This window comes from Vulpes vulpes, chromosome 12 (assembly GCF_048418805.1).
Source record: "Vulpes vulpes isolate BD-2025 chromosome 12, VulVul3, whole genome shotgun sequence".
In the NCBI taxonomy this organism is placed as follows: domain Eukaryota; kingdom Metazoa; phylum Chordata; class Mammalia; order Carnivora; family Canidae; genus Vulpes; species Vulpes vulpes.
In genome coordinates this window covers 27897205-27969293 of record NC_132791.1, presented here as the reverse complement: position 1 = coordinate 27969293, position 72089 = coordinate 27897205, and positions in this window count along the sequence as shown.

The following is a 72089-nucleotide window of genomic DNA, read 5'->3' as shown; positions in this document are numbered from 1 at the left end:
GGTTTCAGTTAACAAGTTCCCTAAATGATTTTGGAAGATGGATCACAATATGAAAAGCTTGGTTTGAAAGAGATAGAGATTATCTAGTGCATCAGATCTCCCTCTCAACTATTCCAGAAAGATAGTTTTATATCCTATTTTCAAAAACTGTCCAAGAAAAAGATTCCAAGTTAAAATCTGTATGAAATAATAATCCCCCAAATGATTCTATTACTGATTTTTCATGTGTGAAATGGCACTGGGGACGTGGCTTATAAATTTGAAATGACATTTGAACCACTTATTTTCTTTAAAATGTATGGTTTCATTTGAAAGGCCTTATTAAGTAATTCTATGGGTAAATTCACAGTCATCCCCTGAAAACCTGCTTCACCCCGTTATGATCAGAATGGATATTCATAAGCATCCGTAGTCTGTAATGGTTCTAGGAACTCAATCACTCCACTGTTACCCGCTGATACTCACTTGGCCTCAGGCTTCAGCTAAAGCAGGTGAGGAAAACCCTCTCAAAGGTTTAGGAAATGGGGAACAATGGGAATTTAAGTGGATGCTGTCCAATATTAAAAAAGATGGTACAATTTAGAGGAAGAAATATTGAATGTCTCTCTTCCTGTTTTCATGTAGTGTATGTCAAGGTCAGCTTTTTCTAGTGCTCATCTTTCTAGCCCCCATCTCCATATTGTGGGTGGTTTTTTTTTCTAAATAGCTTTACTAAATACGTTGCTTTCCTAGGCTGATGTTTTCCTCCTCCCATCCACGTCAATGTTTCTGTCTGGACACAAAGAAACTTTTCTCTAGCCTGGTCATTCTTTTTATTTTTAAACTGTAGTTAATGTCTCAGGCTTTAAAGTATCAGTTCAGTCTATAATCTTTGCTCTGCAGCCTTATGCTTCACAGCGTTCCCAGCACCTGTCACCCCACAATACCAACAGTGGGTATTCAATAAATGCTTGCTGGTTATAATAAATAAATTTAAACAACTAAGATTTTTTTTTCTTCAGGGAAACAAGCTATACTTCATGTGTTATGAAAATAGATGATATCTGGGATGCCTGGGTGGCTCAGCGGTCGAGCATCTGCATTTCGCTCAGGGCATGATCCTGCAGTCTCAGGATCCAGTCCCACATCGGGCTCCCTGCTTGGAGCTGCTTCTCCCTTTGCCTCTGTTTCTGCCTCTCTGTGTGTGTGTCTCTCATGAATAAATAAATAAAATCTTAAAAAAAAGAAAAGAAAAGAAATGATATCAATTTTAGTACAGCAACCTCATCTATACACTATATTTCAAGGGTCCAGAGATGGAAGCAGAAATGAGGAAGTGGGATCACATTAGAGGATACTTTAAATGGATCTGTACGGTCCAACTGGCATGGGCATGTGTTGATGTGTTTGTACAATTCTTATAACCAGCTAACAGCTAATCTGAATTATGATATTCACAGGTATCTGAACTACTAAACGTAAAAATGTTAGCTAAAATGGGATACTTTCACCTCAGGGGGCAGCAGAGTGCTCTTAAAAATAGAAGGAAAAAAATTTTAAAAAAGAGATAAGAAAAAAAGAGAGATAAGGATTTTATACCTTTTGTTTGCATACCATCATGTATGCGTTTGCATTACATACAGTGAACACCTATAAAACTGAAAATTTTGCATTGTATGTATAGCTCAATGAAATAGAAAGGCTAATGACACTGCCAGATGTGTTACCATGACTTTTTCTGAAGTCCTAAAGATGACATGCACTTGAGAGGTAAGGATGTGACAATGCTATTCCATCGAGCACTGAACTTTGCTATTTCCTTTTCATATCCAATCTATGGTACAAAAGTTTATATCAAAACACTTGGTTGAAGTTTATGTGCTGAAACAAAAACAGGCTACTAAAGACATTGTCTGGATCATAGGGTTCTAGTGAGCATAATCAAGTGACTCAGCATATCTGATAAAATTCACTAAATATATAGGACTTGATTATGAAAATTGTTTCATTTTTAATCATGAGATGGCAATAAAGCTTCACTTTTTGCCAAACTGTAAGGTAGTGTTTTAGTTAGATGGTTCTTAAGAAATATAAATATTGACTTTTACCCTTAGTGATATTGTTAGAAAAATCAATTCTTATTAGAATATATCCTATAATAAAAGCATAAACCAGCTAACAAAGCTTTTCATCTGATTGTTACATAGATTATTTTACATTTTTATTGTAGGCTGTAGTTCCAAATAATAAATTTTAAAAATCTAATTGTATTTTTATAGCTTATATAAGGCCAGGGTTGTAAAACTATTTCCAAGTTTTTATTTATACTGCCAAAGCAGTTAGGTATTGTACATCAGAGAAGCTCAGGTTCCAAAAGCTAGTTTGTTGGCGCTTGATAATTTCAGTACTATTTTGGATTTTTTAATAGTCTCTCAGTTAGGAATGAATAGGTAAGTGGTGTGTGGACATCAACCAACAACATCAGAATCCTTCTGGGAGTTACTGCACTTAACTCCAAAGGGAACTCCCCAAAAGAAGCCTGAATAGGTGGTAAACATCAGAAAAACACTGCAAACAAACGTTCACTTATAAAGCTTACACTCATTCATACATTTTTCTCTAAGAACTAAAATAGCCTGGCTCCAAGTATTCTCGCTCTGGAAAAAAGAACTCAGGTGGACTTATCCATCAATAAGTGAACGCAGTTATTTGGAGAGAGACAGAACTAATTTGCTGCATCAAAAAAAAAGAGCAAAAAAATAATCTGGCTTAATTTAAAAGATGGTTTCTAGACTCAGTGAAAAATAGAAGGTGCCTGGGAGCTTGCCAGGACCACAGCAGAGAAGCAGGGCTGCAAGGACAGTTCAGGTCTGCTTGCCAGTTCGGTGGTGGCGAGTAGCCCGGTGGCCAGGTGTGTGATGTAGATACATGCCACTCCAGTCCTCATCCTCGTCCAGATGGTGGAGCCTCTGGCTGCCCTGCCTGTGGCCTCTAGGAGTGCATAATTACATTCCTGGCCAACCTAGACTTCATTCAGCAAAATATTCAGTCTCTCTTCATAAATTCAGGCTTCAGGGAATTCCACCTTGGTCTGTTTCTTTACAGCGGTGTAGATGATGGAGTTATAATAAAATCAGCAATCTTTTTCTTTTTTTTTTAAGATTTTATCCATTTATTCATGAGAGGCACACACACACACAGAGGCACAGACACAGGCAGAGGGAGAAGCGGGCTCCTTCTTGGGAGCCTGATGCAGGACTTGATCCCTGGTCTCTAGGATCACACCCTGGGCCGAAGGCGGCACCAAACTGCTGAGCCACCTGGGCTGCCCAAAATCTGCAATCTTTAAGCTCTCATCCTAAAAGGATCAAGAGCACAGTTTGTCTCCCAATACCATCCTTTTATGAATAGAACCCTTTCATTAAAGTTCAGGGACAGCTTGTCAAAGTTAAGGTTTTCAACAAATCACTGTCTGATACGTTGGTATGTGAATAGTTGTTACTTCTGTTAGAAACAGCACAGTGGGCTTACCTGAAGTTGCTACAAGTTTTTCTTCTTCCTGGAAAGAGATGGTAGCAGGATCTCTGCAGCAAGGCTCATAAGGGCTCATTCTTGAGCCCCTTCACACTGGCGTCTGCCAAGAGCTCCTCTGTCTCCTTCAGGCTCTGGGGCAATGAGACTGCTCTATCATGAAGACAGTTGTGTATTTCACCTAAGTGATTCCTGGATTGTTTATTTATATCATAGAACACATTGCTTCGGGTGTTGAAGTATAATCTATATCTAATACTGAACAGTTTTATTTCAAATTGCACAAAAACATACAATCAATGAATTCATTAGTATTATCTAATTAGGCTACTGGTGTTTTCAATGTTTTGTATGATAGAAAAATCTTCCATCATCTGTTTCAAGATATTTTAATTAAATTAGAAAAAAAATTGGTTGGTGTTTTTATGTGAACGGGGAACAAGTTTTTGTTCTTTCGATATTTAAATATGCAATGTGTTTTCAGGAGTAAATTAGAGTTGACTAATGAAGGAAACCTCTTGTCTAAAATGTTTTCTATAAAGAAATTTATTAATCTTTCCCTTTTAATCTGACAGGACACAATTACATTTGTCTATTGTTTATTTTATGACCTGTCCTAAATGCATTAGCTTTGATTAATTGCAAAAAGGCATATTGAGGGACGCCTGGGTGGCTTAGCCGTTGAGTGTCTGCCTTTGGTTCAGGGCAAGATCCTGAAGTCTCAGGATCAAGTCCCACATCGCGCTCCCTGCCTGGAGACTGCTTCTCCCTCTGCCTCTGTCTCTGCCTCTCTCTCTCTGTCTCTCATTAACAAAGAAATAAAATCTTAAAAAAAAAGTCATATTGAACTGGACCATTAAAATAAGACTAAGTGATTTACAGATAGGGATAATTTCAGCAATTAGACACAGGATTAGCTTCGAGGTTCCTGGTAGCCAAGGTAACAAGGGAAACTTGTAACTTGTATGTGTTAGATAAGTTTATGGTCTGATAAACTGACGCATACCAGCATTGGGCTGGAACAAATTTATTTCCTGACATAGTGTACTATACTCATTTATAATAAATTAAGCTAATAAAAAATGTTTTAAAATGTCCAAATGTTTATAGCTATGAAGTATCTAGATTCCATTGTAAAGAGCTGCCCTCAATTCCAATATACCCTTGCTGTTGAAAAAGATGATTGTTCAATGAGAAGAATATCATTGTTTACTTTTCTAGGAAAACACTATGGAATGCAGAATCAGCTTATAGTTAAAAGGTGATTAATTTCAGCAAAGCAGATTTCTTCAAAACACATAACAGAAATAATGGCTTAAGGGACTTTTTCTCTGTTTGCTTGTGTTTCTTCCAGTAATGAGGACAGAGTCAGCAAGGCATGAGATTATTTTTGATTTCACCACTTTGATACAGCAATATTACAATCAAGACAAGTTATCATTTACATTGTTTCATTGCTAAATGTTTATATCAATGAATCCACAATATTTAGTAAAGATGCAATATTACTTTTATTTTGAAACCAAAAAAGCAATGTGTTTATGATTTTTAAAGTGTCATAAGCACTGTTATAATGAGCATCAGCAGCCACCATTTCTTCAGTCATATTAATGTCATTGAAGCACGATAAAAACCATATAAGGGGAAGGCCAGTCTGAATTACTAAATAGAGTCAGCAAATAGTGTTTCTTGAGAAACAAAATTTGACTCCATTTAACAGTATACAGTAGGTCAAAGTGGGCTACAAAACAAAGAGCTCTCTAGAGCGGTTTTCTAGGGAAGTGGATTTAATGACCTAAATAATAACAAGCAGTAATTAGCATACTAGCTATTTGTGGATAAATACATGCTTTTGGAGTGCTTATGGGCACTAGAGCAGCCTGTTCACTTAACTAGTTTAAAGATATCCTCCCCAAGCCTTGTTTACACCATAAATTTACACTCTGTATGTAAAAAGGAAGAATTTTATAGATAAAGATAGGGACCTTAGGCCACATATTTCACATGTGGATCCTAAATCCATGGATTACCATAATGGATAAAACAAAAAAAATTAAAAGAATAAAAAAATAAAGATCAATAATTTTGTCTCTGAAGTAGAGTATATTTGTTCTCTACAAACAGATCCCTTGGAGCCTAAAGAGCTTTGTGGGAAAGGAAATTATATGTAGTATTGTCCATGACACACCCAGCAGGGTATTATTGAATACATTCTATGTATATGTGCATGCAAGCACTTGTCATGGGGGTCTGGGGGGAGACACTTGCACATTTTCTCCTACTTTACTGAACGACATACAAACCTCAGAAGCTGGCAGAGTAGAAATCCAAGGTTTGCTGTACAATCATGTTTTATGACAGCAACACAATGTGAAAATATACCCAAAGAGATATTGCCAAGTGTGTCCTCCATGATCAAACTCTTCACATTTAAGCTGACTACCAGAAGAGAGCGATGTCTCAACCCAGTAAGTAGCCAGGTGCCCACAAATCCTGAGATCCTAGGTTTCTGGCAGAGTTGATTTACTTCTGTGATCTCTTGTTGAAAAATGTGTTAATTCACATGAATGGCCTGATGATGGGGCCTGGAGGAAGGGAGAGTGTCAGGGTGAATAGGGCCTGATGTGTTCCCTCTCTGATCAGTGTCACTCAATCTGAATGTGCAGCACAATTAGCATCTGATTTTGGTGTTCACTTGCCTCTCTTCTCATACTGCATAACTTGGTGCTGTATTATACCACCTCATGTTCTTTAGCTGCTTCACTCGTTTATTTGGAAGTCATTTCTCAGAAAAACTCTGAAAGAGAAAACTAGCAGAGACAGAAGAAGTATCTATGGACAAACCCAAGTCCTCACTCATTCCTACACATTCTAACTTTACACATAAATCTATCAAGCCTGCTTTATCCATCTATAAAACGCCAGAAGCAGCAAAATGTTAGAACCTACAATGTTTTATATAAGGCTAGTAGAAAAAGGCATATTGAGAGCAAAGGATCAGTGAGTGCCTGGTTGGCTCAGTTGTTATAACACAGGATTCTTGATCTCAGGGTCATGAATTTGAGCCCCATGTTGGGTGTAGAGATTACTTCAAACAATAAAATAACAAATAAATAAATAAAGAGATTAGCAAAGAGTAACAGCAGACCATGTAGGAAGAGACATAAGAGGTATAGAACTCAGGTAGATAGACTATAAAGACAAAACATTTTTCTCAGTTCACATTCTCGAGAAACCAATTCCAAAGTAAGGATTCAAGTGCAAATAACTTATTAAGTCTTTCTTTTTTTGAGGGGGGTGAAGGAGAGGAGAATGATCAAGGGAGTAAGTAAAATGAAAAGTGTAAGAAACCAAGCAAAGGTGTGATTTGAGGTAAAATGTCAGCTTTAGCCTTACCCCGCAGAAAGCTTTGCAGAATATATTGCCCCTCAGAGTTCATCCTATTTGAAGTTCAGGAATCTCTGCTTTGGTGGTCCTTTGTTGGTTATGTATTAGTATAGGGCCATAGGGAATGAGTGATGTAGGGAGGAGGACTGTGTTCCAGGAGTCCAAGGGGGAAAAAAGTCAAATATGCAAACTATTCACAGCACAGCACAAAACACAGAAGTAGGAGGATGGGATCAGAGTGCCAATAAAAGGGACCTAAGGTGCTCTGATTAGACCATCAACTACACCCATCTCTGCAGGCTAAGACTCTTACTGTTCCTACCAGTCTTGAAGCCAAGAAGTTACCAGTTATCACACAGAGGTCTATATGCTGTAAAATCATTTAGGTTCATACCAAGGAACCTGAGTTAATTTAAATGCTCACCCCTACTTTGAAGGTCAAAATAACAAAGTGGGTACATTAGACAGACCATAGCATTTAGGAATTATAAGTTATAATCCTGTCTCCACTGCCACTGGACACCTATATAGTCATGGTGTGCCCTCAATTTACCTTGTTGTTACGAATGGCTTCTTTATACCCCCAATTCAATCAAAACCATACATCTCCCCCTGAAACCCTACAATGAAGTGTCAAAATTAAAATAGGATCTAAAACACCCAGGGTCTGGCAAATAAGAAATAATAAACATTAGCTAAAAATGAAAACTTGAATGGATTTAGCCAATATTACATTTGGCTGTTAATGACAAGGATCCCGAATGAGATAAGAGTCACTTACCAAGAGCCTAATGTATTTTCAGGCACAATATAATATGTTTTCATTAAATTTATGAGATTATCCATAAATATATCAAGTTGTAAGCTTATAATGTAGTCATTCTTTCCTAATAGTTTAACTACGTATACATTAAAGTGAGTGATTGTTCTTTCGATTGCCTGTATATTTAAAATGTGTCAGTACTTACAGGTTATAATTTTATAGAGAAGAGTAAATAAATCCAGTAAAAGCATATGTATAAATATTTTAGTTTTAGTTTATTTATTTATTTATCTAGGGATTCTAGAGAGTTGTATAGCAAAAAAAAAAAAAAAGTCTTTTCTAATGCATTTGTCTGTATTTTCTGAAAGATCGATATTTAGATTTCTGAAGGCAATCCTGTATGTGCATACAGACTGCTGAAATGACAATTTTAAAACAACAAACTCTAATCCCTAGTGACTGTACATCTGTGTCACAAAACAATCACATAATCTGGCATGATTAAAAGGTTTGCTGATCAGAGCTCCACAGCTGAGAGCCAAATACGGCAAAGTATGATCTAGTTTTGTGCTTCATAAATGCAAATAAAGACAGGCACATAGACCAGAGAAACTTGTTATTCTCACACAATTGAGGTCCAGCACAATTTTAGATAAAGAAATTGTCCAGTATCAAACAATCCCTTTGAAAACAAAGCTAGACACTGGAGTTTTCTGACTCAGACCATTAAGCCAGTTTCCAACTTTACAAATATGTGATTAAAATAAAAATTCAAGACACCATGTCTTGCATAACCTGTATAAAGATTTTATTTTTTTAAGATTTTATTTATTTATTCATGAGAGATACAGAGAAAGAGGCAAAGACATAGGCAGAGGGAGAAGCAGGCCCCCTTCGGGGAGGCCAATGTGTGGGGGGGGACTAGATCTTGGACCCCCAGGATCATGACCTGAGCCAAAGGCCAATGCTCAACCGCTGAGCCACCCAGGTTCCCTGTATAAAGATTTTAAACATGATCCAATCTACAGCAAGTTCACAATGAAATTCTAGTTCAATTAGAGGAAATGATGACTGGTGTTTTAAGTAACTATTTAATAATAATGTAAAGCCATTTGAAAGCTTGTAGATATTCTACAGAAAGAATTAACGTCTGTCTTTGTTTTGTCTTTATAGTGTCTAACCTACTCCCTGGCCCACAGTAAACTATCTGTATTTTTAGTTGAATGAATAAAATTTGTCTGAATGGATAAATACATAAATGTGAAATAACTGTCAAAAATATCTAAGAATCATAGTGATTTCTGCACTGATGTCTACAAAATACTAGAAGTTACAACTGCATTAATATAAATAACCCACTGGACCAAGGAGGAAATATGCTCTAGCATGTCAATTATTTCTTAAAGATACAATTCATAATGCCATTTCTGAAGTGCCTGATTATAAATTTTGCATTCTGTTCCACAGCTGTCTCCTTTGGGAAAAATAAAAGCAAAACACATGAAAGATGGAATTCTAGTATCACAAGATTGGCTTCACTAACTCAGATATTTCCTTACTTGCTGCAGATATCCTGGTAATCTTGAGCCAGACTCAGATAATATAGGACAATGTTATCTGAATTTGTTCTTTGGTACTGTTTTTGATGTTTTGGATGTGCCCCAGCAATGTTCTTAACAGCAAAGCTTCAAAGTCCTGATCTATATAATTTTATTGAAATATGAGTCTCTATTACACTCACCTACACCTAGCAAGGCTTTGGGTTTGAATTCTTTCTTCTTCCTATTTTCTTCACTTTTTCCTTTGACTCGTTTTTTTTTCTTTTTAAAGATTTTATTTATTTACTTATTTGAAAAGAGAGAGAGAGAGTGCTTAAGTTAGGAGAATGGGCAGAGGAAGAGGGAGAAGCAGACTCCCAGCTGAGCAGGGAGCCAGAGATGTGAAGCTTGATCCCAGGACCCTAAGATCATGACCTGAGCCAAAGGCAGATGCTTAATAGATGGAGTTATCTAGGCACCCTCTCCTTTTTACTCTTTTTACTCTTTTTTCCCCCCTTGAATTTCATCTCTTTGAGTTTTCACACTCAATATTTCCATTTCTGAGTATTAAACCATGAAAGTTCTGTATGACCTCTTCCATATGACTCTGTATATGCAACTAACTAAATTCCAAGTGGTGGAGTAGACTGTTTAACAAAGTGATATCCAAACTCATTCTGGTCACTACAAAGGTCAACCATTCAAAACGTATGGCCAGGCACTATAGTATTAGGCAACAGTAACAAACCAAATAACCAAAAGAAGGGCATCAAGGATGTCAAGTGCCTATATCATCTTCAAATTCAAAAGTACTCTCTAGGGGCACCTGGGTGGTTTGGTCAGTTAAGTGTCTGCCTTCAGCTCTGGTGGTGATCTTGGAGTCCTGGGAGGGAGCCCTGAGTTGGGCTCCCTGATAGAGTCTGCTTCTCCTTCTCCCTCGGCCCCTTCCCCTGCTTGTGCTCTCTGTAGCTCTTTCTAAATAAATAAATAAATAAATACCCTCTAAAGTAACTGCACTCTAACAACTCTTTCTTACGAGTTAGGGAAATCTAATCTTTGTTCTTTATAGGCTCTCTAGTTCAATTTAGATTATCTTTCAGGGAAATGAATCTCCTGAAGAAGGTCAAAATGACATTTTATTTTAAATTAAGACTAGAAACAATGACATTTTATATTCCTAATCATGTGTTTTTCAATAGATAATTATAAAGGATACCATGGTTTTAACATTTAGCTTATTTTCAAAAGATTAAAAAGGGCAGGAAGCATTTTATTTAACAATGGTAGCACTCAATAGCAAAGAATTTCTTCTGAAATCTAGTATCATTGACTATTGTACTTTTTGCTACAAAGTTAATCTGGAGTTAGCATATATAGACAAATATTTCTTGGAAACAGGCATCTCTAAAATCCTTGAATGCATCTAGCTTGTTAGCAGTACATCTATATACATACACATATATATGTCATACTTACTATTTTAATCAATCAACAGATATATATATATATCCGTTGATTGATTATATATATATATATATATATATATATATATATATAGAGAGAGAGAGAGAGAGAGAGAGAGAGAGAGTCCTAATGTATGTAGGACTGTGAGGAAAGGTAACATTTGTTGTAAGTAATGTTAAATATCATTTAAGCATTTTAAATATGTCAGACACTGTGCTAAGTGTTTTTTTTTAAAACGGGTATGTAATCATTATTTGTCCTCATTTATATGTGAGGGAACTGTGATATGGATATGCTAAATAAATCATGAAATTAAGGATTCAAACTGAGCAATGTCTGAATCCGAAGTCATGTTCTTGGCCACTAAACTTGCACTATATAATACGATAGCTACCTGCCACAGCTGGCAGTTGAGAAATTGAAATGTAGCTAGTTTAAATTTAGATGTGATGTAAGTGCAAAATGCATACTGGATATAAAGAATTAGTATAAAAACTAGTAAAAAATTTTATACTGATTACATTGTTGAAATGATAGTGTTTTGGCTATACTGGTTTAAATAAAATACAGTATTAAAATTGCTTTCAGCAGCTTTTTTTTCTTTTCAGTGGGGTTACTAGAAATTTTAAATTACATACAGGGCTCTTCTCTGTGGCTTCACTATATTTCTGTTGGAACATGTTGCACTAAACTATATAGGGTCCATTTTTCTTTGACAGATTAGAGAGGGACTTAGACCTGTCAAACCCCTGCTTAGTGGATCTTTGCCTCTTATTCATTTTTTTAGTTCTTCCATGGCAGAATTTACTTCTTTCCTTTTAAGGTAGTTATTTATATTATGTTGTATATCTACTCCTGAAATATAAAGTCCTGGAAGTCAGGATCTGAGTTTTTTGTTCTGCAATACCAAGGAACAAAGGAAGTGAGCTTTCAGATGAATAACAATCTTAGGCTTGGTAGTCCTGCCAGCCTCTTCCTCCCCTCAGGCTGTCCTTTGATCACCTGGAATGGAGTCTGGAATACCCTGATCAGGAACACTTAGGAGTGGACAAACTACAGTTTACCGCCAAATCCAACCCACCACCTCTTTTTGTAAATAAAGCTTTATTGGTACATAGCGACATCCATTCATTTATGTATTGTTGAATACAGTTGCTCCAGAGACCTATAGCCCTCAAATCCTAAAATATCTACTGCCTGGACTTTTATAGAAAACATTTGCCAGTCCCGAATTATCTGATGCCACCATTTAGATCTAATCCCCTCCTTCTGCTTCTTACATCTCGGGGAACAATTACACTAGAATGACATTAGAATCTGATGAAATAACAAACCTTTTAAAGCTATTAACAACACCAATTTGTTTCACATTGTGTTTCAAGGATGCTTACATTTTAAAATCACTTCTAGTTGGAGAATCCAGGAATCCTTTAAGGCTTTGTGGCTGTTCTCTGTTAAGATATTGGGGATGAGAAAAAAAACTTTGATCTGTTCTCTTAGTTGACACTAGCTGAGGCTTAGGGATTTCAGGATTTCAAGACTTATAATGGGCATGTGCAAAGCAGCCACTATAATGACAGAGTAGTCACTGTGGAGAAAATGAAGGATGCTTACTTCCTGGGCAGTGAGCTCTTTAAAGTTACTTTACTCTAAAATAAAGAGTGAAAAAAATCAATACAGATATCATACCATTATTAATGTGGTCTGTCAATACAAGGCTATTTTTCATTTTTTATTTTATCCTACACCAAGTGGGTCATTTGAAAGTCATAGATAGTATGGGAAATTCTCATTTTATTAAAGGTCATTTGTTTGTCTTGATATAATCAATTGACCTCAATCTTCCTAGATATGGAAGATCAGGTAAAATTAAAGTTATTTTTAAACAAGGCATTCTTTGCACCAAGGCTAGCATGAAAGGACGAAGAAAAATTTACTTTTACTGATGCTTTTGCAACTAACTCTCATTAACATTTCAAGTATCATCTTCACAGCAAACACCACTGTGACGGTACAGTGCATACACTTACACAAAATTGAGTCATAAAATAAGTAAACAAGATAGGAGGATTATAGAAATCTTCAACAATTTTTATCAAATTGTGTAGCAAACCATTTTGTTCTGAGAAGGGTTTTTACAAAAGAACAAAAAACGAATTAGGATATTTCATATAAATGTATTTATACTCCATTATTAGGAGCTTCTTATTTGCTCCAACAACGAACCAGAACACATTTAGGGGAAATCAATTTTAAAAATCCAGTAAAGGTTTTGAAATATTCAAAGAAAATGTTAAGTGAAATCCTCTGTCCTGGTAAATAAATCAGAGATTTATTTATTCTGAGACTCTAAGGAACTATATTATAAAAACAGTTCTCAAAGTTGGCTAAGAACAAAATGACTCATTTGTGTACAAAAAAAAAATCACTGAACTTCTACTTGAAAAATAAGAAAATTATTAAGCTTTACTAATCTTGAAACATTGATTGATACTGACACTTTCATTCAGTCCTTCACTGTTCCTTATCAGACAGGTCATTGGAAAAGGAAGACTGTATAATGTGGAGGAATTAACAGCTGCATCTTCATTCATGCTTTTGCCTTATCTTATTACAATGCACTGGAGTTTATATGTATTTTGTAAATATATTTATTTTCCCAGTCTATCTAGAGAGTATATAGCGCATTTCTCAGTTGCAAATGATAAACATGGAACTGAACCTGCTGTTGAGTAAATGGGTAGACTTCATTTGCTCACTAGCCAGGAAATTTAAGGCTGAAACTGACTTGAGTGTAATGCATGCCCTGAGAGTCTCACTATGTTCTTTTATACTATAGACAAACTTTCTTTGCATGACCAGAAAGATGCCAACTGGGTAATCAGCCCTGTACCTTACAGCTACCAAATCTAAAGAAAAAGAGACTAAAAAGTTCCCACCTTTCACACAGTAAATATAATGGAAGGAACTATAATGACCCTAATCTGGTCAAAACACACTGGTGCTATCTGTGAATTTCAGAATATATAAAAATAAAACATCACATAGTGCTGCAAGAGGTAGGTCAAAAATTATATTGTAAAAAAATTCCAAATGAAAACATTTAGCATATATTTATCTCATGAATAATCTAAACTGTAAACACATACAAAATTAGGAATTTGGGCATTAGGATTTACATATGCAAACTACTGAAGTAATATTGTTCTCACTAATTATACTTCTTAATAGCATTCTGTAGAAAGATAGGAAAAACTAGTACTAGCTTTCAGATATTCTCATGAGTTCTATGAATTGATTGGGGATAGTCTAACAGACATCGTCTTGTGAAATTATTTTTTAAGATAATTTATTTATCTTAAAATAAGATGACATGGAGTTTATATATTTGTCCTAATTATGAATCTTCAATTATAATTATTTTTCCTTTCTAGAATAAACAGTGTTTTCTGGTGGGAAAATGAAGAGTTGGAACTTAAAATATCTTTTAGAAAATCTTTAGGAGCACCTGAGCGGCTCATTGGTTGAGCATCTGCCTTTGCTTGGGATGTGATCCCAGGGTTCTGGGATCGAGCCCTGCATCAGGGTCCCAAAAGGGAGCCTGCTTCTCCCTCCTGCATGTCTCTGACTTTCTGTGTCTCTCATGAATAAACAAATAAAATATTTTTTAAAAAGAGAAAATCTCTATACTCCCTTCCAATTCTGAACATTCCATGTGCCTCTATAATTTATCTGGTAGACTGTTCCCCAACTTTCCCCTCTGTCCCCTTGGTTAAGCTTTAAAGATTTAGTGTTTCAGACTAGTTGCATTTCCAAGTTCATTCTTCTAATGTACAGTAAGGATATACTTTCCATGCTAAAATTTTCAATCAGCAAATACAAATCACTTTCTCTCTTTCCTAAACTGATTTTTAAAATGTTTCATTACATAAATTCCCTGGAGGGCCATCACTGCATGCATCGACACAGGTATTATGTGAGTAAACAGCAGAATATTCCACTTTTTATAATATATGAATTGAGAAACAGGTTTGTTGAGGTATAATAACCTCTTTTTGTCCATGTGAATGTCCAATATTTTGCTAAGCTGCTCTGAGATATGAAAATTGTTCAGACACCTAAGAGTTTTCAGTGCAAGCAAAAAAAAGTTTGTTTTATTATTTATTATTTTGCTTTCTCTTTTTCTTATGTTTATATGAGATGATGATGGATGTTAACTTACAGAACTAATCATTTCACAATATATGGAAGTCATATCATTATGCTTTATCCCTTAAATGTATAAATGATGTATGTCAATTATATCTTAATAAAATTGGAGGGAGAATACCTAGTACTATTGTGAGGCAGACTTTTCTTTAAATAAAACTGTCAAGTTTGTTCAACATTCTCTAAGCTAAAACAAATTGTATCATTTTAACTAGAGAAAAGCGCATTTCAGACAGTTTTTCTTCCAAACCATGGATGCAGTCAAGATTTCATTTAAATCATTTCTTGTGTTAAAAAATGGAGAAAATTATAAAAACCTAGGTGGTGGGACTCCTGGGTGGCTCAGTGGTTGAGCATCTGCCTTTGGATCAGGGCCTGATCCTGGGGTCAGGATCGAGTCCCACATCAGGCTCCTTGTGGGGAGCCTGCTTCTCCTGCTGCCTGTTCCTCCTGTATTTCTCATGAGTAAATAAATAAAATCTTTAAAAAAAACAAAAAACAAAAAACAAAAAACCTAGGTGGTTAGTAGGCATATTCACTTTATAAAGGGTTGTTATTTTGTTCACATGTACATTACTTTCTTTTCAAAAGTGGGGATGCTGTATTTTTTTCCTCAGCATTTTCTTTTTTCTTTTTTTTTATTTTTATTTTCTTAGTATTTTCTTTTTTGGGTGGATTTTGGTAAGGCATTGGGTAGAGATATGTTCTTAAAACAATTACATTTAGCTATGAGGTTATTTCAAAACTCACTACAATCACACATATTTATAAACTCAAAATATTATTATAAATAATTTTATGAAATGTAAAACATGTAAAATACCCATTCAAAGACAACATTTTAAAATCCAGGGGCATTAAAGAGCTAATTTTTAAAATAAAATTATAAAAATATTAAATGAAAGTAAAAGAGAATGTTGAATTTAGAATCTTGGGTTGAGGATGTCCTTTTTAGAAAGAATGCAAAAACACAGAATCATTAAAGACTGACACATTGATATTGTGGTAGGGGAAAATATTTTCAAACATTATTCCAAGACATGTAATAACTGGAGAAAAATGTCAGCTCAACAAGTAAGTAAATTAATATATAAAGAATTCATATAAATCAATAATAATAAAAATCCTAAAGATTTTCCATTTGGAAAAAAAGTATATAGGTAGGCAATTCATGAAAGCAGAAATATAAATGACTAATAAACCTTTTAAAAGTCATTGCATCTTTTTTAAGTTAGGAAAATTCTAACAAAAACAATGCAGTGCCATTTTTACATCAGATAGAAATGATAAGACAGATGGTACATAGTATGCTGGAGAGGGTATAAGATAATAACAGTCTCATACACTGATTATGTGAGTATAACTTGGGACAGCCTTTGGAAAGCAATAAAATCTATCAAAATATCAGATGTATGTGATTTCAATCAATTAGTTTTTCTTGTGGAGATTTATCTTTAAAAAGACTTGCACACATGCAACATAGTTTAAATTAGAAAAAAAAAACTAGGAAAATTCTATAAGTCATTCAATATAACAATAACTAGATAAAGTATGGTACATCCACACTGGAGAATATGCAGCACTTACTAAATGATTAATATATGTCTATGTGACTTGACATGGAAAGATGTATTTTAACATACTGTCACATGAAAATAGCAAAATATATAACAATGTTTTATGTTTTATAAAATAATTATCCTTATTTTTTTAAAAGATTTTATTTATTTATTCATGAGAGACACAGAGTGAGGCAGAGACATAGGCAGAAGGAGGAGAAGTGGGCTCCTGCATGGATGTGGGACTCAATCCTAGAACTCCAGTATCATGTCCTGGCCAAAGGCAGACGCTCAACCACTAAGCCACCCAGGCATCCCTTATCTTTAATTTTTTAAAGCTATATTTATTTGACAGCAAGAGTGCAGCTGCACAGGAGTTGGGGGAGGGACAGAAGGAGAGGGAGGTGGGAAAGAATCTCAAGCTGGTTCCCTGCTGAGCACAGAGACCCAACCTGGGCTCGATCTCATGATCCTGGGATCCTGGCCTGAGTTGAAATCACCAGTCACTTAACTGACTGAGCTACCCATGAGCCCCTGAGATAATTACCTTTAATCAAATAAAACAACAACCACTCATATAACTACTTTAGATTATTATTTTTTTAATGTCTGGAAAGATATGCACCAAACTGCTGATAGTGACTACACCTAATGAGGGAAAGACTGAAGTAAAGAAAAACTATCATTTAAGTTACATGATTTTGTGATTTTGCAATACTTTGAATTTTAAACAAGTGTGTTTTACTTTTGAAATAAAAGACAGTATTTACAAGGTTTTAAAAATAATAGCATGATTTGCTACTAGTGATAGTCTCATATGCTTTTAAAATATAAACAGATAAAAATAAATGAAACCATTTACAAAGGCAAGAATATTGCTTTATCAGGTGAATATTCTCAGTGCCGGAACTAGTCCTCTTCATACTAAAACACTAAAGGCAACTTATTTCATTTTTCTAATTATTATAGTCACATATAAAATTGCAGAAAGTAGGTAGAGGGTGATAAAGCTGTTGGTATGAACTCTAAAATGGGTCAATTAGTTATTTCCCCAAATCTTGAACAATCTTTAACCTTTTCGTAGATGGCAGACCTCCAACATTTTTTTCAGCCTTTACTATCTCCATCCTGTTTTAAGATTGTAAAATAATATTAAGATAAATATACATAATTCCCATTACAGATCAAAAGTCAGACACCAAGTAAATATTTGAGGGAAAGATATTCTAACAAAACTATGTTAGGCATCTGTTATGATGTCTATTGCAGAGCTGTCTGACATAACACAAGTAAATTCTTACATTGTAAGGTTTGATCAAGTGTTCTTTGAGAAAAGACCCTATTCCTTTTGCCCCCCAAAAATGACCAGATGGTCAAAATATTTTTAAAAGGGAAAAAACTGTTTACTTTAAATTAGAGCTAAGGCATCTCACACAAATACAATAGAGGCGACATTAAATTTCCACTAAAATACAATCTGCTGAGACATCTACATCTATTTCTGTATTCACATCAATATCCATCTGAATCTATGCCTATCTAAATACCATATATTGTATAATATTTTATATCTATCTAATTAGTTTTCTATTGCTGCTGCAACAGAGTACCATACATTTAGTGGCTTAAACAATGCAAATTTAGTACAAAGTTCTGCTGGTTGGAAATCTTTATCTCACAGGGATAAAATTAAAGTGTTGACAGCACTGTATTCCTTTCTGATAGCCCTAGAGGAGAATCTGTTTCTTTGCTTTTTGGGTTTCTAGAGGTCACCTACATTCCTTCACTTGTGGATCTCTTCCTTTCTTCAAAGCCAGCCATATCCCAATTTCTATGCCATTTTTAGTCCTCACACTTTTCTCTGCATCCAGAAGTGTGGAAAGCCTTAACCCATCTGTAGTGGAATGGGAGGTTACTGAATGGATGACAGGTGGGAATATAGGAGGAATCAGCGTACAACAGGCATTGAGGCAGGGAATGGAGTAGAAAGATCAACTTTACCAAATGTATAATACTGCCTAAAAGAGGTACTGTTCGTCAGTCAAAATGGCATGTAAAAGACTATTTCAAGGAAGGAAATTATTATTTAAAATCAGAATCTGCACACATTTGGTAAAGCGTCAGATAGGAGATATTTTAGGTTTTCTGGGCCAGATAATATCTGTTGCAGCAGCTTAGCACTTCCAGTTAAACCTGCATGCAGCCATGGACAAGAAGCAAATAGATGGATACTGTGGAGCTCTGATGGATGCACTAGACATTTATGGTACTCAAATATGAATTCTATATCACTTTTACATGTCAAATTTAAATTTATTTTTTACTCTTTATAAATATTTAAAAAAATAGTCTTAGCTCATGGGCCATTCAAAACAAGCCAGTGAACCAGATCCGGATTTAGTTTGCTGATGCCTGGACCAAATTACTTATAATGAATGGAAATGTTTCTTTTAGCGATTATTTCAGATTTATATGGTATGGTCAAAGAGATCACATGATATATTGAACACCTGTCTTGATAGCTCTTCCATTCTTTAAAAACTTGTATCAGAAGCTATTTGTCTTTTGGATGGATATAAGTACAAGGATATCAATAATGGAATCAGTTTTTCATCACAGATTATAGAAATTAAAGCCAATATTTATGTTTTCTCAGTAGAATAAATATGTCCTGATTATGTAAGTCTAAATCCAGAACTCTTTATTTAATTACTGAAAGTTATGATTAGTGTAAAATGCTAAAGGTTATAAATTTTTTGAATTTCTAAAGTTATTTTTAAAAGTACTTCCTTACAATGGAAGAACATAAACAGAAAAATCTGCCTCTGGTGCTTCTGTACATGGGAAATAGGTAAGTTCTTTTCATATTATTCCAACAAATACCCACTCCTCCAAGTATTTGTCAAAGACGAAGTCATGAGTGTATGGAAATCTGATGAAATTAGGTGAGCTCCTAAAATGTGACTTGCAAACAAAATACGTAAACTTTAAAGAGGCAGCTGGATTTCATTTATTATGTGGGCAGAGGCATGTATCAGTGAAATCACTGTTAATATAAATTAATCTGCACCATAAGTCTATGAGGCTGGATGAAATCAGGATATGATAGAAATATACAGGACATATAAAACACCTTGGCCAATGAAAGTGATTTGTTTCTCCTATTATGATGTTAACCTAATTACCTTCCTGGGCACATATTTTAATGGTGAAGTCAGGGCTTTAACTTAACTGGAGTCAATGCTACATTCAGCTTCAAGGAGAGCAGACAAAAAAGAACTGAGCTATTTCACTTCCTGTAGTAGGGATTACAGAGAATTCTACTGGGCTCCATCCTACAGGTTCCTTACATAGTTTGTTCAACATTGGCCAAGCATGACTTTAAGTGACATCAATCAGAAATCTGCAGTGCATCTTGTGTGTGTGTGTGTGTGTGTGTGTGTGTCAAAAGAGAAACTGAAAGAGGAGAGTTAAAAAAAAAAAAAGAGAGAGAGAGGGAAGTTTAATTCTTTATGTATTCTGCATGGGGCAAACCCATCTGCCAGGTGATATAAGGCAGAAAGGAAGAAACATGGAAGTGCGAAGAGGAATACAGGGATGCTCACCCCAGAACATCTCAGTAATTTAATTTGGCAACTTCTTAGAATTGCCATGGATAATTTAATTCTATGTACACTGTGGCATTTACTTAGTATTCTAAAGATGATTTAACTGCTGCATCTCAAACTCATGAGAATCTAGGATCCAAAGGACTCAACTAAGACCTCTTATCTCTGTGCAGTTGTGATCAACAGGCCTCAAACTCACAACTGAAAGTATCTGTTCAGTGTAGCAAAAAAAGGGCTGCTCTCTAAGCTCCAAGAGGGCAGGAACCCTATCTGTCTTCATAATCATTTGATCTCTATTGGCCTGCACATTGCCTGATATATTGGTTCTCAAGAAATAGTTTCTTTTTTTTTTAAGATTTTATTTATTTATTCATAGAGACACAGAGAGAGAGAGAGAGAGACAGGCAGAGGGAGAAGCAGGCTCCATGCAGGGAGCCTGACGTGGGACTCGATCCCGGGTCTCCAGGATCACACCCCGGGCAGCAGGCGGGGCCAAAACGCTGCGCCACTAGGGCTGCCCAAGAAATAGTTTCTGAATAATGATAAATCATAGATTCCATTGATAATAATAATATTATAAATTATTAACAAAATCCCATATTAGGGATCCCTGGGTGGCACAGCGGTTTGGCTCCTGCCTTTGGCCCAGGGCGCGATCCTGGAGACCCGGGATCGAGTCCCACATCGGGCTCCCGGTGCATGGAGCCTGCTTCTCCCTCTGCCTGTGTCTCTGCCTCTCTCTCTCTCTCTCTCTCTGTGACTATCATAAATAAATAAATAAAATAAAAAAAATTTAAGAAAAAGAAAAAAAATTATTAAAAAAAAAAACAAAATCCCATATTAAAAAGGCAAAGTACTCTAGCAGGTGATTTATAAAGGACATACAAGTGGCTAATAAAAACACAAAAATAAAAATATATCAACTAATGCCATTTTGCCCATCAGACTGGTATTTTTAAAACATGGGGAATTACCTGGTATTTGTGGGGTATAAGACAACAGACATGCTTTGTGCAGGTTTTGGAAGCATATATTGTTAAAACTTTTCTGGAGAGCATTTTTACCAATGTATCAAAATAAAAATGAAAATGAAAAATCTACTTCACTAGCAACATGGATGCATTGTGGAAACATGTTGGGGAAAAAAGAAAAACAAACAAACAAACAAAAAACTAAGAAGGCAAGCAGAAAAGAATGCATACTGCTATGACTCCATTCATGTAAAGTTCAAAACAGGTGAAACTAATCTATGGTCTTAAGCATCAGGCTAGAAGTCGCATGTGGGGAGGGGGATTACTAATTGTGGGGAGTTGTGAGAGTAATGTTAGTAATGTTCTATTTCTTAATCAGGTTGTGCCTACATGGTGTGTTCAATTTGTGAAAGTTCATCAAGCTATATAACTCATGATTTTTACATTTTTCTATGTGTATGTTGTACCTCAATAGAAGTTTATTTTTAAAGAAAGCTCAAAGATTCCTCCACAATTGGCAAAAACAAATAGTGCATATGAAACTACAGTCTTGTACTTCCTGAAATATATGGTTTCTAATAAGGCAATAACAAGCAAAGGTTGTATAGTTGTGCATACAGATGTACATACACACACATATGCGATATTTTCTGAACAGGTTCCATTCAAAGTCAGTCCCTTTGGCCTTGAGCATATCTGACCCACATCAGCTGTTATAAAAATGGATTGAAGTGATGTGTCTCAAGGTGACAGAAGATGGTTGAAGTCATCACTTTACAAAGACCCATAAGTAATCAGCCACCAGAACTGCCACAAAGCATTACTGAAATTGCAAGGCACCTTTGCATGTCATGTGTATAAGAAGCACACAGAAGTGAAATCCCTCTGGCCATAAACATCCCTTGCACATGTAGAAATGTACCTCTGTCTTGATTACTGGCTCTAAATGAGGACAGAACTGGAAACAAACGCATCGCTTTTAGCACCATGGACAGGACACAATCATCTGAACTGGACAGTCCACAGTCTGTCGGCTAGTGAGGCCAGAAACAAAGAATAGAACTAAGGCTCAAATTATCTGCTTACATGAAAACTTTTTTCTAATTCAGTGGAATTTTTGGACATTTGTTAACTATATAGGTCTTGAACTTCTTATATTTTTAAAAGTTTTCTTTTAAAATCAGATCCAAAAGCTACTTTCATCACTTAATTATGAATACAAACCAGGCCAGTCATGACATATATTGATTTTTTTTTCTAAAAATGTGACAAATGTCCACTTAAGAGACACTTTTCACTCATTATGTCTGGGAACATGGTATTTATGAACCTCTTGCTTTAAAAAAATCATTTATTCATGAGAGACAGAGTGAGAGAGAGAGAGAGAGAGAGAGAGAGAAAGAATGACAGAGGCACAGACAGAGGGAGAAGCAGGCTCCATGCAGGGACCCTGACGTGGGACTCGATCCCGGATCTCCAGGATCACGCCCTGGACTGAAGGCGGTGCTAAACTGCTGAGCCACCTGGGCTGCCCCTACTTTTTTGTTTTTATAGTGTATTAGCCATGGCACAAATATGAAGTGAAAAGTGAGTTCCCGTAATCATGAAAGAGAATTACAGAATTTCACTAATGACATAATAAAAGTGTCTTTTCACACTTCAGTTAAAGACAGAAATAAGAGTGGTAGGTTTAAGTAAGAACATACGAATCACATACAAAATGATACTAGCATACAAAGGCTCTGCCTATGTATCTTCATATTTTTTCTCTTTTCCCACCAGTTTATTCTAATGTGTATCTCTAACTAATTAATCCTGAAGCCATTTATAATTCAGAAGTTACTATACATAGTCTCACCAATAAAGTTCCTCCCTGTATTTTGACCCTCTAAGGACAAATCCATCCCTGTTTTCATCTTTATATTTTTTTCACTTCCATAATTACAACCTTACATAAAACTTTGATTAGAACAAGGACCATAATTTTAATAGGACATTGTATTTTGTATTAACTAAGGTTGACTGAGACAAAAATCTATTCACCCTTTTCCCTCTTATGTTCTTTCAATTGCTTTTTGAATTGTGTTCTTTCACAAGTGGAAAACAAAAAGTATAGTATAATATACTCATATTCTCATTAAGATTTCTCTAGTGATGAAATTAAGATATTGAAGTTAAAGCCTTTACCAAGTATAACGAGATGATATTTGAATTAATGAAGTTTCCAGATGGGTGTTAGTGGTAATGTAATATAGTAGCATAAGAACTCAGATTTTGATATCAGTTAAAACTGGCCTTAAATTCTAAAGCAACCATTTTGGTGACTTTGGGCAAGTTAGCCATTTCCAAATTGACTGAGCTAAAACAGAACTCTTTTTCTCCCATTTCCAACCTGGTGCTCCTGTAGTTTTCTCCATGTCAATTGGGAGAGGGAGCACTACCACCCACCCAGTAATCAAGCCGAAAATCTGAGTTATCTTTGATTTTTCTCCCCTTCATCACACATTCAATCACAAGCATCTCCAAATACGTCTTCCCTTTCTATCATCACCTACACCATCATAGTTTGAATCATTGCAAGAACTTCCTAACTTCCCTTCATACAATTCATTCTATACATGGCATCACAGTGTTCTTTTAAAAATTTAAATCAAGTCATTTATTCCCCTGCTTATAACCATCTAATGACTCCCCATCACAAGCTAAATACTCAAATCCCTTAAGCAGGTTTGCAAAGCTCTCTATGATCTCACCCTACTTACATTTCAATTTCTTCCTATAACGTTCTCTTCCTTACCCATTATGATCCAGTCACATTGGCTCCATCTATAATATTCTCCTTCTTTTTGTCTCTCAGCTCACATCACAAGTGCCACCTTTTCCTTGACCACTCTAAAGGAGACACCAAGTTATTTAAAGTCACATCACCCTACATTACCTTCTTCCATTTTATTCACTTCTATACTTTCTACACCTGGCACATAAAATATGTCCCTTAGGTATCTTTTGAATAATGAATAAACTTTAAGGAAAGTGACTTTGTTACTGTAAAATGCAGAAAATTCATCTGTCAGGATTGAAACAGAAGTTAAATGGGACAAAATATGTACAGTGTTTAGCACAGTGCCTGAGGCAAAGTAAGACTTCATAAATGATAGTAGCTATTGGTGTTGTTTTGACTTGCAAAGTACTTCTAGTTAGTAATAATATCTCCCATAACCATAAGAGATTCAAGTTCTCTATTTTCAGCGGAACTTATTAAAACATAGTACTTTTATGTAAATGGTCAGTGAAGGAATGACTCTGCATCTTAAGCAAACCCATTGCTGATGTTTATGTTATTCTTTCTTTTCCTTATCATCCTGAGATTCTAAAGACTTCCAGATGTGACTTTCCTATACATTAGAAGGAAGCTAAAAAAGACCAATCAGGAGGATTTATGAAAATAAAGAGGCAGGTTGGGGAGTCAAAGAGACCTAGATTCACAATTGGTCTCTACCACTTGCTAATAAGCCTCTGACAACCATTATACACACAGAGTCTTAATTTCCTCATGATACTGCCTTATAGACTTACTGAGAAGGAAAATAAGATACTGAATGTAATTAACTTAACATGACAGTTTGGCATGTGACTGATGTTCAAGTAATAATACTTTCTCTCCATGTGTGTCACTGAGGAACAGCCATGGGACCCACATTTGGACCTCTGCTCTTGAGTTACTATGTGAGCTTATGCTAATTTTTATCATTGTTTATGCTTTCATTTATTTCTTCACCTTTTCCCTGAGGGTACCAATGTGGTCATACCATCTATTAGATATTATCTCATAGAGCCATTTTATTGGTGTTATTTGCAAATATACATCTTTGATACTTATTTTGGAGATACAAAGTCAAAATGAATAATTAAATAGATAACAATGGTTTCTAGGAGCTAGCTAATCATTAAAAAAGAAAACAAACAAAACCAAAAACAAGGTCTTGCTGGTAGTTTGGTGTTTTTGAACAAGAAAATGCACTTGTTTCTATAAACTGCAACGAAAACTGGAAAACAGAATACTGCCTGGAATCCTGAGGAATCTGAACTTGAATTATTGCTATGGTCCATTAAACTCACTCTCAAAACTAATATGTTTCCGCTTCAGAGAGCTGTCCATGTACAGGCATATAACCACACTATTACAATGCCCAAAGAGCAAATTGCTGGACTCAGCTGCAGCAATGGTCTTTCCACTGAGAAAGAAAGTTTGCAGAGTTTCAACAGCCCTAAGTGTAGCATTCTCCTAAGTGAGGTAAATGCTCTTTTTGCATTGTTTTCTTCCCAGGTGATTCAAGCTGCAAGGTAGATGACTGGGACTCAAATGCTGGAAAATAGAGGAAAGTAAACTGTGTCATTTCTCTAAGTTTTAGTCAAAATGTGTTCATCAGAGGTAGAGTTAAAATAATAGTCCAAACAATAACTTGAAAAAGCACTGTTTTCCCAGCTACTCCTGTTCAGCAACCGAGGTTCCATTATCTCTTTTCCTCCTTTCAATTTGAAGCATTTTTATGCTTCAGATCTTCTTGAGCATATCATCACTCAGATCTAGTGCATAAGACACAGGAATTTATATTGAAAATGATGTGCACAACAACACTTATTTCCTAGAGGACCTAGGGAAGTGATTGCAGTTTGTAAGGTAGCATCAACCAACTTTTAAGGCAGGGACCAAAGTTTTCTTTGCCCTCCCCCAACTTTATTGAAGAATAATTGATAAATATAATTGTATCTATTTAATGTGTACAACATGATGATTTGCTATGCAGATACACTGTATAATGATGACCAAGATCGAGATATTTAACACATCCATTACCTCACCCTTTTTCTGTGCATGGTGAGAAAGCCTAACATTTATTTTCAAGTTTCAAGTATAAAACATAGCATTATTAACCACAGTCACCGTGGTGTACATTAGATGCTCCGAGCTTACTCTTTGTTTAACTGAAAGCTTGTGTCCTTTGACTTACATCAACTCTCTCCACAAAGTTTTCTTGATGAGCTAATACAGAGGAGGGAGAGCATAGACATAAGTGATGTATACAGCCAATTCTAGGTAATTTTTAGTTACAAATATAAGACCCCCTGGAATGTAAATTGCAATAAATTTCTAAAAATTAATTTGGATATATGTGTCAAGAACTTTTAAGACTATTTGATCCTTCAACTACTAGCATTTAAAAGATATAGAAAAGTAGACAATACTCAGAACAAAAATATACTACTTAAGGAATAATTTTAATTATAAAACATAAAAATGTAAGTATACCAATTTGAAAAAGAATATGTAGAGTGCCAATGGTGATTATCACTGGGTATAGAATAATGAGTGGTTTAATTGTTTTAATTAAATTTATTGAATTATAATGAATATAAAATAAAAGTGCATTTAAGGTGCACCTTTCAACGACTTGTGACAAAGATAACCATCTTATAATCAAGATATAGGACATTACCATCATTCCAAAAGGTTATTTCCTACCTTGCTGCAACAATCCCACCCCCAAATGTCATCAGGAAACATTGCTTTGTTTTCTGTCACAATAGATTAGTTTTACACTTTCCAGAATTTTACATAAATAGTACAGACACTTTTACATATCTTTCACCTAGTACATTTCTGGGATGTATCAATGTTATTAGAATTTTTGCATGGCTTTCTTTCACTTAACATTTCCGAGATTTATCAATTTTCTTGCTTAAATTCGTAGTTTCTTCCTTTTTATTGTTGCATAGTATTCTATTATGTGGTTATATCACAATTTGTTTATCCACTTACCAGTTGATGAACATATGTGTTGTTTCCAGTTTTTGAATTATGAGGGAGGCTAGGCTGATAAGAGCATTTAAGTACAAGTTTTCATGTGGACATATGTTTTCATTTTTCTTGGATACATGCCAAAAAGGAAAATTCTATTTCAATGTGTATTTAGCTATACAAACAAACAAACAAACAAACAAACTGCCAATGTCTTCAAAGTGGGGGTAACATCTGAGATTTCTGCTTGCTTCACAAATGCCAGTATTTGGAGTTTTCAGGCTTTTAAATTTTAACCATCTTAGTTTTATGAAGCAGTATCTCATTAGATTTTCAATTCTCATTTCCTTGATGACTAATGATAGTGAGTACCTTCAAATACTTATTAGCCATTATTATTTTTGTATGGTGAATGTTCAAATATTTTCCATATACTCTTTTAAATTGAGCTTACTGTTGAGTTGTAAGTGTCCTTTACATATTCTGAATACAAGATATAAATATTGTATTTTTTTTCCAATTTGTGGTTTGCATTTTCATTTTCTTAATGAAGTATTAGAAGAGTAGAAGTTTTTCATTTTGATGAAGACCAATGTATTAATTTGTTTCTTTCGTGATGTATGCTTTGGATGTCCTGTCTAAAAAACTTCTACTCCAAGGTAATAATGATTTTCTTGCATAGTCCACTTTAATTTCTGTAACTAGTACAAGATAAAGTTTGAGTTTCATTATTTTCTATGGATATCTAGTTCCAGTATCATTGATTGAAAAATTTTACTTCTCTATTGAGTTATTTTGGCATTTTTGTCAATAATCGATAACCATTTATGTATTGGTCTCATGACACTATCACACTGTCTTTTCAGTATTCTTTTTCTTTCTGTGCTCCAATTAGGGTAGCTTCTAATGTCATTTATTCAAGTTCATTGAGGTTTTTTTTTTTTCTGCAATATATTCTCTGATCTGAATTCAATCTAGTAAACTATTTTTCACTTGAAATATTGCATTCTCCTGCTCTAGAAGTTCTGTTTGGTTCCTTTTTTTAAAAAAATTTATATCTTCTATTTATCTCATTATTTTCTGTGTTTTCTTTTTAATTCTTGATCTTATTTATGGAAGTTGTTCTAGAGTCCTTGTTTACTAATCCCATCATTTCTGTCATTTATGAATCTGTTTCTATTGGCTGATGATTTTTCTCCTGATCATAGGTCACATTCTCTTACTAATCTTCATTTCTAGTAGTTTTTGAATTCTCAGTTTTCCTGTCTTCCTTCAAAAAATACTGAACTTTGTTTTGGCAGACAATTAAGTAACTTTTGGATTAACTTTCTCTTTTTAAGGCTGATAAGTACAGTAGCCTTTACTGTAGTTACAGTTTGGCTCGTCTACAAAGGTGAGACATTTCTGCTGTCTCTACAGAATGTTCTGGGTGTTTATAAAGGTCTCCTTATTCTGACTAGACACACTTCTGATACCTCCCAGTCCTGAGCAAACTCAGGGATCATTCACCCAACAGCTCCCCAACAGCTCTTTGCCTTGCAGAGCTTCAACAAACATAAGCATAGTTGAGTCCCAGCAACAGCCTCACTGGAAGCCCTATGTAGATTTTTGGAACTCTTACTGTACCCACCTCCTGCCCTGCAAATTTCATCTGCTTTATCTCCCTATATTTTAATCTCTGTCTTTTCAAATGATCAGTGCTTCTCTTATGTTCTTCCTCCCTGCATTATAATATGGAAAATGCCTCCAGGCAGAAATCCAGGATGATTTTAGGTCCCATTTTGTTTGTTTTCATTCTCTTCTGAATCATAGCCTTGTGCTGCCTACTGCCTACTGTCTACAATAAAATGTTTAATATATTTTGCCCAATTTTCTGACCAGTTAAGGTAGGGTAGACAAATCTAGTTCCAATTACACTAACATGACAAGAATTGGGAGTTCCTAATTATATTTTTATATATGTCTCATTTTTCAAAATTGTCCATCAGGTACATAAAACCATTTTATAATTGAAAAACATACACATAAAAAACTATTGATTATTCTGCCTCTTGATCCAAAATGATGACACTGTAAGCTACTCTTGAGGTAAAATATCATACATGTTATTCCTCCTGTTGTCGTTAGGCACTAGAAATTTCAACTTTGGAGGGATATGTTTTTATATTTTATAAAACTCTGATAGTTAAAAAAAAGATTTTTAGCCATACTTACTAGTGTGATTAAAATAATTCTTGCCTGCTTTTTGTTCCCATCTCAATAATGCCATTCTTCATGGCTGTAGTATGAGTTTTTATTTGTAGAGTTATGAAAAATGCAAGCTGGGCACCCAAGCAGAAAAAGAATGTTGTCTCTGAAGCCAAATCCCCAGTGTACAGAGGAATCATCTCCAAACCATGCAGCAGGTTTCAGTACAATTCATAGCTACTGACATTTTATAGACCGGGAAGATCTAAGCTTAACTAGCATAGAAAAAGTAATACATTTCCTTCCTTTTGTAGAAAGCTGCATATAATATATCTTTGAAGACAGGGTTGAGATTATCACCATGTTCTTCTATGGATAAATATGGGAGTTCAGTTTCTGAGGCTGTGGCATAGTTTGCAGGCAATAAATTCACATAATGGTAAAAAAATGCTATTTGTAGAGAAAAAACATTGGCGGTGTGTATTTCAGTTCAGTGCACTATAGTGTGCTGATTTACAGAGATGACTTCTTAGTACCTTATACTTTGCAAACTCATATTTTCTGTCCTGCAGAGTAGCTGATCCTCCAAGGTGAGGGTTTTTTTTGGGGGGGCGAGGGTGGGTGGGTAGGGTGAAAACACACACATTAGTTTGAAATGTGATTGGTGTTTAATGACAGAGGTAAGACTAATGAATGTATCAGAGCTTAATGTTCTCTACCTTATCCCCTTGGTACCCTGTATTCTGATTTCTGCCTTCATAAACTCTGCTCAATATTTTATTTCTGCACAATGAAGTTTGTCTCAATAAAATTAGTTCCTGCAATTAGCTTCCTCAGCAACGATGAGCCAGCAGTAATGTGGTGATTTTATACTAATAGCTGAAAGTGTGGTATCAGCTAATGCCTCTTTTCAAAGGTGCTATGTATGTAGATCCTTAACTAGCTCATCAGGTTAGTGGATAAATCTTTGCAGATTTCCAGAGCCTGAGTAGATTTACCACTCATAAAAGCACAGGTCCATTACCTTATTTTATACAATAACTAGCATTTATCAAACATTGATTATGAGGCAGGTATTACTAATGTTTTATATATACCCTATCTTACTGTTAAAATAATCTTTCAAGTAATCTGAAAACTAAACATGTAAGAGGCCAGTGTGTGCATATTTGTGTTGGGAGTGTGGGTAGCACTTCTGATATCATGAAACTGATAGCCAAAATGGCATGGGAGCAGGTATATGATACCCGGCATCTGCTCAAATCCCAATCAACTCTGTAGCCATCTTGAAAATTGATGGGAGGTTCTTGACAGTTTCTAGCCTACAGAAAATGAATGATAAATGCTGCTGAGATACTTGACAGTATTCTTCATTAAATTTGCTTTCATTGCTGGAGTAGAACAATTTCTTTTCCTCTTTCCTCTTCTTTCCTGCCCTCTTCTTTGCACCAAACAATCTTTGCATAGTTAAATATTTTCTCTGCTTTAAGGTAAAGGAGGTAAGTTCTCTTGGTATGCATGGGTTACTCCAGGCTAGACTATACATTTGGCCCTCTTAATGTTATTTCTATTACGAGCCAAACAGCTAATAAAAAAGAGAGAAATTAAATCTAATGCCATTTACCAAGCACAGAGCACAAGTCTAAGAAACATAGTTTTCTGGTTTGGAACATAAAAATAAATAAAATGCAGATTTTGTCCTCAGGATGCTTCCAATTTGGCAGATGGCAACAGTAGGCTGAAATATAAAATTAACTATAACTTAAAGAAAAATGTGAGAAAACTATATACATGGGCTCAAGAAAAAGAAATAAAAATATGAAAACTTCCTGCTGGTGAATTTGGAAGCCCTTCAGAATTGCTTTTGAAACAAACCTTACAAAGAACATAGTAACTTAACTAGTGGAATGCAAGAGAGAAAGTATATCAGATGGAGAAAATGGTGTGAACAAATACACAGAGAAAGGAAATTGGAAGACATTTTCTTCCAACTTAGAAAGCTTTCTGAGTTCAGTTTTCAAATGAATGTATCAGCAAGTTTTTCACACTTATATAGTATGTTGTAACTCTATTCTGATTGGTTCATCTTGTTTTATACTATTAATTCTTCTAAGTAGTCCTAACAAATTAGTCCTTTTGGCAGACACACTTAAAAAATTGTTCGGTCGGAGAACAACTTAATTGTTTGCTATTGTTAAGTGTTTGTTCATAACCTTCTGTATACAAGACTCTACATCTGCTATATTTATGGAAATGACAGATCCTATACAAATAAAGCTCTAGAATCAGGGACACCCTTAAACACAATCAGTATCTATCAAACCATTAACCAGATTTTTCTGTTCTACTCTTCTATTTGGTGAGGTTTTTAATGCACTCACAACTAATCCAGAATCTCTAAACTATGCCTACTTACTTATACAGAAGAAGTTTGCAAAGATATTTGAAAGACATTTGTTGGTCAAATGGCTGTGATCATTAAAAATGCACTTTAAAATATCATGTTTAGATCTACAAATACTGACAGTGCACAGACAACTTTTAGTAACCCTTAGGACCCAACAGCCTGCATTCATAAGATTCTGGTGCACATAAGGAAAGCCTTTCATGGACAGTGTAAAATATTCACCTCTTTAGAATGCATCACTGGTTTCCATACTATATTACTGTTAGAAAAGATGTGACCATTGGGGAAACTGGGTGAAGGATATAGACACCTCTTTGTTTTATTTTGCAAGTCTGAAAACCAATAATTATTTCAGAATAAAAAGTTAAAAAGATGCATTACTGATCTTCTCGGACTCAATGCTAAATTTAACCGAAGAAAAGAGATTGTGCTTAAAGAAAGAAAAACCCATGATCTTCTTCTTCCTTCACCTTTTCGTCCAAAAGAAATAGTGATTCTGAAAGCAGGAAAGTAGGGGACAGAATACTGATTCCTTTCATTCCCTGTGGTTGAGTATATTATTTGAACTGCTTACTGCACATCCCAGGGGAGAGTTATTTCTTGCTAGCTTTATTCCGGTGGCAGCATCTTAAGAACACTGCTTACTTTCTCCTTCATGAGAGTGCTCTGGCTATTCTCTGAAGAGTTTACCCTCAATGGCAAGGGCAAAGTGATTGGCAAAGGCTAGGCTTCTGGCAGACTGCAGAGCTGGAATGGAAAAGCAATGTGACTTCCTAAAGACAGGTAAGCCACTTTCATGACCTCAGAGCTCTTCATTTTTCACTTCAAAATTCCAGGGTCTATCATGCTCAATGAAGTTTCCAACACACCACCTGCAGAGAGCTGGCTCATTTCTTATTCACATCTCAAAGAGGCAATTATGCATGTACTGCATTTAGTCCTTAGATCTTGATCCTCAGCTGTAGCTAGGAATTATGGAGAGACACTAGAATTGGCTGGCTTGTTGGAACTCTTACCAAGCTTGGCAATTCTGTAGCAATGTGCTTTCAAGCTGGCTTTTCCTGCCTGTTTCTTCTGAGTACTTCTGGGAGTTCTATTAAGTTTCAGGTAGTTAAGAGCTAATTATCAATGCACCTCACTATTCTAAAAAGCACGTAACCATTTTATATACTTTGGTGAGAAAAATATTACATTACACCAGACTGTGTTTTCACAGATGGTGCCAGATTGACCCAAACCATACTTTTACCTCATCTTCTTTGTGAGGGAGAAATACAATTGCTGCTCGAGATGCCCCTCTGGCTAGGAAGAAGTCGAGGGGTTAAATGCCCTGGCTTTTCCTTCCTTCTGGCTTCTAATTCCTTGTCACTATCTGCCATTAGTCCAGCCCACTATCACATTAAAAAAAGATAGATGCATGGATCAATCAATAATTCATGCTTGTATGATAGGAGATATTAGTATCCTCCATTCCACAATCATTGTATATTTCCCGAATGACAGAAAGAACACGATTCACCCCTGGTGTCTGGAAAAGTCAGATAAGAAGGTAGAAAGAAAGAAACACAATAAAGTAAAAGTCAGAGCCTCAAATTGCAAACGGTATGCCAAAGGCTTCATATCCTCTTAATGACATAGTTATATAGGTTCTAAGTATTTGAAACCATTAAATCATGATTTCTACTGATAGAATTGAGAAATAAAAATACCTAGTAAAGATCAGCACATGGATACTGGCACTCCTTTAAATAAATGGTTATTATCACATTTCTGAGACGTAATCATGCTTGCGTGTGTATGTGTGTGTGTGTGTGTGTGTGTGTATTCATGTGCTCATATTTTGTTTTCTTATCATCACAAAGCCTTTTTATTCCTGGCCTTCTTGCGATAATCACCTTCAATATGTCCCTTCAATACGTTTCTTAGTTACTGCTTTGGCAGTGCTTCTTAAACTTTAGTTGATTGTATAGAAACCTATTATATATATCATTTAATAATATTATTTTATACATTTTATACATTACTTTTATAATATATATTTATACCATAAAATATATACCATATATAACTATATATAATATTTTAAGTTGTAGAAAATATTTCTAGAAAAACATGGAGAAAAAAGCATGTAGACATTATACAACATACAGAATAGATGCACTTGCATTTCACATTATGGCTATAATAAGTCAGTTTATTAATTATTTATTTAGAGAGACAGAGAGAGAGAGTGGGGGGGTGGGCAGAAATAAAGAATCTTAAGCAGACTCTGAGCTGAGTGGGGAGCCTGATGCAGCGCTTAAACCCATGACCCATGAGATCATTATCTGAACAAAAACCAAGAGTAGACAGCTAAGCCACCCAGGTGCTCAGGGCCATTAAAAATCATTTCATTATTCTGTAAAGGTTGCTCCATGATATAGGAAATGGGACGCTTCAGGAAAGGGTTTAGGAAGAAATCCTTACAGCATTCTACCTTTCTGGCTATTTTAATCCATTAACAATTGAATCAGGCTATTAGACTAATGCTACTAAACAATAAATGAGAACAAATACACAAACAGTTGTAATTTATTCAATACCTACTATGTGCCTTTTTTTTTTCTTTTGCTGATGCACATATTTATTTTGATGGGTTAAGCAATGAGACTAAAAATATAAAACTATTGAAATGTGGATTATTTAGTTTTTGGATTGGAGCAGTAGCAGTTTACTAATAAGAAAATTGGGATTCAAATAAAATTACATAAAGAATATTTAAGCACTCTATACAATTTGTCTTATTCACAATTCATGGCTTCTGTATCTACTGTTCCCCTTACACATATATACATACTAGTTCTCTAGGACTCTTCTTTCCACCATGAGGCCTATATTCTCCTCTTTCCCTTAATTTAAGCTGATTCTAAATTCAGCCAACATTTACTGAGCAACTACCACCTACCATAATAGCCTGGAACTGTTCTAGAACACGGAGATATGTTGGTGTACCAAAAATAGCCCTCCAGAACACCATAACATCACAGCCAGAAGAAAATATGATGAAGGTATCTATATCTATATCTATCTATATCTATATCCATATCTATATCTATCTATATCATCTATATCTAGTCTATGTTATTTATATATATATCACCTATATATTATCCATATATATGATTTATGTATATATATATAAAATCACAAGACACTGTGATGATTGCTCATGTTCATGGAAAATATGGGATGCTGAGTAACACATGAGAAGAAAAATTATCTTATTCTTCAGAAACAAGGAACACATTATCAGAAGTGCTTGAAACACTAACAGGAAGGGAGAAAACTGATACTTTTTTTTTTAAGTAGTCCTTAGGTAAGAATAGCAAACAGAAGCACATATATTTCCATCTTCTCAAACCCCACCTTACTGGTGGATGACAACAGAATTTGGGGTTTCAATCAGACTCAGTTTCATGATCCTTCCTGAGACATTTCTCTAGAGAACTATTAATAGAAACTGGAGGTACTTCATGAAATGAAACATTCTCGTCCTAGGGATTAATCCATTCAACAAACATGTAAAACATCTACTATTTTTTTTCTAATTGTAAAGATGAAGAGGGGGATCCCTGGGTGGCTCAATGGTTTAGCACCTGCCTTCAGCCCGGGGCGTGATCCTGTAGTCCCGGGAACGAGTCCCACATCGGGCTCCCTACATGGAGCCTGCTTCTCCCTCTGCCTGTGTCTCTGCCTGTCTCTCTCTCTCTCTCTCTCTCTCTCATGAATAAATAAATAAAATCTTAAAAAAAATAAAAAAATAAAGATGAAGAGGTAACAAGGTGGAGCATGCACATCCCTAGATATCATAGGTTTAGTAAACATGTAGTCCAATCAGAGCACAGAGGGCAAACAAAGGTCCACACAGAGTGTCACAGGATAGAGTAAAGGAAATGGCTATATTCACAGATAGGAAGAAGGTATCACAGAAAGTAATCAGTGAATGGCATCTTAAAGGATGAACGAGAATGAATCAAGCAGACAAGAAAATAAAGGAGAAAACACATACAATGCATTAACTATTTAATTATATAGCAAATAAGAAAGTATTAAGAATTTATAATGGGGAGAGAATGGAATACGATAGGTGGGAGGGAACAAAAAATATAAGGGTGGAACATAAAGGTCCTGACCAACACCAGACACAGATGCACATCCTACATGCAAACTCCAGCTATGTGCTTGTGTAGTCAGAGAGAGGGTTCCCAGGTTCCACTGTATAGTCTTACTCTACCCACACTTGAGGACAAATAAAGAGGATGCTCACTGAATAAGCAGAAAATGGGCTTTAAAAGGGCAACAGAAGCCAAATTTATTCAAGAGAACACTGTTTCTAGGCATGAATGCTAAAACTGAGATGCAAGCATCACAGGGCCCAAGTGATTTGCTGAACAAATCTACACAAGACAAACCCAACTGGTAAATCATCACATTCTAGGAAGAAATATTGCAAAGAAGAGACATTAATTTTAGATACGAGGAGATTTTGAAGCAATAGCTTTCAAATTGCACTTATAGAATTTATATGTTTTTCCTGTAACATGTTTACTTTAGAAAAAAACTATCCAGTTGGAAAGATTGGGCTGTTAGTGACAGCCCTGCCCCATTCCCTCCTCTGCATAAATAGGACTAAGATCTCCACATGAACCACAAGGCTGTAAAACGCCTTCCAACAATAAACTAAGAATATGCTTTTCTCTTGTTGAGTTCACCTAATATATTAGCAGGGATGTAATTTCTCTTGAGTGTAGTGCCAGGAAAACAGATATCCCCAAAGCCAGGAAACACATTGGTGCTCAATGAATATTTCTTGAATATGTAAATGGTTGAATTTTTTTAACCTCAAAATTTTGATTTATTTTTTGTAAAAGGCATGTACTCCAGAGAGAGGAAGTACTTTTACTTGCTATTATGTTATTATACTGTAGTGCGATTAAATTTCCTGCCTTTTCTTCCAGCAGCATGCTTTGATAAGGAGAGACTAAGGGCTCTGGACAAGAAAAAGAAGGATGCATAGTTAAACAAGAAGGGGAATGGTAATTGTAGGGCTCCTTCTCTTAATAAAAGCAAACGTTCATACAATAACAAAATCCAGTCCTATCCCCATGAAACTAGTTTTGTTTGAGCAAATGTTCCACAGCTATTTAATGATCATTTAAATTCTGTTTAGGTTGCATGATCGATGCTACGGAAAGCTTAAAACATGCAGCACAATTTCTCTTGTATTTATTATAGATAAATATCCTTTCCTCCTCATTTTCTTTTTCCAAGAACAGAAAGTTGATTTTCCTTTTGGAACCACCCCTTCTCTATTCTTCTCTTCTCTACCTAATCAAAGTAGTATTGGTGAGGTTAATCCTTTCTCCCTGATTAAAGATACAAACAGGTTGCCTGTGTAAATCATTGTTATTCATCTCTTTGACCCAATAATAGTTTTTTGATATGTAATGCAAGACAAGCTAAGAAGAGATATTAATTCTGGGATTCTGGTTGAAACTATTAGAGAAGTTAGAACATGACGATATAAGTCTGGAGGTGCTGAGGGAACCCCCAGAGGGAAACATGTGCCTCTGGAAGGAGGCAGCGCTAGAAAACCAAAAAAAGACAGATGCTAAGAAATAGTTTCTTGGTGCCACTTTTGAGAACCTGGATTAAACCACCACTGAAATTTCCAATTATATATCTAATGCATAAATTTTGCTGTTGTTATTCTACATCTCTTGGATTATCTATCATTTACTATATTTTTTTTACATTTTTTTTTTTTTTATTTATGATAGTCACAGAGAGAGTGAGAGGCAGAGACATAGGCAGAGGGAGAAGCAGGCTCCATGCACCGGGAGCCCGATGTGGGATTCGATCCCGGGTCTCCAGGATCGCGCCCTGGGCCAAAGGCAGGCGCCGAACCGCTGCGCCACCCAGGGATCCCTCATTTACTATATTTTTAAAGGAGGAGCAGGAAATGGGGAAATAGGAAAATGGAAATAGAAGTAAGAAAGAATCCCTCAAGATCTGTAACTCATATTATGAAGTGCACAAACCTTGGCTAAATGAGGCTGACTTTGGATTCAAGATGATTTAAGTTAAAATATAAAATATTCTGATAAAAAAAAAAAACATGCTATTCCTTAGGGATACAAGTAACAGAACCACAAAAAAAAAAAAAAAAAGGCGCCAAAATATTGACTTTAACACAATCCTATTTAGATTTATCATTTTTCAAAGAGATTTCAGACACTTTAGAAAGAAATCCTCACATGCCCCACCTTCCTGTTGGGCTATGGCTGATAGTGTAAGGGGAGGGTCTCTAACTCAAGGTGACCCAATATATGAAGGAGTGGTTGACCTTTGCTTCTTGCCTAAAAGACTTGCACTTAATAAGAAAATCTAAATAAGACAATCTGATGTGGTTTCCATGTATCTGAAATAGGCAATATAACAGAATTTTTCAGTATTGATGCAGGTGAAAACAAATGATACTATAAATTGGGGTAAGAAATTTCACAGGGAGTCAAAATCAGGGGCATGATTTAGACAAAATCATGTGGGAAAGCAAACTATAGAAAGCAGTCAAAGTCGGTAGTGGGGAGAAAGGAAGCAAATGTTATTTTTAGTAGCTTTATATTAATAGCAAAGCATAAGAGAAAGGATGAATATTTTCCAACTGGGCTGTGGCCATCTTGAGAGCTGCTCTCAATCCTAGAATGATCCTGTGGTCTCCATTCCTGGCAGGTGTAGAACTTAACAGCTCCCCTGAAATCTTTTCTCCCATACATTCCACTTGTATTTTTACAATAACTCCCGTTTTCTTGAGCTAGCTGGAATAGATCTCTTTTCCTTACAGTTAAACAAGTTTTAATATATAAACACATTTATTCAGACATATGAACATATTAATTGTCTTTAATATACTCTAAAGTTCATTATAAAAATGAGAAAAAATGTTTCCCTTTTACAACAGTGAAAAATATATCCTTAGGACACTCCAAATTTCATTAACATGTATTCTACTAAAGACATTTTTGCTATAGTGTTGGGAAGAACTGGATTTACAGAATTGGGCTGGGCATGTTTTATTCCAATTAACAGTTCCTATTCACCATCACCTTTAATGTTTTCTAAATTCAACCCTGCTGGATTTGATCATACATTTCTAAGGTTTAGAACAGCAATACTGTCGTATGATAATAATGACAAAAATAAACAAAATTGATTTTGAAACAGGCATTCTAATTATTTTTTTTTTCTAATTACTTTTTAAGGTTCTTTGTGCAGTTATTTACAGTTCCTAAAGCAGGTAACATTTAATGTACGTGTGGATTGTGACTGGACTTGAGTGATTTCTCCTATATTCTTACAACATTGTCAGGATATACTACTTACTGTAATTCCATGACCATTAACCCATTACATAACGGGAACCCTAGATATGATTAAAGAAGAGAGAGGTGGGGCAAAGAGATATGATAAAAGGTCTGTGACTCCATATGTTTATTATTGTGGTATAGAAAAAAGTTTATCTTGCAGATATGTGTTCTATCACCTTTCAACAATATATGAAATAGTTGGTGTGACCAGCAGAAAAAAAAAATTAAAGCATTGTTTAATTAATGGCAGATTTTGTGTCCTGATGTGCTTTTCCAAACAAAAACTACTGGAAATTATACTTACTAATACATATGTATGCAATGAATTCATTAACGAAAGATCACTGATCTTGAGAGGAAATATTCAACATTTCAAAAGGCTTCCTAATCTTTAAAAAGGAAGAATCATTGCTGTAGCTATAAAAGAATGGACATTTGTTTAAATTCAGGGAAGATTTTAAATTAGAAAGAGGTTTGAAGGTAACGAATATTAAAATTAAGTTTAGTAATGAACTTGACTTATATAAATAACTATATAAATAAGAAACCCTGGGTACCAATCTACCCAACAAATAACACACTTATATTCCCTTATTGTAAGTTCCAAAACCTAGCTGCTAGGTTTATACCTTCCCTATCTTTCAATTTAGTGTTTTCCAGCTGTGGTGGGTGATGGGAGCAAAAAGGGCTGCATTAGAGTTACTGCAGCGAGAACTGGACACAACTCAGTATCTCCCTTATTTCTGAGAGCCCACAGTGATTAATCATTACAGATTGTGAGTAGGTCATTTATATAACCATAATTCATAATTTAAATTAGGATAAAGGAAAAGATGTGAAATAACTTTATCTCACTAGTCAAGCCTACAGCATGAAAAAAAAATCAACTCCTAAACCAAAATAAAGTCCAATTCTTTGGACTTTCTATTGCCAGTACAATATCTGGGCCTACTAATAGTAGCATCTTAACAAGAGGGAAGGGGCCCAGTAATTTCACTGTGACTGACATCACAGTTATCAAAGAGTTCAAGATCAGCAAGATCACAGTATACAGTCTATCACTAGAGAGCAAAAACTTCTTAGAAGGCAATCATCTAGGCAGATAATATGAGGAGACCGGTTGTCAATACAAAATTATCAATGGTAATTGGTATGAAGGAAAACATGCTAAGCATTATAAGTATTTCATAACACCTAGGTACTGAAAACAATGCTTAATATGAGTGTAATCAAGTGGCATAGGGCGGATAAAACAAGGCAAACTCAAGGTAATTGCAAGAGTGTAAAATGAAGCCATGCTCAAAGCCTCATTAATAACTATCTTGGAGGCAGTATGCCAATTGGTTAGAATCCAATCAATCCAACCAAAGTCTAATGGTTAGACTTTAAAGCTAGACAGATTTAAGTACTGGATCTCTGAACTTACAGAATTCAATAACCTTAACTATTTATTTTAATTTATCTGAACTTCAATTTATTAATTCTTAAATGGATTTAATAATGTCTGTAACATTCCACTGTTGTCAAGATAAAATTAGAAACTATAGGCAAATTCCTTAGTACTATTCACTGGCCCATGGCAAGTCCTTCATAAATGGTAGCTATTAGCACCTTTTTTTTTTTTTTTTTTTTGTCAAGAAAATCTCCATGTACTACCAGGGAAAGTCCATGCTTACATACTTTTCTCAAAGTGAAAGGCCCAAGGAAAGGTCTCTCCTTCCATCAGTATGTCCAGAACTCTGTTTTTGTTGTTGTTGTTGTTTTTGTTGTCGTTGTTGTTTTCTGATATTTATCGGCTATCATCACTTTTAAGATTAGAGAAATCAAGCCAAGATATTGGGACAGTCATCCTATGGCACACATATCACTGTATGAGGTGAGTGAGGTGGGAGAGTCTTAAATACTATGTAAGCTGAAATTTGAGCAAAGAAAACTTTAAGAACTTAGAGAATTGTGCTAATTGAGAAAGTGGAAGAAAATGTGAGTCCTGGACCACTAAAAGCACTCTCTAATTTTGATACTAACCTATCCCAATGTGATATGTGCAACAGGAAGGATCTGGTAGAAAAATTGATCCATGATATCCAGGAAAGCCCTCTTGTTCAGCATTCAATACTGTGCAAGGGACAAGATATGGGACATAGAAGAGGTGTTGAGTCCAGTTCTCCATTGTGAAACAGGAGTAATATATTACAAAATATTTGGTTTAAACTATCCTTGGGACACCTGGGAGACTCAGCGGTTGAGCATCTGCCTTCTGCCTAGGGCGTGATCCTGGGATCTGGGATTGAGTCCCACATCGAGTTCCCTGCATGGAGCCTGCTGCTCCCTCTGTCTATGTCTCTGCCTTTCTCCGTGTGTCTCTCATGAATAAATATATAAAATCTTAAAAAAAAACTATTCTCATACCTTTTCTTATACCATCAAAGTAACTAGGTCATGAAAAATCAGTTTCCTACGCAGCTTGTTATGAGAAAAGAGCAGTTTGCTCTTGGCAGGGTTTATAAGCATTCTAATCATTGGGAAGAATTCTGATTCATAAATTAGTATTTCTGATTTATGGACCAGGTCTTGAGTTTCAGGAATATGAGTGAATCACCGAATGCACTGAAAACACACATTTTCTGGGACACAGTTGCAGAATGTGGTGACTCAGCTGAGTGAGCCTTGGCCTAGATTATCTTCAGTATTATCTCATTAGAACTTCCGAATTGGCAAAAAGGCAGCGTGGGCATAGGTTTGCTTCTGAGACAGCCTATGCCACTGCTGCCACTGCCATTATTGATGCCTACAACCCAAGAACACAATGTTCATTCAATCTTTTCATCCCACTCCAAAGTGATAGGTAGAGATGAATTACAGGAATGATCAGTTGCCCCGCCATCTGTCACACTCAAAATATTAGCGGATGTGTCCTAACACCTCTTGTGTCCCATAATAACTGTTGTGGCTGCTCTAGTTAGATAATAGCTTCTTTACATTTACTCCTCAGTGAGTAAAATTATATATTCTTTTATTTACCTATAACTACCTTTTTCGGTTTAACTACTATAATGCCAGTTCTAATATTCAGTCAGGTTTTGGTGAGTGACTGACATAATCACTGTCAATGACTTAGAATTGCTTCCTGTCTCTAGACATGGCTTAATAAGTATGTTTTATAACATATTTTATTTCCTACTAGCTCCCTATTGCAGAAAATGGCATATTTTATTCCTGAAGTTATACTTGGATGTATTTACTATAAAGAATATGAAATGTTATAACATCATTACAAAGAAAATTATACAGACATACTAAAATTTCATCTTAGACTCTCAGTAGACTGCATTTATGTAAAGGTTACTTTGCCCTTCAGGAATTCAAAAATAACTAGCCTTTCAAGGCTCTGCTTACTTCCCCTAACGTCACAATAAACCAATCCTTCCATGGAATTTGGGACTATGCCATACATTAATTTGATATATTCTCCATTTAACTTTTATTATTAGTTCAGCCTGTGTCACCTTCTATTGACAATAATTCTGTATGAAGTTATTTCTTTCTTTCTTTTTTACAGCTTATATAGCTTGTGGTTAATCAACCACAGCAGAGTATTTAAATAAAATGAGGCCAAGATGTAGAAACAGGTACTCTAAATAGAGGGCTTCACAATAATGGAAATGCAGATGTGAAATTCCTGAGCACAACACAGAGCGAACAGTACCCTGTATTATGTCTAAAGTACAAAATGATATCCAAAAAATTCCAGTAGATGGATGACAGTAATTTATAATTCTCAAACACGAAGATAGGAGGACTGGTTTCTATGAGAAGACAAGGTAACTTTCCATAAATCCAGTCCAGATGATACTTTGTAAACCAAACCAAACCAAACAAAACACAATATATAATTCATTCAGCATATGATTCTATCTCTACCATTGCTCCATATCTTTTATGAAGCAGGATAGCATTCTTTCATGCTAATTATCTTGACACAAAATTTAAATTAATAAAACTTAAAACCACACCCTCCAAGTTGCCCATTTGTCTCATTGCTTTAAGAAATAGCCAATGCACTTTCATAAGGTAGACATTCATTTAAGGGGGATTTAGTAAGCACCTCATGTGGTTCAGAGAATCCTATGAGCCTAATGAAAATCTGAAACATACTATTATTTATGCATTAAGTCCAATAATAATTACTTAACTAACCCATGAATGAGGCAACTAAGTTAAGTTCTTCTGACAGGTAGTTTATAATTATTCTCTAAAATGCTATGTTGCTTGATTTTAATTTTCCATAAACCATTGTGTTTTAAAGAATTAAAAGAAATGAATGTTATCTACTCCTTAGATCATTTCTCACCTAGAAAAATACAAATAAGAACAAAAACATAAATATATGCATTCATGTATGTGTGCATACACTTACTATATATAAAGAATCTACCAAATTCATCTTCTGTTGGCAGAGTTTCACCATGTTAGTATTCCCAATTGTCATGTCCTAGCATAACATAGAAACTGGGAAATAAAGAGATACTGGTGCTTGTGGCCAGAGGCAACCAGCCTTGGGGCTTTGGCCACTGCAACCTCTCCTGAGACACTCTGAGGATGGAGGCTGTCAAAATCTTGGCACACCGTGTCCTACTCCACAGCACACAAACACAAACACACTGTGTCATGTGTAGGACAAGCCACATGGTTCTAGCCTTTTACAACTTATACGTTTGATCTTTTCAGTCAAAGCAAAGCACACATTACTCTTTGCAGCATATTTAAGACACAGAAAATGGAATTTTTTTGCTAAAAAGCACTCCCACGGCAAACGGGAACCTTTGAGAAGCAGTTAACAGACTCTAAATAGTAAAATGGCAACAGTAGTATGAGTCCAAGTCATAGTTATAGTAAGGGCTAGAGTGTCTCAACAAGGTTGCTTCATCTCAAATTATCTCATTATATCTGAACAATTCTGAGATTCTGATGTTACAGAAAAAAAAACCCGAGTTTATAGATGTTCACTAACTTATTGTAAGTAACTCATCCAATATGTGGCAGAATTTGAAAGTCAGTGCCCCAACCCATGTGACCATTTACTGTCATATGAGGTCTCATAACAATTACAACAATATTTTTTCCCAAAAAAAGAAGAAAAAAAAATAACCCTCCTATATCACATAGCACTACTGAAACCAGTAAAAAGAGATTAATTATTTTTTTAAGATTTATTTATTTATTTATTTATTTACATACTTACTTATTCATGAGAGACACAGAGAGAGAGGCAGAGACATAGGCAGAGGAAGAAGAAGGCTCCCTGCAGGAGCCCGATGTGGGACTCTATCCTAGGACCCCAGGGTCATGACCTGAGCCAAAGGCAGTCACTCAACCACTGAGCCACCCAGGTGTCCCAGTAAAAAACAATTTAAATCCTCTTTTAATTTTCTCCTATTCTGCCTCAATTCCTGCAGAACAGGAAGTAGTAAAGAAATTGTGAAAGCTGTAAATTAATAACTGGATTGGGAATAGGAGGGAAGAGAAAATTCAGTGTGCAAGGGAGGAAAAACTCAACCAACCAACAAACCAAGATCAGAATGTACTACAAAATGTGAAACAGAAACAGGAAACCTAAAATGGAAGGTCAAAGGAAGAGGGCAGAGGGGCTGAGCATCTCCTGTGTCAGAGTCGAGAGCTTCCTATCTGAGTCTTGTCAGTGGGTAAATGGCATCATGAACAGTAAAGGCTGAGCCCTGAGCCCTGCTGACCGCAGCAGCCATAGTGGAGAGGCTGAAGGCTAAAGTGAATTTACTGGGAACATTCCCTCTCGGTAGCCAGTCGTACCACAAGTCTGAGAGAGTGACTTGACAGGAAAATTATGAGGAAATAAAAAAAGAAGAGGAAAATAAAAAATAATATGGAGACCCTCAGAATTGCCTTGGAGTACCAGGATTGCACCTCTCAAACGAAACCTACAGAAATCATTCTAAGCTGACTTGACTGGAGTTCTCTTAAAGACTTTGCAAACCCATGGGCTATTTTCCCTTTTCTAATCCAAAAGAGTAGACTGGGTTGCTTGTTAGCCTGCCACTCAGAGGACTCAGCTACAATGTTTGCTGATTAGTGCCAGATTTAATCCTCCAAATTCACAACTGTAGTGCTGGCTGCATAGCACCAGGGCTTGACTCTCTTTTCCTTCCATTCTCTAACAATTTAGAGTTCCCCAAGGCAGAATGAAATCCCCCTATCAGATGAGGTCACCTTTGAGATCTGAGATTTAAATAAAGTTTACTCCAACCTACCAGCCAGACCCCTGCAGAAAGATTAATGCTTTCTCCAGTGATTTTGCAAATTTGGGCTTCTGTTGTGACTCTGAGGTCTTCTTTTCTGCTGAAATTTCTATTCATTGACATTTCCACTTCCTTGGTTGTTTTCTTTTCTCTGTTTTTCCTATTCAATGAGCCCCTTCTGTTTGACTTCAAAAAACAAACACACCAACTGGCATATACATATATTTTATAATAGGAGTTACATTTTCCCTACCCATGGTAGTCATTGTTACTGTATTATTCTCTTAATACTAATCTTTTGGGGAAAGCAAATAACAGCTTTTTTTAAAAAACTTTTTTGGAGGGGGCTTAACAATCTGTTTTGAAGGCTGTAGTAATATGGGATATATTTGGCAATCATAGGTTTGTACAACAGAGGACCACTCTGACTTGTTCTTTAGCAGTTTTCCCATAATGTCTTGATGAGTCACCTGTGGACATAACTTGCTCACTTGTTATAATGCTTTCTGAGCAGGGCAAGGCAAGGAGTTTAATAGGCTTAGAGATTGACTCCATCTGGGTCACATGATTAATAAATGGCAGGACTAGCCTAGACCTGATTGTAAGCTTCCATCTGAGTCCTAGAGACCATTCTGAGAACTTCTGTTGATTTTACCCTGTTCTACCATGCTCACCAGTGATAAAATTGAGAACACAAGATGGTAAATATGCTGTGGAAGCCTCCCACCATGTCACCAGAACTCTCTGAGGGCTTAGTCCAATTCATCAGGTTCCACTCATTAGTCACTGATGCAAAATTGTCCTGGTAGACAAGTGAGAACTTGCTTAACTGTATCAATATATGTTTGTAAAACTTATTTTCCAAAAATTAAAGTGCCTTTATCTCATTTTAGTTCTCCACTCTAAAATGTATAATGTGCTCCTCTCCCATTTATCTTTAAAGTAAATTCATGTAGTATGAGCTTCCAATCTATATTTCTAGATTTATCCATTTCTACACAGACACATCCATTCAATTCTCCAGCATCCTCATCCTCAAACAATTCACCACACCCATAATATATCCAGTCCTTTCTGGTTTATGTTCTATACTTACAGTGTATTCTTTAACTTTTTTATTTATTTGCATGAAAAATCCAGTCTTCCAAGGCTACCGGATCCATACAAAGTCATTTAGCCCTCAGCTTGATTTTTTTAATTTCAATTAAAATTTGTATGTATTTTATTATCATAGAACTTCACTACTAAGATAATATATCTTCTCTTATATGATAATAGTTTCTGTATATGTTCTTTTTCTTCACTAATCTATAAGTACAGTAACATGTTTTATCTTTGTATATCTCACCTTTCTCCTCCCACAAGACCTCCTTCCAGAATAGGATAATATTATTTAGGATACAGTTCCTTAATAATAATTTACTGAATTGCATTAAGTCAACATATTCCATAAACTATTATTTGTGACTCTTTTTTCACTTATAAAACAGCAGCCATTGGGTTGGAATTTTCTAAAATTTAAAAAATCCTACCAACAATGAAGCTTGACATTATTTAAGTTGTTCTGTTTTTCTGACAGATTCCACAAGTCTAGTTTAGGGCTCACAGTGCTTCTGGGACTCAAAGGAATGAAGTACCACAGGGATAGAAACAGATTCCTGAATTCTAATGTCTATGGATTATGCTATGTACTTGGTAATTAACTATTATTCTCAAATGAGGAGGAGGGAATTCCTTTAAACCCATATCTTGTTGCTTTTAACAGAACAGAATTATAAGACACAAAATGTGCCTGGTTCTTCAGAAATGACTTTTTTTTTTTAAACTAGTAAAGCATGTTCCTGAAAGTCCAGAAAAAAAAGGGAAGAAGTGATTTCTCAGGCAGATTAAAGGCATCCATTTATGAGGGAAAGAAGAAAAGAGACAGAGGAGAAGGAACAGCTGATTCTTTACTTACAAAATTGTTGTGAAACAGCAATCATACTGTGCTAGAATTAGGGGCAAAACTTCATAGTGAGAACACTGAATTTGAAAATTGGAGCATCAGTGTTAGGATACATATTACCTTTGGGGGGGGGGAAATGTGCTCATTGAATTGATAATAAGGATACAGTAAACTCAAGATAAAACTTAGAACGATTGTTATATTATCTATATTTTATAATGAACTTCAAAATTATTCAGATAATTTTAAGAAGGAGTTTAATTCTTTAATAGAAACATGTTTATTAACCATTCCATTGGATGTGTATTAACCAGGGCATTGTTGCAAACCCCAAATCTCAGTGGCCTACCAAAGTGGAAGTTTATTTTTCAACTAATACTATATATCCCATGTGGAAATTCCGTGTAGGATTGCTTTACACATCACTCAGATTAATGGAGGCTCTGTTATCTTGAGATTAAACCATCTGGAATAAGAGGCCTCTTCAGTTACCTTTGAAAGAAAGAAAACCCTGGAGGATTATAATTAAATGCTTAGTCTTAGATGTGATTCACTCAATCACTTCTCATATCCTCTTGTCCTAACAGCCACATGGCCCAACCCCAGAGTAAGGGAATGGAGGGGTGCCTGTGTGGCTCAGTTGGTTAAGAGTCTGACTCTTGGTTTTGGCTCAGGTCATGATCTCAGAGTTGCAGGATTGAGCCCACATTGGGCTCTGTGCTCAGCAGGGAATATGCTTGGGATTCTCTCCTTCTGCTCCTCCCCCCACTAATGTGTGTATGCTCTCTATAAATAAATAAATAAATAAATAAATAAATAAATAAATAAATAAAATAATCTTTAAGAAAGTGAAGGGAATAGGAGAAGTATATTTTTTATCATGTACCTGGAAAGAGAGAGAAGCTGAATAAGTGAGAAGACTAGATATCTCCATCATGGATTAAAAAATTCACCATTCTGTGTCTATAATCTGTGTTTTTATGACTTATTTTCCTTTCGAGTATGTTTGTGCTACCAGGAGGAGATATGATAATGAGAATAAAAATCAACACAAGAATATCAACACAACACAAATAAGAGGATAAAATGCAAGAGTGTCTTTACCTCCATACCTTCACAATGTATATGAGAGCTCTAGTTCACCCAGTATACACTGTCTGGCATTGTTTCTGGTTCATCTGTGTTCTGAATGGTTAGTTACCCCTTGTGATTCATAACAGCACATTATACACTCATTTGCTTGTTTCAGATTTTTAATGTCACCCAGTATCATAGAGAAGCCTCTAAATATAGAGCTGTTGAGTGTTATTTTAAAATCAATAAAATCAATGTATTGTAAACATCATATAACAAAAATAATGGTATGGAAATCAAAAATGTTATGTCAATGAACATTACCCCTATACTCTGTAACTTTATTAGTTTCATGACAAAACTAAATAGTATAAATAACTATTTTGCTAAATGGGTATGTACATAATAGTTCCTTTTATAACTGCATACTTTATTTGGTAACCAGGAAAGATTTTTTCAAGAGCATGTTCAAAATTTGCTTTTACAAAGATTACTTTTAAGCAAGTGAGCAAATGAGAAATTATGTCAAATATACTTGCTTAGGACAAGAGAAAAAGTTTGAACTAACCAGATTATCTGTGCAAAAATGCATGGGTCATCCAAATCATTCCCCCAAAGCCCTTTTATGTTCTAAGAAAGCAAGCAAAAGCAGTTCATGTTTAATTAATGTATAGCATATCTAGCATATTCATTTTAGAATTCAACTTTGAAATTGACATTGTAGATCTCTCATTGCCCTGGTGAAATAGTTGAGTGTAGGGTATTTATTTTCACTTTACCAGACATTTACAGTATGATATGATGGAAAGTAAACTGGACTGATTGGGTATCAGGAGACCTAAATTTTCCCTTATCTTTATCCCTAAATAGTAAATAAGCTGACTTTTTTTCAAGCTTCAGTTTCTTCAGCTTTTATGTACCCTTCTAACTCTATCCTCTCTTGCCATGGAGATTTCACATTCATATAGAGATGTACAAATAGCTCTTCAGGAGGCAATTCTCTTCATGGCAGTAGTGTCCAATAATAGTACCACCTCTGGAGACAGACTGCCTGAATTTGACTCACAGCTTGGCAATTATTTGCTCTCTAATCAGTAAAAGAGGGATAATAATGGCATCCACTTCATAAGATGTTAGGAAGATTAAATGAATTAATACTTGTAAATGAAGTTAGAATGTTCAAATACAGCAAGCACACAATTATCATTAGTTAATGTTATCATTAGGCAGTTTTTACTATGTGAATATGCTATCACTTAATAGTGATCCAACTTCACTGAGTTACTATTAGGAGAACATTTGGGATACTCTATAAACTCCATCCATAAAATAAAATAATTGGAGGGACAAGATGTATGAACAATTAGAGGGGAGTACATCCTGTTTTTAACAAGTGAGTAGTAACCACAATGCCCAATGACAATAGCCAAAGCTTTGAGAGGCAGGAGAGGATTTAATCTTAGTTGTAAAACTGGGTATCAAAATAGGAAACATTTCATTGGTTTCTAGCAGTTGGTGGAAAGGATACCCTGAGTGACCTTCATGCAAAAGACAACCTAATATATTAACACAAAAAATCAAACACTTTTTAAAATGTATTAGTGATCTGGCAAGAAGTTTTAAAGAATTTATTCTAAGGGAATAAATAAGGGAAATGGTTTAAAGTTCAATGAATAGTAGTAGGACAAGATCCTATAGTCTCAAAACATCAAACTGATTACAAAGGAAAAAAATACAGGATTTCAAAGGCATCTTACTAATCACAAATAAACTATAGTAATTATATGATAGAAAAACCAACAGTCATTTAACCAAATGATTAAAATTAACTCCACCAGTATGAGAAAAGTTGACACCATAGGTTCTCTTGTGTGGTGCAATGAGAATATTACCTTTGAAATATTCCTCCCAAATTGCATAACTGAATCTAACCATGAAGAAATATCAGGCATCCAGACCAAGAGGTAATCTATAGAAAAACTGGCTATAACCTTCTTTTTCTAAAAATTATTTTTTTTAAATTTTGTTTATTTACTTGAAATTCAATGAGCATGAAGGGATGGGGCAGAGGGAGAGGGAGAAGCATTTATTTATTTATTTATTTATTTATTTACTTACTTACTTACTTACTTACTTACTTACTTACTTACTTACTTACTTATTTGAGAGAGAGTGAGAGAGAACATGAGGTTGGGGGAGACCAGAGGAAAAGGGCAAAGCAGACTTCCCACTGAGCAGAGTGCCTGACACAGGGCTCAAACCCAGGACCTGAAATCATGACCTTAAGCAGATGGCAGACACTTAACAAACTGAGCCACCCAAGTGTTCCCCGCTATACTCTTCTGAAATGCCAATGCAAGACAAAGACTATGTGTAAAGGACACGAAAAAGACATGTGATCTTACACTCACTATTGCTATAAAGGAAATCACAGGGACAAGGAGAAAATTTTAAATAATATCTGTGGTGCTTTAAAAATATGCCCACAAATCTTTGATGTTTCCCCATGCCTAATTCCTCCCTCCCTGAGTAATGGCTATAACTCAGATTCACTTCTAACAAATAGCACATAGTAGAAATAGAAAGATGCCACTTGTAAGATTGAAAAGGCATTGTGACTTCCTATTGTTCCCTCTTAGATTGACCACACTGAGGAAGTTAGCCACTATAGCATGAAGACATCAAGCAACTCTATCGTTAGATCCACAAAGTGAGGAGTATAGGTGCATGCATATGTTTTGGAAATAGATCACCAAGCCCAAGTGAGCCTTTAAATGACTGCTGCTTAGCAATAACCACATAGATACTCCGATCCAAACCCATCCAATTAAGTCACTCTTGATGCCTGACCCATAAATGTTTTGGTTTTGGTTTGGTTTATATTCAATTTATTTAATTGTGGTATTATATACATAACACAAAAATTATTTAAGCCATTCTAAGTGTACAGTTCAGTGGTATTAAGTACATTCATATTTTTGTGCTGCCATCACACCATCCACAAAACTATTTTCATCTGCAAAACTAAAACTGTACCCATTAAGCAGTAACTCCCCATTTTCCCCACCCCAAGACCCTGAAAATCACCATTTTATTTTCTCTATGAATTTGACTATTCTTTTATAAGTGGAATCATACATCCTATTGTGTCTGGTTTATTTTACTTAGTAAAATGTCTTTAAAATTCATGCGTGCTGTAATACATGTTAGAATTTCCTTTTATTCTAAGGCTGATTAATATTCCATTGTATGTACATACTACATTTTATTTATTTGCTCATCCATTGATGTATATTTGGATTGTTTCTGCTTTGGCTATTGTGAATAATGCTGTTATGAACATGGTTGTACAAATGTTTCTTCATCTCCTTGTTTTGAATTATGTTAATAGTATTCTTTGATACACAAAAGATTTTAATTTTTATGTAGTCAATTTATCTATTTTTAATTTGTTAGCTATGCTTTTGGTGTCATATACAAGAAATCATTGCCAAATCCAATGCTGTGAAGCTTTTATGCTTTCTTTAAATGTTTTATAGTTTTAGCTCCCATGTTTAGGTCTTTGATCCATATGAATTATTAGTATTATTTTTTTGCATATGGTATAAGAATCCCACCACACTCTTTTGTATATGGATATTCAGTTTTCCAAAGACACCGTAGTTGAAAGGGTGTCTTTTCCCCACAGAATGGTCACGGCACTCTTGTCAAAAAGCATTAGACCTTATATGTGTGGGTTTATTTCTGGGCTCTCTATTCTAGTCCACTGGTCTATATATCTGCTTTATACCAGTACTACACTGTTTTGATTGTGGTAGCTTTATATAAAAATTTTGAAATCAGGAAGAATGAGACTTTTTTTTCAAGACTATTTTGACTATTCATGGCCCCTTGGGATTCCACATTAAATTTAGGATATATATATTTGCAAAAAACATTGTTGATATTTTGATAGATATTTCACAAAAAAATTATAAATTTTCTTGGACAGTACTGATGTCTACATAATATAACATGAACATAGAATTTCCATTTATTTGTATATTACTTAATCTCTTTCAGCAATATCTTGTACTTTTTGGTGTACAAGTCCTTTGTCTCCTTGATTACATTTATGACTGAGTATTTTATTCTTTTTGATAATATTTTAAATGCAATTGCTTCTTAATTTCCTTTTTAGATTGTTCATTGCCAGTGTATAGAAATGCAACTGATTTTAAACATTAATTGTATCCTGCAACTTTGCTGAATTTGTTTATTAGCTCTAACAGGTCTGTGTATGTGTGCATAATCGTTAGAATTATTTATATATAAAATCATGTAATCTGGGGACACCTTGGTAGCTCAGTCAGTTAAGCGTCTGCTTTCAGCTCAGGTCATGATCCTGGGGTCCTGGGGTTATGTCCTGTATCAGGCTCCCTGCTTGATGGGGAGTCTGCTTCTCCCTCTCCCTCTAACCCTCTCCTTGATCATGTTCTCTTTCACTTTTCTCTCTCTCTCTCTCAAATGAATAAATATCTTTTTTAAAAAATCATGTAATTTGTGAACAAATATAATTTTACTTTTATTTTTCCAATTTGGATACTTTTTTATTTATTTTTCTCTCCTAATTGCTCTAGCTAGGATAGATAGTACAATGTTGAATGAAAGTAACAAAAGTGGTCATCCTTGTCTGGTTCCTGACATTAAAGGGAAAGCTTTCATTTGTTCATCATTGAGTAAGATGTTAACATAGGTTTTTCATTTTGGCCTTTACTATACTAAGGTAGTTTCTTTCTATTTCTAGTATTTGAGTGTTTTTATCATGGAAGAGCATTGAATTTTGTCAAATACTTTTTCTGTGTCAATTGAGATGATCATGTACCTTTTTCTTCATTTTGTTACTGTATTACATTAATTTATTTTAGTATATTGAGCCATCCTTACATTCCAGAAATGAATCCTAATTAATCATGGTGTACAATCCTGTAATTGTGCTATTGAATTCAGTTTGCTGGTATTTTCTTGAAGGTTTCTGCAACAATACCCATTAGAGATATTGGTCTATAGTTTTATTTTTCTGCAGTGTCTTTGAATTTGATATGAAAGTAACTCTGGCTTTATAAAATGAATTTGGAAGTGTACTTTTACTCTTCCTCTTTAACTTTTTGGAAGAGCTCGAGAAGGATTAGTGTTAATTCCTTCTTAAGTGTTCGTTAGAATTCACAATAAAACCATCTAGGCCTAGACTTTTCTTTGTTGGGGTGTAGGTTTGATTACTGATTCAATCTTTTTAGGTCTATTCAGGTTTTTTTAAACTTCTCTCTGAAGGGTCCTAGTGGTTCAGTTGGTTAAGTGTCTACCTTCAGCTTAGGTCGCGATCCCAGAGTCCTGGGATCGAGCCCCAGATTCTCCCTCTCCCTCTACCTGCAACTCCCCCTGCTTGTGCACTGTCAAATAAATAAATAAAATATTTTAAAAAATACATTTCTTTATGATTTAGTCTTAGTAGGTTGTTTGTTTCTAATCTATTTCATCAAGTTTGCACAATTTGCTGTCATACAATTTTCTTGGTACTCTCATATAGTCCTCTTCATTTCTGTAAAATTGGTAATAATGCCCCTTCTTTCATTTCAGAATTTAGTTATTTACACCTCTCCTTTTTTTCTTAGTCTAGCTAGAAGTTTAATATTCTTGATCTTTCAAAAGAACTTATTCTTGGTTTTGTTCATTTTCTCTATTTTGCTTGTATTTGCTCTAATCTTTATTATTTCCTTCTTTTTAGCTTTGGGTTTCTAGATTTTTATCTTGTTTTTTACAGTGTAAAGTTGGATTACTGATTTGAAATATTTCTTCTTTCTTATTGCCAGTATTAACTATAAAGTTCCTTTTTATCATAGTTTTCACTGTGTTCAGTAAGTTTTGGTCTGCTGTGTTTTAGATTTCATTTGCCTCAGGATATTTTCTAATTTCCTCTATGATTTTATTTTTGACCCATTGGTTGCTTAAGAGCATTTTGCTTAATTTCCACATATTTGTGTGTTTTCTAGGTTTCATTCTGCTATTGATATCTAGCTGCATTCCATTGCAACTGGGAAAGATACTCAGCATGATTTTAATATCTAAAAATTTATTAAGTTGGTTTTTTGACCTAACATATGGTCTATCCTGGAAAATATCCCATGTGAAAATATGTATTTTGCTAGTGTTGGGTAGAGTGTTCTGTACATTTATATTAAATCCAATTGGACTATAGTGTTCAAGTCTTCTGTTTCCTTGCTGATCTTCTGTCTCATTTTCTATCTATTATTGAAAGTAGGGTATTCAAGTCTCCTACTACTATTGTAGAGCTATTTCTTACTTCAATTCTATTAATATTTGCTTCATATATTTAAGAGCTCTGATGTTTGCTGCATGTATCTTTATAATTATTATATCTTCTTGGTGAATTGACCTTTTATAATTATATAATGTCCTTCTTTGTCTCTTTTATTAACAATTTTTACTTAAAGTCTATTTTGTCTGATACATCATCTATTTTGTCTACTCTCTTTTGGTTACTATTTACAGGGAATATCTTTGACTTCCATGTATGCATGACTTCATATTTAAAGTGTGTTCCTCATACACATTACAGTTGGATGAAACTATTTTATTTTTTTAAAGACTTATTTATTTATTTATTTATTTATTTATTTATTTATTTATTATAGACATAGAGAGAGCGACAGAGAGAGGCAGAGACACAGGAGGAGGGAGAAGCAGGCTCCATGCTGGGAGCCGGATGCGGGACTTGATCCCCAGACTCCAGGATCACGCCCTGGGCCAAAGGCAGGCGCTAAACCACTGAGCCACCCAGGGATCCCCTATTTTGTTTTGTTTGTATCTAATTTGCCAGTATATATTGTTTGATTGAGGACTTTCACAGATTTTCTGTTTCCAGACACTACATTTTGGAGTAATCACAGCAATGGATAAAAACCAATATTCCTGAATATTAATTACTAATATAAAATTTATATTAATACCTTGGTTTTTATAATTATATTGTGGTTATGAAGATTATGTTCTTGTTTTTAGAAAAAAAATATAAAGAAACATTTCATGATTCAGAGGTATTGTGACTCACGTGAACCTTAATTGTTTAAGAGAGAGCAGATGACAAAGGAAATGTGGTAAAATTTTAACATCTGGAAAATCTGGATGAAGGTACACAAAAATCCTTATTACTTTTCTTTGGACCTTGCTGTTTATTTAAAATCATGTCACAACTTAAACCAATTAAAGAAAATTGAATTCAGTGACCAAAAATTAAGAACATACTGGAATCCAAAATATGAATAGAGCACGAAAACTAACTTTTACTTCCTTGATTCCAGAAGGAAAGGAAAGAGACAAATGAGTAAAGGTAGCATGTACATAACATCTGAGAAGTTATTTACTTATAAATAAGAAAATAAATATGAAAAATTTGATATCTGGACATACCACAATAAAAGTATAAAGGCAGCAGAGACAAAATAAAAATGTTAAATGATGTGAAGAAGAAAGATCGATCATCTTCACAGAAAGCAATTAGGTGGACAACTGACTTCTGAACAGCGGAAATGTACATACCAGAAGGCTAATATAATAATAGAATATGCTAGAGCAAAATAACTATCAACCCAGAAGCATATATTTCACAAGATGTCCTTCAGTGGTGAGGAACAAATAAAGACATTTATGGACAAAAACTAAGCATGTGCTACCAAAAAATGATGTATCTTAGATATAGTTCTTCAGGCAGAAGAAAATTATCTCAAGTGGAAGATCTCAGATACAAGAAGGAATGATAAGCAAACACAGTGAGCAATATTCTTATTTACCTATATGAAGCAAAAATAAAATTGTCATTTGGGTTAAATATTGCAATAGAAGTAAAATCCATGAAAATTGCTATAAAATTAAAGGGAGCTGATTGTAGTTGTTATTCCAAGCTCTTATATTGTTTAGAAGGAGAGTAAAGATTGAACTTCACACTTTAGTGAGTTTTCCTGAACATAATTACATTTCTAAGATAATCATTAAAGACTAGAAAAGAGAATATAAGTATTAAACTAAACTAAAGAGAAATGAGAATAACTAATCAATTCAAAATAATTAGGAAATAGATCAAGAAACACAAGAATGAGTAGACAAATAACAAATTTAAAATAACGTTGAAGATTTAAAGAAAACATTAGCACCGTAATCAAGATCAATAGACTAGATACTTCAACTAAAATACAAAAATTGAAATGGTAGCTAACTCTGGTAATAGGCAGTATGATTCCATTTATGTAAAATTTTAAAAAAAAGATATGGATCCCAAAGCAAATATACAATGGTAGAAATATGTCTCAAAACTAAAGTGAAAAGCAAAAGAATGATAAAATTCAGAAGACAGTTTATCTCTGAGGGGACAGGAAAGAGACTGGATTGAAGAAGAATATATGGGTTATTTCATGATATGTTAATGGTTTTCCTACACTTAATGATGTGCAAAATGTTATGCATTTGCAGCCTAATTTACAACTCATACATATTTTAATATTTTTCTATATCTCTATTCAATAAAACCAATTAAAAAAAGAAAAATCTGAAATAAAAGATTTTGAATGGATGTGGAATGTATTGTACCACTGTCGTGATACATGGTTGTACTGTCAAATTTGAGAACTGTTTTTGATTGGTGGACCAGCTTGATAAGATAACAGTGCAAAAACTAAACCTAGGTCAGGTCTATATAACATTAAACTCTGCCAGGTAGTTAAAAGCAATAGATTGCACAATTGCCCTAATTACTCTCTTTCATATATCCACTCTCTTTATAGTGTTACTTCACAGTTACTCTCATCCAGAGGTAGAATTCATTTGTCTACTCCTTGTATCTAGGCGGCCTTGTGACTTGCTTTGGTCAACAGAATGTGATAAAAGCAACACAGAGCCAGTTCTAAACATTGGCCTTAATGCTTCGATTCCATGTCAGTCTTGAAACTGACATCTGTTGTGTGAATTTGTTCAAGGTAATCAACTGTGTGATAGAGACATATGGCTCAGTCACTCTTGGTGCCTCAGTCACAAAATTGCAACATAAGTGAACGAGGTCATTCTAGACTAGTCACTTCTGACCTATCCACAGCTGACCTCATATATGTGAGCAAGTTCAGCTGAAGTCAGTCAAACCCAGGATCATCAAAACTGCCCACTGACCTGCAGACCTGTGAGAAACAATCAAATGATTGTTGTGTTAAGCAAGGAAGTTTTGGAGGAGTTTATTACTCAGCAAAAAACTCAGTCATGCAATCATTAAAGTACATATTGATCATAAATAAACCTGATTCTAAAATTCTACAAACACAATATCTTTCCTTCCTATATTTCTTTTTCTCTGAAAGTACTCATAAAACATGTTCACGTAATTTTGTAAGTCCATGAAATACTTAGTAGCCTTGAGTATTCCTATTGTGCATAAAGTGTCCTTATTTTGGAATGTTTGAGACAAGAAGGTCTTCAGAGAATATACGATCTGAGAAGATAGATTTTCAATTTGCTTTTTTAAAAAAGTAAATGGGATAATGTTTCTTAAGGATAAAATAGAAAAACGCAAGAGGAAAAAACACAGGTATGAAACTGAAATACATTGATCTCCCTTAATTTATGCCACTGTGAAAACCCTGTTGTCCTGAGGAGCCACAGTATTCACAAGAACAAGAGAACAGGGGTGGCAGAAGGTATCTTTAACAAAGTCATCAAGGCACTCATGAGGATGGCTTATTTTCCATGAACAAGCTGCATAACTTAGTACTCTGCTCTAACACCACACACAGCATAATGGAAACGGCACTTTCATAATACTGATGCTCCCACAGGGAGCTCAACAGTGAACCAGGAAAAGATCACAGACTCTGACAGCTGATTGGTGAATTAATTAGGTGCTGCACTTTTTAAATGCTACTGTAAATCACATGTGTAGCACAAATTCAGAGTCATAAAAAGATTCCAAGGATGCTAGGTACTGTCACATAACAGTAGGGCAAAATGTAATCAGAGTCCAGAGGGAGACCCAATGCAAACAGATTTACCAGAGACCAGCTGAGATTAATCTTACTTATCTCCCTCTCATATGGGAAAATTTAGATGGGGTGGCAAAATTATTTAGGCTCCAAGCAAAAGAAATTGATGCCTTTTTTATCACTTGCTCTTAAATTTTCTTAATACAGACTTAACTTCATATTTATAAACTGTTTATCCATTTCTGAAATTATTCTTCCTCATATAACCTATCAAGTGACAGGAGATTTTGAATAGAGATCTCAGAGAGGACCATTTTTCATTCTGCAACGACTGGGTCTTGTTACTGCTGCTTTTAGGCTCTCAAAAATTCTTCTGTTGCAGGTCTTAGTTGCTAAGTGTATCTTGTTACATAACACATTGTATTTAGCAGTTGTGTGTGATCTTGGACATGTTATTAATCCTCTCAGCTTTAGTTTCTTCATCTGCAGAAAGGGAATAATAAAATTCATTTCATAGGGCTATCATGGAAATTAAATAAACACTGTAAAGTGCTTAAAACAGTGCCTGGCTAATGCACTACAGAGTGCTATAAAAGTTGTTGCATAAATGTTGATACAAAAATGATGTTATCATATTTCCACTGAGATCCACCACCATTGAAACTTTTGATCACTCAGCAGACAAAAATTTTGATTTCTAACAGTTTTTTATGAAAATGGATCTTTCTCAAAAAAAATTGCAGTCTTCAATAGTTGAAGTACAAAAATACCAATAGAGCTTTACATATATAGGATAGAAGTGTGAAGGTTCTCAGATTAACTATTCTTTTCTATTTGCTGAGAATATGAGGAGATAAACATAGGACAGGAATTATATCTGTCAGATTGAAAAAAAAGGGACTAAAATTCATTTCAAGCCTCTTTTCTGGTGAGAAACAAGTCATGCTGCAAGCATGTTGAGCCGCAGTTGCATTTTCATTAGATATCCCTCATGCCTTGTGGGAATGGTATGCACCAAATGCAGAGTTGATTCAATGTACATATTAATAATATTTTAACCTATTTTAGTGAAAACACTGATCACTAAAAATACATATGGGCATAGAAAGAACATATAAAACATTTGAAAAGATTATTCTTAATTTTAGTTCCTTTCCCTTCCCCTGTCTGCTATGCACTTAAGATAACTGTGGAGGCCTAAAATGATCAACTACCATGCACACAAAGTGCATGAGGACCAGGATAGGGTTGAGAGAAACACAAAAAGTGGACCAATATCTCCAGGATAATCAACCTGAGACTATATCTTAACTGGTAAGCGTAAAGATGCCTGAGGTATTATCCTTTCTTCAGAGTGATTAGACTGTGATATTATTAAATGTAAAAAGGCAATCAATAGGTGATAAGAGACACTTGGCAAATAGAAATAAGAAATTAAATATTTATATTGAGAGAGTGTATTATTGTCCTGTTTTATTCTGAAAAGGACTTAGGATAGCCAACTCAGTTGTTGTGGTGTGAGATCAAAATAAATGAGGAAACAATTTAAAACCAAACAGATAAAATAATGCCAAGGATAAGGTTAGTACCTACTTGAAATCAAGTAGTTTATGTCTGGGGGACTCCAGATTTGTTGGACTCCTTTATCAAAAACAGTACTGCTCTTTGTGTCACTCCTAAAGGAGCTACCTGCAAGAAACAATAATAAAGTTCCTCTTTCTTATTAATAGTCTTCAGGACCTAACTGTCAAATGGAGAACTATGATCACCTGGGCTGGAACCAGGACTTGGATTAGAAGCCTGAGAGACCTCTGCTACCTGACTCCAAATTTAAGCCTAAATCATACATTTTAACATTGATCAGACTGGATGTTTTCAAGGAAAATAATAGGTCAACGAAGGAGCTACCTAGGGAGTGAGCCCTTGGCCAGCTTACCATTGGAAAGAACATAAAAAGGAGAAGAGTATGTTAGTAAGAAAGATGGCTGAGCTCCTCCATGTAGAAGGGCTTTAAAGCACCTTTCAGTTTGAAAGGAAGACAAGACAGACTGGTTCCTATGTGCATAAATATTAATTGGATGGCTACCCCACAATGTCCTGGAATCTCTCCAATCAGATGATTATCTTCTCTTCCTGGGAATTAAAGCTTCCTCCTCTCTGAAAGCTCTTCCTGCAGATATTGCACAGGTGGCTCCTTCTTATCACTCAGGTCCCTACTTAAAAATGTCACCTCCATTGTTAAAACCTTTTCTGACAACACAATTCCAAGTAGTTCCACAAGCTCTCAAGTTGTTTTAGCACTTATTACTGAATGTTTTCTTTTAAATATTTTTTTTTGTTAATGGACTCTATACAGCATCCATTTAGAACATAAGTTAAATGACAAAAAGGTTCTTGACTGTATTGTTTACTCACATACATGTGAGTAATAAATGAACATAATAGATGCTCCATAAATGTTTACTGAATGGAGACATGCATGAATATGTATTTTGATAGGTCAAGAAAAGTGGTGGAAAAAGAACTACTTCTTGGGAATCTCTATTTTAGTACTGATTAAGCTAACGTTTACTAAGAATGAGTATTATTTTGTTGTTTTCTCTTTTCAGTCTTCACAACACCACCATAATATAAACACTGAAAAGAAAAATGAGGTCATATTCTAACCAAATCTACCCTAGAGCCAAATAAGAGATGAGATCCATCCCTAGACTGATCCCATAGCAGCTATACCTCACTACCATATATGCTATTGGATTCTGTTCACTTGCCAGATATCTGCAACAGATTTGGTCTTGAGCTTCCTGGTACCCTACACACACCTGCAAATAAATCCATTACATAGTCTACTGGGAATCATAGTTAAAAATAACTTTCCAAGAGAAGCCATGTATTTGGAGTGCTTAGACTGGAAGTATGTTACATGATCTTCTTAATGGAGAAACTTCATAAAGGATGAAGAAAACCACAGCATGAATGACATTACTACCATAAAGACAAGCATGAATTTCTAACATCCATAACACAAATCAACGTAATTCAATTGCATTGATACAAGCTGTGGTTCATTGAAAGCACTTCCATAGAGTAAATACAAAGATTTTAATAGTCTTGCTTAATCCATTGATAAAATTTAATCTATACTGATGAATGAAAAGCATTCGTGTCATTTGGGCAATCTTCCCTCATTATTATTTCTTACCACTCTTTTGCTGATTGATATTGGCTGACAGAAATTATGACACATATATTGATTGTATGGTGAGTAACAGACCACAAACATTTGGTATTACTAATTAAGGACATATCCATGGGTTTTATTTTTTTTAAGATTTTATTTATTTATTCATTAGACACACACACAAACACACACACACACAGAGAGAGAGAGAGAGAGAGAGAGAGGCAGAGACACAGGCAGAGGGAGAAGTAGGCCCCATGCGGGGAGCCTGACATGGGACTCAATCCGGGGTCTCCAGGACCATGCTCTGGGCCGAAGGTGGCACTAAACTGCTGAGCCACCTGGGCTGCCCTATCCATGGGTTTTAAAACATGCATAATTTGGGCATTTTCTCAGGAGTTGAGACACCTAACCAGAACACTTACCTGAAATGGCTAACATTACACCCATACAGACAAGTACAAAAGGGAATATCTATAGCCAATGTCTAGACTTCCTCAGAAAAACAACAACAAAAACAAAAACAAAAACAATTCTGGTTTTATATAATATATGAATAGAAGTCTAACCATCTTATCCTAGTCATATTCCAAAATCATTAAACAATAACAGTTAAATATAACAATATTTAACTTTATGTTATAAAATGTGCTCTGAGATAACTACATAATTGTTGGGCTCTAATTCAAGGTCAGTGAATTGGAAAAGCATGTAGTTTGTAATGGCTGATTTTAAGCCATTCATTCTTACCATTATTAGTACATAAGCATCCAAGACAATATCATACTCAAGCAGTAGTTTCACATCTTCTTTTAGGGACTAGTGAACTAAGCCCCAGAGATCTCACTTAAATTACCCAAGTAACAAAGGCAGTGAGTGAGAACCTAGGAACCACTGCCCTGTGCCTGAGATTGCAACCACTAAAACATTCTCCCACACTATTTGCAATTTCTGTCCGATAGATGAAATTCAGAGATTTTTGGACTAGCAAGAATCTTGAGGTCATTTGCTTAGCTTCCTTACTTTATAAATGGACTAAACAGGGTAAACTGTTGACTTCAAGTTCATGTTTTACTTAGAAACAGAATTAAAATAGAACCATTCCAGTATTTTTCTAAGTAAAATTTCTTTATATAAAAATTCATCTTAAATTAAGAAAAATAGGGCATAAAGTAGTATCACTTAGTATTAAATACTGATGATGTCTGTAAAGAATATTTTTCTATGTAAAAGACCATCAAAGAATGAATAGTGAGAGAAATGCAAACTCATCTTTTCAAACACTTATTAATACATGAATCCCCAGTGAGAAGCAGCTAGTCAGTCAACCGCCTTCAGGTGACATCTCTAGAAGCAGGACTCTTAACACTGTTTACAGCAGCCCATTCTGTTTCAAGAAAAATTCTATTTTTTACAGTTTTTGTTTGTTTGTTTTTTGTGTTTACTTAAACTAATCCCACACAACATTATCTTAAAAATCCTTCCCATGTTGTACACCCATATTTCTCAGGACCTCCCTCAGAGTCACAGCTATATACTAACTAGCCTCCCTTCTTTCTGACATTATTTCAGGTATTTACAGAAAATTATCATCTCTAACACTTGTTAGTCTTTTCTCCTCAAAACAAGGCACACATAATTCTTTCAAACTTTCAAACTCCCTCATTATCATGCTCACTCTGGGCAGTTATCTTCAGGTTCATCAATATCCTCCTTCAACTTGTATTCTCAGATCACAGTGTTTTGGGGGTGTTTTACTCAGAGCACTGACCGAGTTTATAGTACCCTCTCTGTTCAATATGCCCATTTTAATGTGATCCACTTTCTAATTACACACTGTCATCACACTGATGACACTTAACCTTCTAAACTTGAGTCTAGGGATCCCTGGGTGGCGCAGTGGTTTGGCGCCTGCCTTTGGCCCAGGGCGCGATCCTGGAGACCCGGGATCGAATCCCACATCGGGCTCCCGTGCATGGAGCCTGCTTCTCCCTCTGCCTGTGTCTCTGCATCTCTCTCTCTCTCTCTGTGTGACTATCATAAATAAATAAAAATTAAAAAAAAATAATAAACTTGAGTCTATGTTTGTTTGTTTTTTTTTTTTTTTTGAAAAACGAAAATGTCTCCATTATCTTTTCAATTTACTTTGCTCCTAACTAATACTGGTTTAAAAAATATATTCTGATGGCTTTATAATGAAGAAAATAAATTTTAAAACCTCACCAAAGATTTTGAGGAAATAAAGAATAGCAATAAGAAATAGGTTAAATAGTTCACTACCTGTGAAAGTGGGGGAGGGGGCAATGTTAAAATCTCTCTTTGTCCCTTTAGATGAAGACTTTACTGTGTGTAAAGGAGAAGGAGCCAGTCTTGGGGGGCAGGGGTAGTGGTGCTGAAAATGGATGTAAAAATGAGCTTAACTGTTAGAACAAGAACTCAGACGAAACAGGATCTGTCCTTTCATTCTGCTTTTGTTATATACTTTAAATTTTTGTTAACATAAAAGTTTCCATATGGCTTTGATGTTTCTTAAAAACCCCATCAGAATAAAATATTAAGTTTTAAAATAGGGGATCCCTGGGTGGCTCAGCGGTTTAGTGCCTGCCTTTGGCCCAGAGCATGATCCTGGAGTCCTGGGATCGAGTCCCGCACCGGGCTCCCTGCATGGAGCCTGCTTCTCCCTCTGTCTGTGTCTCTGCCTCTCTATCTCTCTCTCATGAATAAATAAATAAAATCTTTAAAAAAAAAAGTTTTAAAATAACCTTCATAGTCTGTGCTTCATTTTTTGCCAGTAAAAATAAAATCACTCTGTCTACTATATAGACACATCTGAAGAAAGCCAGTGTTCTTTGGGATCACACTCAGGGATAGATTGTAGAACTTCACTTAAATTCAAGTAGAAAATATGGGATAATTTATCAGGATTACTTAAACTGGCTAAAATAACTATGAAAGTATACTAAGAAATATTCAAAGAAGCAATTATATTCATAGTGTCCTCAAATCACATTAAATTTATATTTTAAGTACCATTAGATGTTCTTTTTGATTAGAAGAGCCCTGTGAATGATAGACACTTTTGTGCTGAGCAAACGAGCAGTTTCCTCTAATTCTAGTTGACATGACTGTCAATTCTTTTTCTATTACTTCATCTAAGTCAACATAATGGAGATCGCCCATCATAAAATGTGAGCCATATGCATCACCACCATGCAGTTCATTATTTAAGTTGGTCAATAATGCCTTTATTAAAAAAAAATCTCACTAATTCAGTATATCTTCTGCCTGTTTAATTTTTCTATTGCTCCTTGAAATATACTTCATTTTTATCATTTTCATTTCCTATATTTCTGTGCATAGAAAGTATCAGTTTCCTTTGGGCCCCAAAACATCATCCCAGATGTGTATGTTTGTGTCCACCATGAACACCTGGGTAGACTTCACAAATAAGGCATTCTTTCCTTGTCGTTATTGTTTGTCTGGTAGACTTGTGAAGGAGTGCCAAAAGCAGGCCTCTTTCTTTTCTAGGACACTCATTTTTCAGAAGAAAATGTTCTTTGCTTCACTTTTGGTCTTCATGAGGGCATAAGCAAGCAGCCCCACACGTCTCCCTGTATTGGCGTTAAATGAGGGCTTTCTTAACAGTTACTAGCCAAGACTTCTCTTCCTGGGCACCCCTCAATTCCTAATTTCTCTCTCTGTAGTGTTAGGTGGTGAACAAAAGTAGTGATTGCTAATGTCTCAGTCTGCTTTCAGACAACTAAAACAAAATAAATAAAATAATAAAAAATAAAAACTTTTTGTGAATCAATGACCACCAACCGAGAAAGGGGAGGTAGAAAAACTAATAAGACTTTGCAAGGAAAAGAAAATTATCTATACCACACATAGAAAGGCCCCTAAAAGGCTTTGAGGTAGTTTCTATTCTTTCAGGCATATATATATTTTAAATACACTATGAGTAAATGTTGTATTTGCCAGAACTAAAGAAAAAAAAGCCCAGAGGTAAATCATTTTCCACCTAATTAATAGTGATATACTTCCAATATCGTTACCCATGTCATAAGTACTAAAAAAGAAAATCTGTTTAGCCATTTTGCTCCATGTGTAACATTTGAACTAGAACATTGAACCATGCTACCATAGTGTTTAAAAGAACAAAAATCACTTTAAACAAATAAAAACAGTGTACAGAGTACTGGAAACATATCATATGTAACATATGTAATAGTTTTACAGAGAAAACTGGATAAGCCTAACAGTGGATTGTTAATATGCCGTAACTTCCTCAAGTCAGTTTGGAGCTAATAAACCAGGGAAACTACTTAATTAAATGCATGATCAAATAAAAGAAAATTAATTTCCTTATTGTTATAAAGAAAATAAGTCTGAAGACACAAAATGGTATTTCATTTCATACTGAAAATATAACTAAAATAAATTTAGTATTTACCTCATATGATTAAAAATCCATGAGACACTAGAAGCACAAGCAGCACTTGCTATGGCGATACAGCATTCCCGTGGTACTCTTCAATTTCTATAAATATAAGGAAAGTGAAAGAGTGTGTTTAGAGCAATATATGTCTTTGTAAAATGTTGCTGATTAGCTCTGTAATGTTGATAATCACTCCACAGTGCCTTTTAAAAGTACTTCCTTACATACTGCTGTTATCATAGTTTTAAATGCACAATATAGTAATGAAAATTATGTCATCTGGAGCATCCAAGACACAAAAATAGACTCCAGGTCATAACATACCAGAAAAAAAAAAAAAACACTCAACTGCATGCTATTTTGCTATTTTACTGAGAAAAGCTGTTGTACTATGAAAACTAAAATATTTGTAATTTAAATGTTTTCTTATTATATACACATTACCAACATAAATACTTTTCTAGTTATAACACTGAGTTATAAGTAGTAGTGGGTGTCAGCTCCATTGTTTAGTTTCTACCACTGACTTCTTCACTATATTTCAGCAAGTATTCTTACTTCATGTCTCATAATTTTCCTGGAAAAGATTCATAGAATGTGAGAAATACCTGTCATTCATTTGGTAAGTTGATAAGCAATATATAGACATTTAAGTGAATTCTGCTTCTAGATAATATACACTACATACAGTAAAATAATTATAACTCAAACTTTCACAACCTACTTCAATTATTTGTAGATAAAACTTTTTAATTATATTTTTCTTCCATCTACTTGCTAAAATAGAAATAAAATGAAGAGCAAAATATATAGGTATCTTGCTGCTTTCCAGTGTTACTTCTCCATGTTTGCCATACATAACACATACTATTTAGGTACAGTAGGAACCGTATTACATTCCTCTCCTACATCTCCCTCACAATGAGTCTCATACATGTACTGTTAAATTCAGGTACAAATTTCAATAAATCCACACCATGGAATTATGCCATCTACCCTCCAAATTCTCTGAGAATCTCTAATTCAGTAGGTTATAAATAATATCAGGGTAGGAACAAAGATGGTGGGGAAATTGTGCTCCTAACTGAGAAGTATAATTTTGTCAAGGTACCTGTAGCAGGTTAGAACAGGAAAAAAAAAAAAAAGAGTATCTTCTTAACCCATTGCAAGGGTGATGAAAAGAAACTAAATTCATACAATTATTCATAAAAATTACATTACCAATTCAATTTTCCTATTGACTACTATTAGAAACTAAATATGCATATGTAATATCTATGAATATAAATACATATTTATGTAAATATATATTTATAGACAACATAGATGGACAGATAGGTTAACAGATAAAAAGGACAGATTGATAAACTGGATCCCTCACTATGTGCTTTTTGTCTCTTTTGTCAGTTTTGGGGTATTAGAACTCACTTTGAAGCAAAGATGTTTGTCTTGTCCAAATAAATTCTGTATAATGAATAGCATGTCCCGTTAAATTCTAGAAAGATATTGGAAGCTACATTTACATTAGGGAGAAACAAAGTGTGAAGGAAAATGTGGACCACATTTGGCAGGAAAGAAAGTATTCTAAAGTTCAGAATAATGGGATACTAGCCAGAAAAATAATGAAATGCCAGGAATTGCTGCACAACATTTTATGAATTTCTAGACATCTTGCAGAACTATCCTACTTTCAGAGAACATATCAACTAATCCATTACCTTATCATCTTCTAACTGCATTCACAACTATTTGCCTTGTTTTCATTTTGTTATTTATAATTCTACAGTAAACGACCCGAAACTTTTATTGAAAGCTCATTATGACAAGTGATGTTTTAGGTGCTTTCATATGCCCATCTCATTTAATCAATAGGACATAGTGTCACATTTTGCAGAGAGTAGCCATTATCTTATACACCATATGTCTTGGCATAAAAATCCTAAGTTGGAAGTTGCCTGTTCCATAAAATAAGGTGCTCTTTCCAACTACTTATAATTTTTTAAGATTTATTTATTTATTTTAGAGGAGAAAGAAAGAGAGAGAGAGAGCAGGAGTAAGGGGAGGGGCAGAAAGAGAGCTAGAGGGAGAGAATCTCAGGCAGACTCCTTGCTGAATGTGGAGTCCAATGTGGAGCTCAAACTCATGACCCTGAGATCCTGACCTAAGCCAATATCAAGAACACTCAACTTACTGAGCCACCCAGGTGTCCCTCCAATTAATTATAAATTTTATGTTCTGAATATTTTAAATTTTGTAATGTCTAAAGTATTTACTGAATAATTAAAAATGCATATGAAATATGAAAATTACCAAATAAAGTCCATTATCCTCATTATTCCAGTAGAATGAGGGGGACCGATGATCTTAGAATCTCACAAGTCCTTTTGGTTATGATTACATTCAAAGATTAAATTTATGACATTTTTAAGGAAGAAGGAATGTGTGTTATCTCTTCAACCCACACATTGGAATTTCCTAACTTTGCTGGAAGAAGATAATTTTAATTAAGAACAAATATTATTTGAAGCAGATTAAAAATAAGCTATGATGGTAAAGTAAATGGTATGAATGCAAAAGGAACCACTAGACATAAGGATCAGAGAGAGAGATTATTTTGCTAAATGGAAGAAAATAAAGTTGGGAAAAGATAAGGTAATGGAGAAAGAAAGTGGGGGGAAATGTGTTGATTAAACTCATAAAAGTATATATGTCTGTAGGGTATTTGGGGTGGGGGTAGGAGTTGAAGGAATACAATTGTTTAAGTAGAAATTCCTTCAGAGTTTGCTAGGTACATTGGAGCAAAGAAATGTAAAGTCTAAAACTAAATCAGTCATTACAATAAGGGGCATCACGTTCTATACCTAATGGTAACATGTAAGAGGAGGAGTCAGGCCTAGATGTAGTCCCAGATCATGGGACTCATTCATCTTAATTTGGAGAGATTCTTTATACCACAATGATTTGGAAAATAGAAAGGCATTAATAGCAGAATATATTGTTCAGAGAAAGAAGAAGGAGTATATATAAAAAAAATCAGTTTCATAAGAATTGGTAGGATTGGCTCCCCTGAGCTGGGGACAAAATTCAAAACAAAGAATTTGAGGAACTACACCCTCAACATTTTGGTTGAGGCATACAATTTTAGTTAAATGATAATGTCTAGAACACAGAAAATGAGGACTTGATGAATGTGTATTTGCAAGCACTTAGTAGTCAAAAGAAAGCCCATTCGTGTATAAAATAAAAATAGTCCACATGCTTAGGGCATTCAGTAAAAATCATACCTAAAGTAGGCAGTGTACCTAATAAAGTCCCTGAGAGCCAACCTGGAAATAGTTCATAAGATATATACAAAATTTTTGACATTAAGTCTACAAAAATTACATCGCTCCTTCCACCACCAAGATCATGTGATTAAATACTGATGGAAATGAAACAATATTCCAGTCCTTCTGGCTTCCAAGTCCATTCCCTCTTTACTACATATTACCTCCCTCATTTCTAGTGTCTTTCTATAATGAGATGATTATATACTGCAGCTGAATCCCAAATGGGTATGCAATACTCATCCAATAATGACTGTAAGTGCACCACTGGATTCCTGTGGAGATTAAAGCACAATGCACCTACCCCAGTCCCCTAGAATTCAGTGAGAGATCAAAGGGCAGCTCTTACTGCTATTATTGTTTACAAAATGAGAGAACATCTTCCTCAGAGGAGGATACAATAATGAAGAAAGAAAAAAAACGTTAAAGAGGCTCAATGAACGTGCTGAAGCAATACTTTCAAAGGGATTAATATTGTTAGAAAACAAGCAGGGCAGATTTAATGCCTATTTGAACAAGTGACTTTAACTTCAAGGTTAGATATATGCAAATGTAATCTGTAAAAGAATAATTGTTGTTTTATTTACTTCTTGAGATGAGTATAATAATCTCCAAGGATAAGCAATAATTTAAATTGATTCAAACTGGGATAAGCATACCCTTTAGGTTTATGGTGGTGTGCTAGAGAGTATTTGGAAACAAAACAAACAAACAAACAAAAATAACAGTCATCCTGGACCTTCAGTGCTATTTTAGAGGGAAAATAAATACTTACACTGTGAGTATTTCCAGGTATAAATACCCTCTAATTATGAATTTACATTTCTAGGAGGAAGAGTTTGAAAATCCTTACTTTAAATGGAAAAGCGGACATTTTTACCATTCTTGTCTCCTTTCCCACAACATTTTCTAGTGATGGCCATCTTTTTATCTTAAACTGGGAGAAATCATAGAAGAGTTTTTCAGAGGAAATATATAGTATATGGCATCCTCTTCTATAAGAAAAGTAAATCTTTGACATACTGAATTTTCATATTCACTATTATTAATACTTAGTATACAATAGTCTGTGGGCTCTGTAAAACCTAATTATTGATGTATTTAATAATAACATATATATACACATATATTTGAAAACAGACCAAAATGATCTATATGTTACTCTTTTAACTTTTGCAGAAGACCCATCTGAGGCACTAACACAGAAAATAATATTATTACAGTGAAAAGCTCTGAGCAATTAATTTTTTGATGATACCTTAAGGCAAATAACACAACACTATGTAAGGAGTATACAAGTGGTCTACAGCCTCTGACTCAAAATCCCGTTAACATGTTGGATAGTTTAGATTTTAGTGTAGAGAAGTGATCCACCCTGCTTTAGAGAGAGGGACATCATACACAGAAAAGACAAAATATGAATCGCTATATGACATCTGCATCCTCTTTATATTATTATTAATATTTTCTTTTTGATCATAAAATAGAAGAGGTGAAATAATCTGTCTACTATGAGCCTAATTATGATGCCTTAAAAATGTAATTGAATATATTCATCATAAAGTAAATCATGTGAGGTAGGTAGTACTGTCCTTTTACAAACATGGAACTGAAGCTTAGAAAGTGACAGTAATTTCTCAAGATCACAGACTCTTCCATCATGTAACTACCTCCAATGTATCAATTATGTATAGCTTTGGTCACGGGACTGGTTAGGACAAATGTTAAACTGAATGCAATGATGCTTAATAAAACTTAAAACCTGTAATGAGCGCTGTTGATCACAACTGGACGATTAAGTGTTTTATCATTAAGATTTCAGGTTTGTTAAATAAATGTAAAGTTCTGAATAAAAACTTTTTCTTTTGTCTGCTTTGTCATTAATGTTATATTCTAAGTCAATATTAATTTTTTATTAACATATATACAAAAATATTATATCCAGCATTTTCAACAAGGTGTTTTGCTTAATAACTTGCTTAATTAATAACATGATATTCCTAACAAATTGACATGATATAAATAACATTTCCTGGAATAATAAATTTATTCAACATTACATTTCTACTAGGATAGAAAAAATAGAATATACCATTCATTTGACCTTAATTCTAATTTAATAAAATAGCTATATTTAATAGATATTAAATCTAATATCACAAAGCAGCTAAAATAATACTAAGAATCCAGCCTTATAATTCATAATTCTAATATAGTAAATTAGAGATACTATTTTCTGAAGCAATAGGTGGAATATTGAAGGAGAACAGAAATAAATTCATCGAGTGATCTGACACTCGCTAGAACTTTTTAGTATTGAAAGTAAACATATTTCCAAATTAAAGGAAAAAGCATAATGACATTATTACTTGATAGAATCCCTCTACAGAGATTATATTTACAACATGTTGCCCTAGACTATGCCAAAAGAGAAACTTGCAAGTACAGTACATTAAATCTTATTTTAGTATAAAATACACATAGCCTATTCTTCAGTAGAGAAGAACAGTAATAAAAGGAAAATTTTTTCTTCTTCTCTGTTTTAAGTTGCCTAATTTTAAACTGCTTTGTTTGGTGGCTCCCAAAAGAATGATGAGGACTTCACTCAGGATTGCTTTGATGACTTACACTTCCTTTTGTTCTTGACTTTCTTAGAGATGTACATGGTATAGATACCGGTATTTTTATTTGCTTTAATCTTTCAAAACCCCAAAGTAAAAAATAATAAAAAAATACACTGCTATCTTTATATTAGATCAAGTTAAAAGTTTTCACTGTGCTTAAACTTTTAAAAAGTTGAAATTCTACTACAGCTACACATTTTTGCAAATGAACCATGTATTTCATTTGGTCTTAAAATATATCTGTTAAATATATATCTCTAAATCACATACACACATGCACATATATAATCATTTTTGTGCTTTGTATACATTAAAATAATAATACTAACAACAAATACACTTCAAATGCTTTCCATATGCCAGGCACTGTTCTAGGTACTTCCCATATAGTTGCTCACTTATTT